The sequence below is a fragment of the Schistocerca americana genome, chromosome 3 (assembly GCF_021461395.2).
Source record: "Schistocerca americana isolate TAMUIC-IGC-003095 chromosome 3, iqSchAmer2.1, whole genome shotgun sequence".
In the NCBI taxonomy this organism is placed as follows: Eukaryota; Metazoa; Arthropoda; class Insecta; order Orthoptera; family Acrididae; genus Schistocerca; species Schistocerca americana.
The window spans coordinates 725,199,201-725,271,289 of record NC_060121.1 but is presented as its reverse complement, the minus strand read 5'-3'; the positions used below and the strand labels follow the sequence as shown (position 1 = coordinate 725,271,289).

General features: G+C 43.3%; 1 protein-coding gene across 1 annotated transcript; it reads left to right on the top strand.

Moving 5' to 3' along the window:
- Positions 1–17,334: 17,334 nt before the first annotated feature.
- On the top strand, positions 17,335–59,417 carry LOC124606345 (trypsin-1-like; the record flags this gene model as incomplete). Its single annotated transcript, XM_047138328.1, has 4 exons — positions 17,335–17,363; positions 20,077–20,117; positions 39,606–40,015; positions 58,965–59,417. Coding segments are annotated over 4 exons (849 nt in total), but the record flags the coding sequence as incomplete, so codon positions are not given.
- Positions 59,418–72,089: the final 12,672 nt, after the last annotated feature.

Below are 72,089 nucleotides of genomic sequence, written 5' to 3'. Positions count from 1 at the left end.
AAATATCGGCACTCGGTTTTGCCGTATCGATATCGAGATGTCGAGCAGAAAATTATCGCCGATATATACCTGATATATATCAAGTATTAAAATCCATGGAGAAGAAGTAAAAACTTTGAGGTTCGCCGATGACATTGTAGTTCTGTCAGAGACAGCAAAGGACTTGGAAGAGCAGTTGAACGGAGTGGACAGTGTCACGAAAGGAGGGTTCAAGGTGAACATCAACAAAAGCAAAACGAGGATAATGGAATGTAGTCGAATTAAGTCGGTTGATGCTGAGGGAATTAGATTAGGAAATGAGACACTTAAAGTAGTAAAGGAGTTTTGCTATTTAGGGAGTAAAATAATTGATGATGGTCGAAGTAGAGAGGATATAAAATGTAGACTGGGAATGGCAAGGAAAATCGTTTCTGAAGAAGAAAAATTTGTTAACATCGAGTATAGATTTAAGTGTCAGGAAGTCGTTTCTGAAAGTATTTGTATGGAGTGTAGCCATGTATGGAAGTGAAACATGGACGATAACCAGTTTGGACAAGAAGAGAATAGAAGCTTTCGAAATGTGGTGCTACAGAAGAATGCTGAAGATTAGATGGATAGATCACATAACTAATGAGGAGGTATTGAATAGAATTGGGGAGAAGAGAAGTTTGTGGCACAACTTGACTAGAAGAAGGGATCGGTTGGTAGGACATGTTCTGAGGCATCAAGGGATCACCAATTTAGTATTGGAGGGCAGCGTGGAAGGTAAAAATCGTAGAGGGAGACCAAGAGATGGATACACTAAACAGATTCAGAAGGATGTAGGTTGCAGTAGGTGTTGGGAGATGAAGAAGCTTGCACAGGACAGAGTAGCATGGAGAGCTGCATCAAACCAGTCTCAGGACTGAAGACCACAACAACAACATATCGAAATTTTGGGAAAATGTAGATGTATTGATATTATGTCAAGAGCCCTGATTCAAAGTCGAAGTAAGCGGGTGAGTACGTGTCTTGCGGTAAAACGTCTGCACTGTACACAGGCTCGCCGTGAAATCCTGGTGGTGTATGGTCAAATGGAATGTTGCGACCATCCGTAGTGAAATGCTGCCAACAAACTGACTAAAGCAGCGCAGGCGTGGCTGATGCTGATCGGGAAGGAAGGCCATCGGTACAGACGACAGGCGATAATTTCCGAACTTATTCGGAGCAGTTACATATTTTCCAACGAGGACGTTCACACAGCGGTTCTATCACTAAGAGAGGGGACGACTAGTACAACGTCTCGATCGTTGGTTACGCAACCTTGATGACCATGTGAAAAACAGAGTAAAGTATTTGCGCCACTTCGAAGTGTAGTGTAGCCTTCAACAGAAGTAGCCTGGCTTGCCGTTGTTTTGTGTGACTTACTATTTTAACAAGACTCCTAACTAAGGTACGAGCATATGGGATTGGTTCCCAAGTATGTGAGTGGCTCGAAGACTTCTTAAGTAATAGAACCCAGTACGTTGTCCTCGATGGTGAGTGTTCATCGGAGGTGAGGGTATCATCTGGAGTGCCCCGGGGAAGTGTGGTAGGTCCGCTGTTGTTTTCTATCTACATAAATGATCTTTTGGATAAGGTGGATAGCAATGTGCGGCTGTTTGCTGATGATGCTGTGGTGTATGGGAAGGTGTCGTCGTTGAGTGACTGTAGGAGGATACAAGATGACTTGGACAGGATTTGTGATTGGTGTAAAGAATGACAGCTAACTCTAAATATAGATAAATGTAAATTAATGCAGATGGATAGGAAAAAGAATCCTGTAATGTTTGAATACTCCATTAGTAGTGTAGCGCTTGACACAGTCACGTCGATTAAATATTTGGGCGTAACATCGCAGAGCGATATGAAGTGGGACAAGCGTGCAATGGCAGTTGTGGGGAAAACGGATGGTCGTCTTCAGTTCATTGGTAGAATTTTGGGAAGATGTGGTTCATCTGTAAAGGAGACCTATTCTTGAGTACTGCTCGAGGGTTTGGGATCCTTATCAGGTCGGATTGAGGGAGTACATAGAAGCAATTCAGAGGCGGACTGCTAGATTTGTTACTGGTAGGTTTGATCATCACGAGAGTGTTACGGAAATGCTTCAGGAACTCGGGTGGGAGTGTCTAGAGGAAAGGAGGCGTTCTTTTCGTGAATCGCTACTGAGGAAATTTAGAGAACCAGCATTTGAGGCTGACTGCAGTACAATTTTACTGCCGTCAACTTACATTTCGCCGAAAGACCACAAAGATAAGATAAGAGAGATTAGGGCTCGTACAGAGGCGTATAAGCAGTCATTTTTCCCTCGTTCTGTTTGGTAGTGGAACGGGGAGAGAAGATGCTAGTTGTGGTACGAGGTACCCTCCGCCACGCACCGTATGGTGGATTGCGGAGTATGTATGTAGATATAGATGTAATGAAGGTATTTCCATCATGTACTAAACTATGATTTCATTTAGCTCGAAGGTACTAGGAAAGATAGACAAACAGATACTTCCTACAGCTAAACAGTTAATACTATGAAAAAGAGGTTGACTAAATTATCTATACAGTGAAAAATCTAAATAAATATAAAAATGTCTCCTTTTCTGAGGACACATGTGCTTGCCTGTTACTGACGTATCAATAACGACCGGTTTGTTCATAGCCGGAGGGTGCAAGGCATCACTGTGGACTCGCAGAACAAAACTTTATTTGCGTCCGCCGAAGGAATGAGGCAGCGGACAAGAATTAGCGAATGCAGATCGGATAAATACAAAATCTTACACACATATATGTATCAACGAGAAGAACGTTACTTTTACAAGGTGTAGCTACAAGACTAGAAATAGCAACGGAACTATTGAATCCCAAAACAATATGTACGCTCCGTGGCGTCTGTGAAATATTCAATGCCGATTGCAGCGCCCCGGGCGGCTGGCACGGACAGCCAACTGACAGCCGCGACGTGAACAAAACCACGCTAGCGCACAACACACGCAACACTTCACTGCAACGACGGAGAGTCAGGGAAGCGCACACGCCGGCACGATCTCGTGCCAAGTGATGGTGGTACCGCGTCAGTAGGAGGCGGTTCTGCGACCGAGTTCTGCAACGCGTGGAGGCGGTACTGCGACAGAGGTTGACGGCGCTGGTGCTTGATCACGAAGTTGCGGTCCTGGACGGTTGAAAGCAGGATCCGCGTGCGGAACGTAATCTGATTTCATTCTTTAAACTGACACTGTAGACATCCATTTAGCAGTATTTCAAAGGTATGTTCTCGTTGCAACACCTTGTGCCGGCCAGTGCACAGCGGTTGTTGCGCAGGTCTGACGCCGTCTGTTCGGAGCATGGCGTGAGTGCAGGACGCTAAGTGACAATGAACATAGGTAGCACGAATGCCACGTCTCGAAACTTGGAGAGCGCGAAGTCGAGCGACATGTTCCCTGATCTTAACTATAAAGTCATGATCCTGACCAAGCCTCTGTGACAGTATTGCTTCGACGAATTTTCCAGAAAGGCGCGATGTCTCGCCGCATACAAGATCCGCCGGTGAAGCGTCTAAGTCGGGTTTGCAAGCCGTCCGGAGACCCGTAAAATCATTGGTAACGTAGTAGTCCAGTATGGTCCGTGGCACATGATCGCCGCCTTGGGTGTGTGATGCCAGGCTCCACTTCATCATTATTGGCCGGATAGTAACCAGTAGTCCGGTGTGCCGCAGAACTTTACTAATTGAGAGAATAATTCAGACGCGAACTGGCGGCCGGGATCTGTCGTCCCATGTAGTGGGGAACCAAAGTTAGAAATCCAGCTTGAGGTAAACACGGAAGCTATTGTTTCTGGTGTTATGTTGTCTATCGGAGTTGCCCCGGCCAGCGTGTCAGGCGATCGATCATTGTTAGAATGTGTCTCTGTCCGTTGGAAGGAGGCAGTGGGCCAACGTTGCCGATGTGTACATGTGTGAATCTCTCTTAGGTCCTGGAAGGTTTCCAATTGGCGAATGAACATGAAGACAAATCCTGCTTTGTTGACATTTTAGGCAAGTACGTGCCCATTCTCGGCAGTCTTCTTGTATTCCGGGCCACACAAATCGGTGGAGACGAAGCGAACTGTTGCCCTGACTCCAGGGTGACTTAAACTGCGTAATTTGTCGAAAGCTGGTTTACGAAACCCTGCCGGCTAGAATGGTCTCGATTTTCCTTGATGTCGGAACCTGGTACGTATACTAACTCAAGCTCGATTGTTCCCGTTGATGAGTTCTGTGAGGTCTATTACGCTCGAGTTGTTCGTAACGGCAGAAACACGGGACAGGCAATCCGCTATCATGTTGTCGATTCCGGATACATGCCTGATATCGGTACTGAACTGTGCAGTAAAAATTAGTTGGTTGTGCTGGCGCAGTGAACAGTTGTTATTCTGTCTGAATGCATACGTCAAAAGCTTATGATCAGTGAAGATAGTGAATTCTCTCGCTTCCAGTTGAGCTCGCAAATATTTTGCTGCCTCGTATATCGCAAGGAGTTCACGATCGTATGCACTCTACAAACGTAGAGATGGCGACAGCTTATGTGAGTAAAATGCGTAAGGTTGGAACACGCCTTCGTGTAATTGTTGCCGCGCGGCTCCGATCGCAGTGTGGCTCGCGTCTACTACACTCCTGGAAATTGAAATAAGAACACCGTGAATTCATTGTCCCAGGAAGGGGAAACTTTATTGACACATTCCTGGGGTCAGATACATCACATGATCACACTGACAGAACCACAGGCACATAGACACAGGCAACAGAACATGCACAATGTCGGCACTAGTACAGTGTATATCCACCTTTCGCAGCAATGCAGGCTGCTATTCTGCCATGGAGACGATCGTAGAGATGCTGGATGTAGTCCTGTGGAACGGCTTGCCATGCCATTTCCACCTGGCGCCTCAGTTGGACCAGCGTTCGTGCTGGACGTGCAGACCGCGTGAGACGACGCTTCATCCAGTCCCAAACATGCTCAATGGGGGACAGATCCGGAGATCTTGCTGGCCAGGGTAGTTGACTTACACCTTCTAGAGCACGTTGGGTGGCACGGGATACATGCGGACGTGCATTGTCCTGTTGGAACAGCAAGTTCCCTTGCCGGTCTAGGAATGGTAGACGATCGTAGAGATGCTGGATGTAGTCCTGTGGAACGGCTTGCCATGCCATTTCCACCTGGCGCCTCAGTTGGACCAGCGTTCGTGCTGGACGTGCAGATCGCGTGAGACGACGCTTCATCCAGTCCCAAACATGCTCAATGGGGGACAGATCCGGAGATCTTGCTGGCCAGGGTAGTTGACTTACACCTTCTAGAGCACGTTGGGTGGCACGGGATACATGTGGACGAGCATTGTCCTGTTGGAACAGCAAGTTCCCTTGCCGGTCTAGGAATGGTAGAACGATGGGTTCGATGACGGTTTGGATGTGCCGTGCACTATTCAGTGTCCCCTCGACGATCACCAGTGGTGTACGGCCAGTGTAGGAGATCGCTCCCCACACCATGATGCCGGGTGTTGGCCCTGTGTGCCTCGGTCGTATGCAGTCCTGATTGTGGCGCTCACCTGCACGGCGCCAAACACGCATACGACCATCATTGGCACCAAGGCAGAAGCGACTCTCATCGCTGAAGACGACACGTCTCCATTCGTCCCTCCATTCACGCCTGTCGCGACACCACTGGAGGCGGGCTGCACGATGTTGGGGCGTGAGCGGAAGACGGCCTAACGGTGTGCGGGACCGTAGCCCAGCTTCATGGAGACGGTTGCGAATGGTCCTCGCCGATACCCCAGGAGCAACAGTGTCCCTAATTTGCTGGGAAGTGGCGGTGCGGTCCCCTACGGCACTGCGTAGGATCCTACGGTCTTGGCGTGCATCCGTGCGTCGCTGCGGTCCGGTCCCAGGTCGACGGGCACGTGCACCTTCCGCCGACCACAGGCGACAACATCGATGTACTGTGGAGACCTCACGCCCCACGTGTTGAGCAATTCGGCGGTACGTCCACCCGGCCTCCCGCATGCCCACTATACGCCCTCGCTCAAAGTCCGTCAACTGCACATACGGTTCACGTCCACGCTGTCGCGGCATGCTACCAGTGTTAAAGACTGCGATGGAGCTCCGTATGCCACGGCAAACTGGCTGACACTGACGGCGGCGGTGCACAAATGCTGCGCAGCTAGCGCCATTCGACGGCCAACACCCCGGTTCCTGGTGTGTCCGCTGTGCCGTGCGTGTGATCATTGCTTGTACAGCCCTCTCGCAGTGTCCGGAGCAAGTATAGTGGGTCTGACACACCGGTGTCAATGTGTTCTTTTTTCCATTTCCAGGAGTGTATTTAGTAATGCAAGCGGAGCGCCTAATAAAGGGTGAGTGAGGAGCGCTGCGTCTGCTACGTTGCGTTTCGCCGCTTCAACGGCTTAATACATGTCGCCGGTCCACTGAATCGGCGAAGTTCCCTTAATTTTCGGACCGGCCAGTGCTGCAGTGAGTAGTTCTTGTACTTTAGCAGGGTGTGGCAGATGTCGATGGTAGAAACTGAGCATACCAAGAAACTGACGTAGTTCACTAGCTGTGTGCGGGCGTGTGATCTGCAATATGACTTCCGCTTTTTTTGGTAGGGGAAGTGAGTCTTTAGACGAGATACTGTGTCCTAAGAAATCAATCTGCGATTGCAGAAACACACATTTGGCTGTATTTAAAACTACTCCGTATTTGCTGAGCCGCTCAAAAACTAGTAACAGATGTTCGGCAGTAGACGCACAGGATAACGGTCTGGTACTGCCCGGGCGTTGAGAGCACGACAATCACTACACGAGCGCCAGGCGTCGCTTTTCTTAGACACGAGTTGTAGGGGAGAAGACCAAGGACTACAAGATGGTCGTAATAGCTAACCGGTCGACAAGAGACTGGTGGGCCATCTGTGGTCTTGATATAACTCATTCAACACGCACACAGCGTTATGCACGTTAGATTCCGATTCTGGCAGCTCAGGTTGCTTATCGAGTCCATTTTCACAGACGATCATAGGCTTAATTTGTTGTAGGTACGTTACATATTTGTTGTAGGTACGTTACAAAAGGAGCTGACGCCTGCCATTAGGCCACCACTTCGGCAGCAAACGAGAGCTCGCACTCTGACAGACCACTGAATGATATTTGAAGTTAATGGCTATGTTCAGAACTTCATATATTTTAGTGCCATAAAATGTAATTTTAACAATAAATAATGATTGTGTGATTAATTCATGTCACTTGTTTGTTCGTGTATGTTTAAAAATTTCCTTTGCTCTGAAATACGAAGGCACATATGACACATTTCGTCTTTGGTCCAAAAGTATATGATAGTGTGCTAGTCAACTTCAGTGATCCCAATTTTCAATTGATGAAGTGTCCGTAAATTTAATGCAGATTTCTTTTCCGTTTTTCTATATGTTGTAGTATCGTCTCAGTTATGTGTTTCCTGCATAGCTGTAGTTATATTTTAGTGTGTATACAATTGTCATTTGCTTCAATATAACGAGCTACAATGTCTTACTTATCACAGTAGATGACACAATTCCTCTACAGTTACGTAGTGGTAGCAGCTGATTCATAGCCATAATTTGTTTCATTCTGGATATAATGTGTTTTGTAAGCTCCCACTCCAATATTTGTCTTTACGTAAAATTTGTCCCGAAAATTGGCTCAGAATTTTTAATTCAGGACCGCCGTTATAACCTTACAGTTCCACGTTTCACTAATTATGCCTATATGTACGTCTGAAACATATTACATATGTTTTAATTTTCTTCAGGTTCAAAGTTATGTTTTCCAAGGCCATTTCTCTGTTGGGATCGCCGACTAGTATCTCTTTTTCCTGTGTTATTAATAAGCCATCACTGAGTGATACAGTTTTCGTCTCGTTCGAAAAGACAGTGTGGACTTTTAACAATGAAATTCGCCAAACAGCCGTGCAGTTGAGATGTTATTTTATTTTCGTTTGACTGACCTGATGTAGGTTGCAGTAAGTACTGGGAGATGAAGAAGTTTGCACAGGATAGAGTAGCATGGAGAGCTGCATCAAAGCAGTCTCAGGACTAAAGACAACAACAACAACAACAACAACAACAACGACCTCTGTATGCCAATATTGATTATTTTTTAAAGGTGTGTATGGGGTCTGAAGATGGCATAATGAATTGCAGAAACTGGTAGCGAAAATAAAACAACGTCTCAATCGCATGGCTGTTTGGCCAATTTCATTGTTAAATATTTCACCAATCGCTGTCCCATGTCCACAATGGATCAACAGAGAGCATGGACATTTTGTCTTACGCATCTCTACCAAAGAACCTTCTCTTTCCTGACAATCTACAGATAAAGACTGAAAGATTGCTGTGACTATTTTCTTGGTTTACAAATAATATAACATTAACAATGTGCTCGATAATTTACTGAAAAACAACAGTTTTCCAAAGTACACGTATGCGGCCTCAAGAAAAGAAGACATAAATTCGAGTACTATTTGTGGGTGCTGCAAGAATACATTCCGAATCTTGTCCCCTTGCCACTTTGGTATTTTCTGGGAGGGAACAATGGAAAGATTAATGTTCCGTCGAGGCGACGGTCATTAAAGATGAAGTGCAAGTTCTGATTACGAAAGGATCAGGAGGGAAGCCATCCACGCCGTACTCAAGGAACCATACCGGCAACTGCATGGAGCGATTTAGGGAAGTCACGGAAAACGTAAATCTGGATAGATGGACGAGGATTTGAACCGTTGTCTTTGCAAAGCCGAGTCCAGTGTGCTGACCGCTGCGCCAGGCAGGGAACAGCATCTGAATTCGATGACTCCACAGGCCTGGAAGAGGGAAACCAGATTGTAATCTTACTGGCGTGCGAGTCCTCCCATTTAGGAGAGAGAGAGAGGAGGGCGCCCACCTTGTGGTCCGTCCGTGGGGAAACTCACTCCAGTTTCAATATCTATAGACCGTGTAGGATTACGTTATCATTTACAAGTTCATATGTCGGAAATATGGATCTTAGACATTGTCGACAACAGGCTCCACAATATGCTGATACAACACAAGATTCACTTCAAGAAATGAAGTGAAATACACTGGTAACTGTCATGAAGCCAATTCACAGTGATGTCTTGTTTGTGAATTTATATTTCGGAAAATGGACTACAAATGGCAGGCATGTAGTATCACACTGTTCAAATACTTCCACGAAAACTCTTAAAAAGTTGTTTCTGAGTGTTTCAGAGAATAAGAAGGAGCGTGAAAATTGTTTGCATTTTACCAGCAAAATGCCACCACGTCGATTCCCAAGTTCCCACACTTAATTATAAATGTCTTTCATTCTGAACTTAGCGTTAATTTACTTCCGAGATACGCGTTCCCACTGCTACAAACAGGGATAGAGTCAGCCGACAAAATTAAACTTTTAGTAAAAATTATCGTTATACCCACTTCTTTGCACCCACTGGTAGCTCTGTTGGTACACTGATGGACTGTCGAATATTAGGTTCGTGGTTAGAATCTAGCCTGTAACAATATTTTGAATTATTTGTAAAACAAATCGACAGTACTTTCATACGAAAATCCTATCGCATTTACATAACTTCACTGTACCGATTAGAAACAGAATATTACTTTGTTATCCTTGGCGTTTACATGTGCAAAAAGGCCTACCTGTTTCAGAAGTATTTACGTCAATAAGGTAGTAATAGGAAATGACACATGATGGTACATGTTCCCTAACCTTTCACCTAACATCCCTTTATCCATAATTGTAGGTTTCAACTGGTAGCAGAGTGTGGTTGCGTTCTGTTGGCAGAAGGGGGGGGGGGGGGGGTTTAGAATTGTCTATCCTTTCTCTTGTCATTTGTCATTTCCTGTGATCATTTCCTTAGTGTGTGAGAATCCCTTACTGCCTGTCGAGCATTGTATTAATCTATTCCGTTGTTTGCAGGGAGCTAGCTTGCTGTGGATCCAAGGGGCTGCCCCGGAATCGGGCATCTAAAGAAGGGGCACTTGCAGTATGAACTTAGAATCTGGGAGCATAGCATCTAGGGTAGTGTTCCGGAGCTGGCTGACAGGTTTCGCGTGGCGTTAGGTACCGCACTTTGCGTTTCGGCGAGCACCATTGGGGAGGCAGGTGATTCTCTTGATAATATTTCCACGGAATTGGATGAGGTGCAGCAGAACCTGTCCTTTCTGCAGGACAGTCAGCCTATTGTTAGGCAAATTTGTAAAATTTAGGCCCTCGTAGCATATTTGGGGAATCGTTTGAAGGAAATTGCCTCCTTGCAACTTAGCCAGCCTGAAGATACTAGGGTGGGGCAGTTGAGTGATCGAGCGAGGGATTTGCAGGTCCAAGCAGCGTCCTTAAATTTGGAAAGCAAGGAGCGGGAGCAAGTACAGCAATTACCCCACAAATCAGTTCTTTGATCAGTCGTCCAGGACTCAAGGTTTAAGTAGCCCTCCAGCTAATCGTTTCGCTAGACTAACCAACCCATTTATGTGCCTATTCAATGGTATTTCCTTTCACTCGATACTTTGGGCCGTTCCGAGCACATTTTGTGGCTGTTGGTGCGATTTGAATTTCATGCAGACGCCCTGAGGACGCCTCACCACGTGATATTAGCATTGCTTTACTCCTCGGCGAAAGGTTCTCTGAGTGATTTTACATCTGAGGTCCTAAAGCGGGAGGGATGGATAGAACAACTAAGGAGGCTGATTGTCGATAGGAAGCTCTCGCTGTAGAAGAGGAACGAACTTGAATGCAAGTACTACCGGCAGGTGGAGGCATCATTTGAGCCGCTGAGCGTAGCCACCTTGGTTCTTGGTATTTTGGTTTCTGAACTCAATACTGTATCAAATTTTTTTGAAGGAGGGAGGGGGGGGGGCATGGGTGGTGATGATAGGTCATGCTTGGCCTTTTCTTCACGCCCCACTAGCTTCCAGAAATTGCAAACATTGGTTGATTTCATTGAATCCTTGTCATTTCCCGATGAGGAGCGGAGGCGTGAGGAGCATTTGGGAATTCCTCCGCCCATCTAAAGAATTAATAGGACTCCTCAAGCATCCAACACATTTTCTGAGAAAGCTTGTTTTTAGTGCGGCTCCCGCGATCACTTGGTGCACGAATGTCCCGTAGCACAAGCTCCAAGACCCGGAAAATGATGGAGGTGAAGAAAAGGGGGGGGGGGGGAGTTGTTCCCATTGGTGGTGTGCGCCATGGTGCGTGAGTTTTCAAGCTCTCTTCGGATCCGCCCTCCCTTTTATCTGTGCCTGTCTACCACAAGAACCCTTGTGTGCACTGTTGGATTCTGGTAGCTCAGCATCCTTGTTGAATTATATTTGGCATTTGGAGTTTGGGCTTTTGTGCAAATTATCTTCCGTGTGCCCTTGCCCTCAGGTATGTCGTGTGACCAATTGGCAAGAGTTGCGTCTGGTCAGTGAGGTGCGTGGTACTTTGTCTATTTGTAATTTCTCATGGCCTGTTTTGCTCTTGCTTGTTAAAGATCTAGTGCTCAGTTTGTTGCTCTGGTGTTATGTTATTCAGAAAACTGGATTAGTTCTCGATTTTGCGAGCCGCACCTTCTCCTTTAGTTTTCGCCTAGTGATAAGATAGCCTTTTGCTCTTGCCGTTGCGCAACTGTGGGAGCTTCAGTAAACTGTAACTCTAGTGAATTTGATGTGGCCCATCTTGAGCCAGATCATGCAGGGCAGTTGTTGAATTTACTAGGGGAGTTTCCCAAGGTTTTCTCCAATAAGTGGGGTCAATAAGCCATACAGTACCACATACGCTTATGTGACGATATTCCAGTGCGACAGTCTCCTTATCGCTTCTCGCCACCCAAAATGAAAATATTGAGACAGAAATTGGCGAGCGTGTTAAAGGAGGAGGTCATGAGGCTGTCTACATCACCCTACACGTCACCGATTTTTCTCGTTCCTAAAGTTCAAGGCCAGGACTACAGGCTGGTGGCTGATTATAGACTCCTTACTAAAAAGGTTACTTGAGAATCTGTCCTCTTACCTGATTTTCACAACTTCACCTGGTTTTCGGGGGCAAAGTGGTTCATGTTGCTAGATCTCAACAAAGCTAATTATCAGATTCCTATTACTGAGGTAAACATGTCACCCCATTCTGCACTGACTGGAACCTTTATGAGTTGAACGGGGTGCCATTCGACTTGTTTACTGGGGCGGCGGTTTTGTCTCCTTTGTCAGATCATATCCTGGGTGACTTGAAGTTTTCTTGTGTTTTTAATTAAGTACCTTGATGATGTTGTCATTTATAGTCAGTCATTTGAGGATCATATTTCTCATCTTTGGGAGATCCTCTCCAAACTTTGGCATGTGAGGTTGACTGTTAAGCCTCCCAGTATTACTCTTGCTAGGAAACAGATGCCCTTTCTGGGCCATTTAATTTCTGGGGATCGCATTAGGATAGATCAAGAACAAACTAAGGTGTTGAAGAAATTTCTTCAGCCTCGAAATAGGAAGGAGATAGCCAGATTGATTGGGATGGCGAATTATTTTCGCCGTTTTGTTCCTAATTTTGCCCAGATCGCCGCTCCCCTGAATAAACTGCCTAGGAAAGGGAGAGAAATTTGCATGGGGTGAGAGCCAGCACAAGGCTTTTCAAGCTATCAAGACCGCTATCACCAACCCACTGGTCTTAGCCGTCCCGGATCTCGCCAAAAGATTTATAGCTCAAACTCGTGCCTCCAATGCCAGTATTTCTTCAGTGTTGTTGCAGGAGGATCAAGGTATAACACACCCATTAACTTTCGCTTCTAGGAGGTTGTCTGAACCCGAGATGAATTACTCAATTTATGAGTGCGAGGAGTAGGCTGTGCTTTTCGCCTTAAAGAAGTTCTAGTTCTATCTTGAGCATAGGGAGTTTGATCTCTAGACGGACAATCAGACCCTAAGTTGTCTCGATCCAGGAAAACTGGTAGGACTGCCAGGTGGGCGGTCCGCATCTCCACATTTCATTTCAACGAGTGACACATTGAAGGATCTGTCAACCAAGTCACCGACGCCTTCAGTCTCATGTTTCAGGAGGAGAGGGCTGTCGATTATTAAGGGCGTTAGTGAGTCTCACCTGGTCGTGTGTACCATTTTAGCCGAATTTCTCCAGTTTTCCTGGACCTTAAAACCAAATAGGACCAAGACCCGTTGGGGGTCCGTTAAGAAAGCAATTCTTATCTGGTGGTGAGGCTAGCGACTACTCCATCAGGAAGGGTATACTATTTAAACGTGTTAACGAAGCTGGGGACTTAAAAAAATTGTTTGCCTCAGGAGCTGATGCCTCCCGTTTCCCGTTATTTCATGGGAGGACATCCGGACCTCTATAAAACCTTGGGAATGGTTAAGGATCACCTCACTTATTCCACATTGTATAAGGATATCAGACGAGTAGTGGGTGAGTGTGAAACCTGTAATAAGGCTATGGCCGAGCGGTTCTAGGCGCTACAGTCTGGAACCGCGCGGCTCCTACGGTCGCAGGTTCGAATCCTGCCTCGGGCATGGATGTGTGTGATGTCCTTAGGTTACTTAGGTTTAAGTAGTTCTAAGTTCTAGGGGACTGATGACCACAGCAGTTACGTCCCATAGTGCTCAGAGCCATTTGAACCATTTTTTGTAAGAAGGCTAAACGCAGTAATGGTCCGCCGAAAGGGTTGTTACAATCCGAGCACAAGGACAACCCTATGGACAAACTCTTTATCGATTACGTAGGACATCTTCCCCGTACCAAGAAGGGGAACAGATGTATTCTGGTGGTTGTTGACGCGTTTTCCACATTTGTATGGATAATAGCTAGTCGTGGTGTCACGGTGGCCATTACCATTGCACATCTGACCAATATCTTCAGCTGGTTTGGACGCCCTGAGGCTCTCATTAGCGATAACGCTCCAACACATGTTTCCGAACAGTTTAAGCAGTTTTGCTTTCATAATGCTGTTAAGCGCCTAACCACCGCGCCATATTGTCCCCAGGCATCGTTTGCTGAGAGAGTGAATCGCAAGCTTAAGTCAGCTCTGATCATTTACCATCATAAATATCCGAGTAAGTGGGATACCACCTCGCCTTGGCTCAATTTTGCATACAACACTGCGCAGCATGAAGCATCCGAGGCAGTTCCTGCCGCTCCAACTTGTGGGATATCAACCACCTCCTGCCTTTGTCCATTACTCCTGAAGATCTTAGGGAAAATTGGGAATGGCCGATGAATAATGTTAGGTTAGCCCACCTCCGCCAGGCACGGCGATATAATAGGAATAGACTCCCCTTTCAGGGCAAGGTAGGAAGAGGTTTTCATGAAGAATTATCCTGATCGGGTGGGTGCCAAGCTCGGGAAGTTCACTCTGCATTTCATAGGCAAATGCTCTATCATCAAAATTCCGGGTCCGGTTAACTTTCTTGTCAAGAGTCTGGACACTGGTAAGGTCCTCAGAGTGCACCTTAATCAACTTCCACATCTACATCTACATCTACATCTACATCCATTATCCGCAAGCCACCTAACGGTGTGTGGCGGAGAGTACTTTGAGTACCTCTATTGGTTCTCCCTTCTATTCTAGTCTCGTATTGTTTGTGGAAAGAAAGATTGTCGGTATGCCTCTGTGGGGGCTCTAATCTCTCTGATTTTATCCTCATGGTCTCTTCACGAGATGTACGTAGGAGGGAGCAATATACTGCTTGACTCCTCGGTGAAGGTATGTTCTCGAAACTTCAACAAAAGCCCATACTGAGCTACTGAGCGTCTCTCTTGCAGAGGCTTCCACTGGAGTTTATCTATCATCTCCGTAACGTTTTCACGATTACTAATTGATCCTGTAACGAAGAGCGCTGCTCTCCGTTGGATCTTCTCTATCTCTTCTATCAACCCTATCTGGTACGGATCCCACACTGGTGAGCAATATTCAAGCAGTGGGCGAACAAGTGTATTGTAACCTACTTCCTTTGTTTTCGGATTGCATTTCCTTAGGATTCTTCCAATGAATCTCAGTCTGGCATCTGCTTTACCGACGATCAACTTTACATGATCATTCCATTTTAAATCACTCCTAATGCGTACTCCCAGATAATTTATGGAATTAACTGCTTCCAGTTCTGACCTGCTATATTGTAGCTAAATGATAAAGGATCTTTCTTTCTATGAATTCGCAGCACATAACACTTGTCTACATTGAGATTCAGTTGCCATTCCCTGCACCATGCGTCAATTCGTTGCATATCCTCCCGCATTTCAGTACAATTTTCCATTGTTACAACCTCTCGATATACCACAGCATCATCTGGAAAAAGCCTCGGCGAACTTCCGATGTTATCCACAAGGTCATTTATGTATATTGTGAATAGCAACGATCCTACGACACTCCCCTGCGGCATATCTGAAATCACTCTTACTTCGAAAGACTTCTCGCCATTGAGAATGACGTGCTGCGTTCTGTTATCTAGGAACTCTTCTATCCAATCACACAATTGGGCTGATAGTCCATATGCTCTTACTTTGTTTCTTTAAACGACTGTGGGGAACTGTATCGAACGCCTTGCGAAAGTCAAGAAACACGGCATCTGCCTGGGAACCCGTGTGTATGGACCTCTGAGTCTCATGGACGAATAGCGCGAGCTGGGTTTCACACGATCGTCTTTTTCGAAACCCATGCTGATTCCTACAGAGTAGATTTCTAGTCTCCAGAAAAGTCATTATATTCGAACATAATACGTGTTCCAAAATTCTACAACCGATCGACGGTAGAGATATAGGTCTATAGTTCTGCACATCTGTTCGACGTTCCTTCTTGAAAACGGGGATGACCTGTGCCCTTTTCCAATCCTTTGGAACGCTACACTCTTGAAAGAGACCAACGGTACACCGCTGCAAGAAGGGGGGCAAGTTCCTTCGCGTACTCTGTGTAAAATCGAACTGGTATCCCATCATCAGGTCCAGCGGCCTTTCCTCTTTTGAGCGATTTTAATTGTTTCTCTATCCCTCTGTCGTCTATTTCGATATCTACCATTTTGTCATCTGTGCGACAATCTAGAGAAGGAACTACAGTGCAGTCTTCCTCTGTGAAACAGCTTTGGAAAAAGACATGTAGTATTTCGGCCTTTAGTGTGTCATCTTCTGTTTCAGTACCATTTTGGTCACAGGGTGTCTGGACATTTTGTTTTGATCCACCTACCGCTTTGACATAAGACCAAAATTTATTAGGATTTTCTGCGAAGTCAGTACATAGAACTTTACTTTCGAATTCATTCAACGCCCCTCGCATAGCCCTCCTGACACTACATTTCGCTTCGCGTAATTTTTGTTTGTCTGCAAGGCTTTGGCTATGTTTATGTTTGCTGTGAAGTTCCCTTTGTTTCCGCAGCAGTTTTCTAACTGGCTTAACTTAAGCCCGTTAATTAACGTTCCCCTCCTTCTTCTGCAGGCTGGACCGGGATTCATTGGTTTAGGGGGGAGGGGGAGGGGAGGTTGAGCCGTGATGGCGTTTCTGGTATCGCATTTAGAATTTCTGGCACCCCTAACTCGATCTGTCAGGTGATGTCGCTCTGGTTTGGGGCTACGAAGATCTTTGCTCGAGGTTGTTGATGGGGGACGGCGCGTGTTGTGGCATGGCGAGTTGGAGAGTGGTAAAGGAGCGAGGACGACGGTGTGAGAAGTCCGCCCAGCGATTAAGGCGAGCACCTGCTCAAGCATCTTGAGCACTGAGTCCAGCAAGTGGTTACTGGGCATGTTTGTGGGCGGATTTGAATCCGTGGCTGTCTTCATGTGTAGCCAGCTCTGGGACGTGCGTGCTGAATTCTGGACCCCCTTTGGAATTGGGAAGCTTCAGCTTCGATTCGTGAACCTCAGTTAAGTTTTGGATTTTGATGTTTTAACTGTTATTTTCTTATTGAAGGCCTGCCTGTTTTGTATTTGGTAATATTACTTAACTGAAGCTGTTATTAAAGAAGACCTGCCTGATTTGTATTTGGTAATTTTGCTTCTGCCTGTTTTCTATTTAGTAATTTTACTTAACTGAAGCTGTTATTATTGAAGGCCCGCCCGTTGGTATTTGGTAATTTTACTTAACTAAGCTGATATTAAAGAAGGCCTGCCTGCTTTCCATTGTGTAATTTTATTTAATTGAAGTTGTTATTAAAGAAGGCCAGCATGTTTTCTGTTTGGTAATTTTTCTTAACAGAACTTGTTATTATTGAATATCTGCCTGTTTTCTATTTGGTAATTTTACTTAACTAAAGCTGTTGTTATTGAAAGCCTTCCTGTTCCGTTTTAATTAAATTAAGAGCTATTTCATGATTTGTTTTAGCTGAAACTCTTATTAATCAGGGCCTACCTATTTTTATTGCCCTGTTATTGGGATCTGATATCTTATTCAAACTGTGGTAATTAACTGTGATTGTGACTGCAAAAGGCCTACCTGTTTCAAAGGTATTTATGTCGATAACGTAGTAACAGGAAATGACACATGATGGTACATGGTCCCTAACCTTTCTCCTTACAGCCCTTTATCCATAATTGTAGGTTTCGCAGGCACTATCCAACCAACTTTTACTGGATAGAAAATTTGACAGTCAAGAATCGTGTAATAGCAAATAAAATACAGTTATTGAAGTCCTGCTTCCAGTATCTCATAGAGAATGACCCTTGACCAGTCGCCAGCATCATCACAGAGAAGAGATGTACTAATCAACCTACACTCAGCCCATTTGAAAGCATGTAACGTCTTAAGGCCTTGGTTAAGTTCTTCTGCTGGACACTCCCAGCTAAACTCCTGTACGATTACTTGCCACCTCTCAGTACTGTGACACAGTGCGGTTAATTGACTTGATATTGGCGGATAAAACTGAGGCATTGATATGGGGAGTTTTAAATTTCTACTTTAATGAATTTACCCTGACATGCTGGAACCGAAAACGAAGCGTGACACTCATTTTTATCCAGATCACTTTTATAACCGTTGACTCACTACATGTGCAGGGTCGTACCAGATTCCGTAGTGGCTATGAAACATTTAAGCCATATGATTTTAATGCATCTGCCCAAACAAAAGTAAACGGAACTGAAGCGCAAATATCCAAGATGACCATGTAGGGAAGAATTTACTTCAGTATGTATTCCTAGCCAATTAGTTCATAGACATGTTTGCTCTATAAAGGAGTGGGATTCCCAATAATCTAAATGGACAAGGGAGTTTGGGTTCGAGAATCTACTTATTTATTGACAAAGTTTAACACTGAACAGAACATAATCAGAACTGCTCACTGTCAAATCTTAACATCTGTAGTTCCATACTTAAACACGAACTAGCGGAATTAAGTCAGTTCGTAAGACGATCAGCAGTGGAAAGCCCTTTATACATAAGGTTTATGGCCTACTAAAGGATGGATTCGTTACCATGGTCTAGCGGTGTACTATCAAATCGACAGTGAAAGGTAGATGGGGAAAATTGTGGCAAGCACTGATAGTAAAACTAGAAGCATCCACCTAATACCAAATAATAGAACACTTTAGACTGGCAGGGCCGAAATCTCTCTAGCAAAAATGGCTGATAACTAAATAACACTGGTAGAACATCATGTACTCTTCCATACCATGAAGAAAAATAAGATACCCGCTCACTGTCATGACGGGGATAAAATGAATAAATGCTCTGTCCATCTAATCGAATATAGTGATTTTAAAAGGCGAGGAGCTGTACAAGACTAACCAAGAGTAACATGGGGTGTCTACACAAAACTGATTTCACGATGCCAAGTCTCATTCGGAATTATAAGTTTCATATGCAGACATCATTTAAATAGACACGTAGTCACTTCCTATGCCTGAAGATGCTGGTACCCACAAATTTGAGCACGTTCTAACTTACAAAATCCAACCCGACTCAGAATTACGTCTCCACGTTTCAACAGAACATACACACTCACCTTGCCCTCACAGTAAGCAACACTCTCTCCTAATCTCTTTTTTTTTTTTTCCTGTACCAGACACAGTCCTCGACGTCGGTTCTTTATGGAGGGGACGGCAAATGGACCAATCGCCTACAAACACTGGAAAACGTGATGTGCTAAGACAATTAAAGTGGTTGGAAAAAGCATGGGCTTCGTTGCCTTCGGTTCTTTCGGAATAGAGAAAGCTTCCAGAAGCCAGCCACTGTGACCGAGCGGTTCCAGGCGCTTCAGTCCGTAACCGCGCGACTGCTACGGTCGCAGGTTTGAATCCTGCCTCGGGCATGGACGTGTGTGATGTCCTTAGGTTAGCTAGGTTTAAGTATTTCTAAGTTTTAGGGGACTGATGACCTCAGATGTTAAGTCCCATAGTGCTCAGAGCCATTTGAACCATTTGAAAGCTTCCAGAATGCTCTCGAAGCTTCTAACCAGCAGACAAAAGGACCAATCATATGACACAGTTTTAAGGAAAATTCGGCTCTGCCATTAAGATTCACCCCAGCCAACTAAGTTTGAAAGGAAAGCTAAAAGACATCTCCCTAGCCTCCCAGAGAGAGAAGAAAGGAAACCTCCACTGGCCAGCAAGCTCCACTGCCATATTTCCATTGCATGCAGTTTGCCACTCCTGAATTTAGTACAGGAGGAGGCACAAGGCTGCTGTTTGCAAATGATTATAAACAGAAATTACTGTGTCCTGCCCACTCGTCTAATATAGGGTGCCTAGGAAACCTGCTTTCTCGGATCGCTGGACAACAATTCAAGCAATCTCGGATCGCTAGACAACAATTCAAGCAAATCGTATTAGTAAGTTTTTTTTATAGTAAGATGAATGACAATACTTAACTTTGAGAACTTACAATGGTGTGTCGTAAGCCATGGGCGACAGGCAAAATAAGAAAATCTCTTCAGTATACACTACTCCTACTACAAGTGAAACAATATAGTTCCTAAGTCGCTGCCGTAGAGCTGAAACGCTAATATCCAAGACGACCATGTAATGAAGAATTTACTTCAGTATGCATTCCTAGTCAATTAGTTCTTAGACGTGTTTGCTCTATAAAGGAATGGGAGTCTGAATAACCTAAATGGACAAGGGAGTTTGGGTTCAAGAATCTAGTTATTTATTGACAAAGTCTTCAACTGGCGCTACGGTCGCAGGTTCGAATCCTGTCTCGGGCATGGATGTTTGTGATGTCCTTAGGTTAGTTAGGTTTAACTAGTTCTAAGTTCTAGGGGACTAATGACCTCAGCAGTTGAGTCCCATAGTCCTCAGAGCCATTTTTTTTCCTTCAACTGGGGCGCGGCCAGGCGTCCCGGCGCTAATCTTTTCTTCGCCTAGAAGCCGCTACTGTCTCGGTCTCATCCTAGAGAGGTGTCGGTCAGCGTACCATTGGCTGACGTCGTCTTCACAGCCATCTCTGCTCTGCCTTTCCTGACCGGCGTGCTGTCGCTTGACTTTTACGCCGGAACATTCCTGCCTCCCCCCCCCCCACCCCCTCACCCCCCACCCCTCCCCAAAGCGACTGACCGTCATAGTATAGGGAGGTCAACAACGGCGGGGGAGGCAGGAGTGTAGATGCTGTACTGGACCGGAAGCTGTGGCTGCATGGGACGCCAGGCTTCCGGTCGTACCCCGCCATCTGGTCTTCGCTCTGGCGGAAACGTCCCCCGGAAAACGACCAGAAGGGTACGCGTCCACCTCCTGAGGCCCATAACCAGATGTAAAGGCGTCGGCTGCTGCGGTGTGTGCGGGTCCAGCTCCATCGGTAGGACGAGAGGAGGCAGAAGAGGCGAAGGCTCCGTCTCCATGGGGTCGTCCCGCGTTGTCGTGATGACTGGCAGCTGCTGCGGCCGCGCTGTCCTCGGGATCCGTGAATCTCACAGAAGAGACAGAAGGATCACGGTGCACCTGACAGTGGCGAATTTGATTGTGATGTCGGCGCTGCAAACCGTCGGGGCCTGAAATGAGATACATGCAAGTGCCAAGTCGACGAAGGATCTTTCGCCTTGAACCCATCGTGTGCTGCTGCCTAAAACCCTGAAAAACACAATATCATACGGCTCGAAGGTATACTTGCGGCCTTCTTTCGTTGTCGGATGCTGAGGAGGGTGGAGCAGGTGAAGCAGTGGCTCTGGTGTGGCTTAGGTGATAAGAACCGATCCTTCAGCAAAACAGGAACGAGCTAATCCTGTATAAATACCATATATGTATAGCGTTATTGCAGTCCGACCACCACCACTTCCGAGGGTATACGTACAATGGTCTGCAAGTCGAGTCTGCGTGGATCGAGAAGACACCATCTCTGAACTCTGCAGCTAGCTTCAGCGCTGCTATTGGCAATGAGACGAATGCTGCCAACTCAGCGCTTCCAACAGGCGGGCCACTTGCGGGCCTACCTCAGCTGCTGTCAGCCAGCTACTCTGGAGGCCTACAGTTCGAGCCAGGGGCTGTGCAGTCACTCAGCTGCCACTGGCTGTGTGTGCCAACTACTTACTGTGCTCGCCTCTGCTCGCATGGCCACACACTACTACTGCAGTGAGACATCTCATTCACACTGGGTCCCTGGCGTGATTCTCCTCACCTCAGCGTGCCTCGTCATGTGCAGCAGCCAGGCTGCGTTTTGGACTGCCGCCCACTGCCTGTATCAGCATCCTTGCCGAATCGCTGCCGTCATCTCTCCACCGCCCGTTCTTCGCTGCAGGCTGCCAGGCCGCTTGCTGATGGCTGGTCCTCTTTAAAGATTGCCTGCAACTTACGTCCTGGGCACACTGGCTTATCAAAGCATCGTCACGACTGTTTTAGTTTGCTGAGCTATAAATGAATTTTTAACAATGGTTTTCATGATCATATGTTTGTACGACTTCCGGGCATCCACTTACCACTCCATTGATATCCCATCCAGGATGATGAACTGCTGGCCCCCTGACCTCTGCTAACCAGGTTCCACTACCTACCATAGAGGCCTTCCACTCCTGGCCTCTGTAACTTTTTCCGTGACCAATGTGTACCCACATACTCCGAGATGACAAACGTCTTGGGATAGCGATATCGCGTAACAGGGTATAAAAGGGGAGTGCACTGATGGATGGCGTTGTCATTTTTACTCAGGTGACTCGTGTGAAAAGGTTTCCGACGTGATTATGGACGCACGACGGGAATTAACAGATTTTGAATGCAGAGTGGTATTTGGAGCTAGACGAATGCGACATTCGATTTCGGAAATCTGTAGGGACTTCAGTATTCAGTCCGCAGCTCGTGGTCGTGCGGTAGCGTTCTCGCTCCCCACGCCCGGGTTCCCAGGTTCGATTCCCGGCGGGGTCAGGGATTTTCTCTGCCTCGTGATGACTGGGTGTTGTGTGCTGTCCTTACGTTAGTTAGGTTTAAGTAGTTCTAAGTTCTAGGGGACTGATGACCATAGCTGTTAAGTCCTATAGGGCTCAGAGCCATTTGAACCATTTGAACTTCAGCATTCCGTGATCCGCAGTGGTCAAGAGCGTGCCCTATTGGTTGCTCCCTAGACGGCTGGAAAACCGTGTTCTGGTTAGATGAGTCTCGATTTCAGTTGGTAAACGCTGATGGTAGGGTTCGAGTGTGGCGCAGACCTCAGGAAACCATGGACCCACGTTGTCAACAAGAGACTGTGCTAGCTGATGGCGTCTCAATAATGGTATGGGCTACGTTTGCATGGAATAGACTGAGCACTCTGGTCCAACTGAACTGATCATTGACTATAAATAGTTATGTTCGACTACTTGGAAACAGTTTGTAGCCTTTCATCGACATCGTGTTCCCAAACAACAATGGTATTTTCACGGCTGACAATGCGCCATGTCACAGGGTCACAGTTGCTCGCGATTGGTTTGAAGAACATATTGGGCAATTAGAGAGAATGATTTCGCTACCCAGATCGCCCGAAATGCATCCCATCGAAAATTTATGGGACATAATCGAGTAGTCATTTCGTGCGCAAAATATTGCACTTGCAACACTTTCGCTATTATGGACGACTGTACAGGCAGCATGGCTTGGTATTTCTGCAGGGGACTACCAACGACTTGCTGAGTCGTTTCCACGTCGAGTTGCACTATGCTGGGCAAAAGGAGCTCTGGCACGATATTACAAGGTATCCCATGACTTTTGTCATTTCACTGTATAAGGGGCGAGCAAAAGTTTTCCGTTTGAGTGCGTTGCCGCAGCGTATTTGTAACGTAGCGCGACTCCGATGCCGATATATAAGCACCAACGTGTAGGCAAGAAATTAGTGTGTCATTCGTATCTTTCCGACGAGGGTGCGATAAATACGGAAGCGTGAACTATGACGACGTTATTACCAAATGCGTCGAAATGGGACCGTCGTGCCGTTATTCTTTTCTTGGCTGCTGAAGGACAGACGTCGGTAGACATACGTCGGGTAATCAATGTGTATGGGGCACCATACACGTCGGAAACTACCGTTGCGGAATGAGCGCAACAAAGGGTGTTGCTGCTTCATGGGAACTTCTAGGGGACTGATGACCTCAGATGTTAAGTCCCATAGTGCTCAGAGCCATTTGAACCTTTTTTTGCTAATTCACGATAACGCACATCCCCATGTCAGAAGGCTTGTAACGCAGAAGTTACGCCAATTCATGTGGGAGACACTCAAGCACTCGCCCTATAAACCTGGTCTTTTCCCATTCGATTATCATACTTTCCGTCCTTTAAAAAAGGCAGTGAAGGGTCGACGGTTTCTGTCGGACGAGGATGTGCAACAGGCAGTTACGGAATTCTTCACGCTGCAGGACACAGTGTTTTACCAAACGAATATCTTCAAACTCGTACGTCAGTGGGATGATCGCCTCAATGCTCACAGCGATTTTGCCTGATTGGCATACGCCTTTCAAACAAAGACATTTTGTTCGCCCCTTAATCGTATTAACGATTCATAATATGCAGCACCTCCTTTTTAGATTACTTTCGCTATTTGGAGAGCATAATAACTGATGATGCTCGAAGTAGACAAGATGTAAAACGTAGACTGGCGATGGCAAGGAAAGCATTTCTGAAGAAGAGAAACGCGTTAACATCGAGTATAAATTTAAGTGCCAGGAATCCTTTTCTGAAATTATTTTTATGGAGTGTAGCCATGTATGGAAGTGAAACATGGGTGATAAACAGTTTAGACAAGAAGAGAATAGAAGCTTTTGAAATGTGGTGTTACAGAAGAATGCTGAAGATTAGACGGGTAGATAACGTAACTGACGAGGAGGTACTGAACAGAATTGGGGAGAAGAGGAATTTGGTCGACAACTTGACTGATGAAGGGGTCGGTTGGTAGGACACGTTCTGAGGCATCAAGGAATCACCAATGTAGTACTGGAGGGAACCGTGGAGAGTAAAGATCGTAGAGGAAGTTTGTGTGAAATCATATGGAACTTAACTGCTAAGGTCATCAGTCCCTAAGCTTACGCACTACTTAACCTAAATTATCCTAAAGACAAACACATACACCCATGCCCGAGGGAGGACTCGAGCCTCCGCCGGGCCCAGCGGCACAGTCCATGACTGCAGCGCCTTAGACCGCTCCGCTAATCCCGCGCGGCCGTAGAGGAAGACCAAGAGTGAAAACACTAAGCAGATTGAGAAGTATATAGGTTGCTGTAGTTACCCGTAGATGAAGAGGTTTGCACAGGATAGAGTAGCATGGAGAGCTACCTCAAACCAGTCTTTGCACTGAAAAACACAAGAACAACAATACGCACCTTTAAACTGGCTGGTTCCACATTATTTCAATAGAAATCCTGCAAATGATTTTTATCAACTAACTAAGTGACTATCAATGCTCGGTGGTTATCACCAGTGCATCGGCTGTTACAGAAGCGCAATACAGTAGGAATGGGTCGTAGACCTACACCAGTTTCTTCGAGAAAACGGCTTCATTACGGCACTCGTTCTAAACCTAGACATCCTTGCGTATTTCGGTAGTCTTCTTCACTCACGCAGTAGCAACTGCCGCCTTTCTCTCAAACATCCGCTCCGTACTGATGGCGCAAGTGGTGGTTGTGACACTTTTATGCACCCCACTGTGGTGATAGCAGACTACACTTCCGTGTCAATTGCTTCATGTTACCCTAAGCTGTTATTTACGTAATTTTACGTTCAAGTTTACGTGTATTTTTTGCAAACGAGATCTGCTTTCACTTGGAGTTGGAGATGATCACGATTCAGTTTGAAAATAGCATCAAAATATGAGTGCTCATCAGGTAATCAACCGTTAACATTTCGTTTTTATACCTTATCTACCAGACAGCATTAAAAGGAGTGATAATCTGTGATGGTTATCGTAGTTGAGTGTTTACTTCGACACAGTGTTTTCTGTCAATAACGTAAAACCCAGAATGAAATCAAAATGTATGTTATCTCTTACAGATAGGTGAAGCCTTTTTATTATTTTTAAACGGCAACTGACAGTAATACACAACCCTGGAAAAGTTATTCTGATCTTCGGAGCTTAGTGGAACAAATAGAACACACTGTTGCAGCCGAGGAAGCGCTAAATGTGTATGCCTATATCTGCTTTTACCGGTCACAATTCGACAGACTGCATTGTCCGAGAAAGTAGTCATTTCTATTGAGGGAATCCATGCTTGTCTCGTGTCTTTGTAATCGATTCATTTTCTTTGATTTGTCGAAAACAGGAAGGAAAAAGATATCCTGTTGCGACCTCATCGAGGGCGTTAGAAATGGAGCACAAGCTCTTTGGAAAAGGATGAGGAAGTCGGTCGTAAATGAAAGTCGCAGGACTGCTTGAAGTGATTTAAGGAAAGCATATAAAACGTGAATGAAGACAAGGTTGGTATCTTCTCAACTCAAGCAGCGTCCATCTTCGTATGTTCTTTTCCACCTCACACAGTCACATATATTAGGTGGTACAAGTGTAATATTATGAACTTCAAACAAACATACACCATCCGCACAGGCCTTGAAGACACAAGAGTACCGACCGACGGCCTAAGGCGCCACCAGATGCTGTCCCGGCCGTTGTCAGTTTACGAGACCGGAGCCGCTACTGCTCAATCAAGCAGCTCTTGAATTGGCGCAACAAGGGCTGGGTGCACCTCGCTTGAAAGCAGCGCTCGGCAGACTGGACGGTGTGACGTGACCAATTGCTAGCAAAGCCCGAAAGCGCTTAACTTCGGTGATCTGACGGGAACCGGTGTTACCACTGCGGCCAGGCCGCTGGCTCGATTATTAACTTGGCTGAAAATAATTCTTCAGACAGCCAATGAGTCCGGTTTGCGCCCCTCTTAAGGACTTTTCACATATCATAAAAGGCTGGTTTTGGGCTTTGCCACCTGTAGAGTTCACGTTAATTCAGATTTTTCACGCCACCTAATGTGCTTAGCAGTTAAATATCAGACATTTTGAGAAAGCACTGAAAATATCAATGTTTTAAGGAAATATCTCTCTTTACTCGCAATAGAGTGATTTATTTTTGTATTTTGACAGATACTTTAAGTACATTTTTTGTTACACCAAACAGACATCAGAACTGGTATTTAGTTTGCACAATATTAGTTTTTTTTCACTATGTGACATAGTCTCCTTCTGAAGTGGGAACTATTCTCTCTTGCTCTGTAGCGTTTTGTTTGGAAGATACTTTTTAGTCCATGTACAAAATGTGTTTTATACATTTATATATGTTTGTATTTCTCAAAGTATCAGCCAAAATGAGTCTTATTACTCTTATTTTCTCATGAAATGTGCACAGACTGTCAGTAAGCATGGCGTGATTCACGAGGAGTCGGATAGCCAATGACGAAGAATTAAACAACTAGAAATTATGAAAACAGTGTCTCTGCACTGTGAAAATATAGGTCGTTGCTGAATGTAGATTCGGTGCTACATTGGGGAAAAAAATAAAATAAAAAAAAAAATTAAAAAGAGGAGGGGGGAGGGGGAGAGAAAGAGAGAGAGAGAGAGAGAGTTGTGATGAAATAAACGGTTACTTATTCGGTCATGTACGGTATATTAGCTGTTACAACATATTACGAACGCGTTATAGTCCAAAATTACTGGAAACAAACAGAAATTACATTTATTATTAGAAGACATGCCGAGAGTGCGATAAATAACTTTGTTTAAGCAGATGCTGCCATCTGCTGGGGACATGTGGAAAACAAGTGATGCACAGAAAGCACGTGGCCTAAAGAACGAAATGTGTGAGAAAAGTAATGAACTTGACAACACTGCTGTGTTGTTCTACTTTTCTACTTGTGTAGACCTGTGTGTTCATCCCTTTCAGATGCTCAATCCGAGTTCTAGCTGTGTAGAGCCATCACGTGATTTTTAAGAGCGACATCAGTGAAGTGTGTTTCGAAAATAGAACAGCGGAACTTAGAGCAACGTTATGCCATCAAGTTTTGTGTTAAACTTGGGAAATCTACTAGTGTGACCTCTGAAAAGTTAAAACAGGCCTATGCGGAACATTCCTTTTCAAGAGCACAAGTTTTTCGCTGGCAAAAATCATTTTGGAAAGCCGAGAACGCGCTGAAGATGAACGCAGCTCAGGAAGACCTTCAGCTTCAAAAACCAACGAAAACGTCGAAAATGTGTACACTCTTGTGAGACGAGACCGACATTTAACAATAAGGATGATGTGTAACCTGTTAAACACTTTTACCGTACTTCAAATTTCAATCGAAGTTTTGAACATGACTGAGCATATCAAAGATCGAAACAATATTGATTTCTTTTTTGACAATAGGGCTATTGAGCATACAGAATTTGTCCCTCCAGGACAAATTGTCAACCACACATCAAATGAATTCGCAATTGCGAATAAGGGCAACGATCAGCTGTAGGATCGAATGACGGCAATGAAAATTTGTGGCGGACCGCGATTCGAACTTGGATTTCCCGCTTATCACGAGCGGGGCCTTACGATTTGGCTATCCGTGGACGACTCACGGCCAGACCCAAACTTCCGTATGTCGTCAAGCATGCGTCTACGACCTGTACGCGTATCTCCATTATGTATATTCCCTAACAGGTCAGGCGTTGTTCTTGAAAGTCGCTTGACCGATATCGGCAGATAAATATGATATTGCAGTGCCTGTGTTATTCTGTTTACGATGCAAAGTTCCTTTGGAGATCAATGCATGTCCAAAGAAAAAGGATAAATTGAGTAAGGTCGAAAATTGCAGACACATCATGACAACGCCCAATGCCACATGGCTTCTTCCATCACGGATTTTTTTGACATCAAAAAGCGCTTCTGTTTTTCCACAGCATCCATATACACCTGATCCGAGTCCTTGTAACGTTTTTCTCTTCCTAAAAAGGCGTTATTTTGGGACTCTGGGGAAGATGCAAAATAATGTGACCGACATGTTAAAGACCCTACCAGTTGAAACCTTTCAGCACTGCTTGCAGGTCAGGGAACAACGACTTCGACGGTGTACAACTGCTTAAAGGAAATATTTTGAAGGGGACGATATTGACGTTCTAAAAAAATAAAAACTTTGGTAGATTAAAAATCAGGCTCGTTTCTTTTCTCACACACTTCGTACATGGTACACAATCAGGCACAACGAGTTTAGTTTATTCTATGAGCTAGTAAAAAATTCTTGGATATAGCGTATATAATACGTACTGACTGAGGATGTCAACTGGAGCAGGCACGAATGGGGAATAATTCGAGTAACATGCGTGCGGGCCAAAACGAAAATCTGACACAAACGACTCAAAAAATGGCAGATTGTTGCGCCTTGGCACCTGCGAATGAGCATCTCGGCTCTTTTCATGCTACCATCTTGAGCATCTTGAAGGACGATGGAACCACGAGTAAGCGACAAGGCTTTGGACGTCCTTACCTCAGCAGAGAACGTGTAGGTCGGATACTTGCCCGCTCTGAAAGCAGAACAGGCGGCGACCTAAGGCAGATCTGGCGACAGAGCATAATGTTGGTGCAGGCACTGATGTTTCGGAGCACGCCGCTCAGCGCACATTCTTGAACGTGAGGCTCCTCAACGAACGACTTCTACGTGTTCCCATGGTGACCCAACGACATCGCCAATTACGACTGCAGGGGCGCGGGATAATGGAGACTGAACCGTGGATCAATGTAAGTGTGTCGTCCGGCTGGATGAATCTCGTTTTGTTTCATCAGGTCTATGGTAGTGCCTGGATATACCGTCATCCAAGCGAATAGCTGATCGAAACATACTGGGTGGTTACAAATATAGCTCAGCTACTCACAGAGGTCCAGTGTGGGCTATAATTATCGTATGGTAGTGAACTTGGTAGATATTCCAAAGCGTTAATGCGGTACCGATTTACGCTGGAAAAAAATTTGTTTCAAGTTTGGTTACTAAGTGTAAGTCTGGCGCTGTGAATGCAAGAAAGATGTATAGTAATGTTTCCATTTGTACACCACCGCTCTTTGATTTTAATACACCCAATAAATGACATCTAGTTCTGTGTAGATAAGGTCTTATACCGTGGGTACGGTTGTGGAAGCAAAGGAATAGTACAACAGTTGTACATATGTCATGATTTTTGATTGTGGTCATCGAGATACAATAGTATTCAACAAACAATGTTCTGTACATAAACGTTCTATACCTGGAACTTCCTGGCAGATTAAAACTCTATGCCGAATAGAGTCTCGAACTCGGGACCTTTGCCACGGCGGGCAAGTGCTCTACCAATTTTTTTTTAATCTCATTTTGTTCGTTATAGTTCATTGCAATTGTTCGTGGCGGACGTCCCCAGACGCCCTTTGAAGCTCGTTATTGATCCAATCACTCAGTTTTTTTTATTACTGACCGAACACGCTGAGCTACCGTGCCGTATCAAATGAGCTACCCACGCACGACTACCAACCCGTCCTCACAATCTTACTTCCGCCAGTACCTCGTCTCCTACCTTTCAAACTTCACTGGCTTGGCTAAGCCATGTCTCCGCAATATCCTTTCTTCCAGTAGGGCTAGTCCTGCAAGTTCGCAGGAGAACTTCTGTGAAGTTTAGAAGGTAGGAGACGAGGTACTGGCGGAAGTAAGATTGTGAGGACGCGTCATGTGTCGTGTTTGAGTAGCTCGTAAAAGGCAAAGGTCCCGAGTTCGAGTCTCTGTCTGGCACACAGTTTTAATTTACCAGGAAGTTTCAAATCAGCGCACGCTCCGCTGCAGAGTGAAAATTTCATTCTGTTTATGTACCTATCAGATATGTTTGTTTACCTATTTGCCGACGGACGCCGCATTTGGTGCACCTGTATTGTTCCCTGTAGTGATGTGATGTTCGCAGCGAGCGGCAAGCGTTGCTACGATACATAACATGTGGTTCCTGCACGTCAGTTCCTTCATGACACTGAAGTGTGCACATCGCTAGTATGGCTCCACGAGTGGAGATATCCACAGAAAAATATGCTGCAATTGTAGCGCTTAGCCAAGCAGGTTTATCTGTTCGCCAAACTGCGAAACAGTGTAGTGTGTCTCTACGGGGAGTACAATACACCCTTCACCGACAGAAAATGGTGACCAGGACGACCTCGTAAAACAACTAAAAGTGATGATAAATACATCAGTATTCCCAGTAAGAGAAATAGATTCAAAACAGCGCCCCAAATTTGTGCAGAATTGGTAGGAATGAACACGTCAACAATATCTGCTACAACAGTAAAAAGGATATTGACTGAAGCCAGCTTGAAAGGATGTGTCACAGCGAGAAAACCCCTTCTAAGGACCATAAATAAACAGAAGAGACTTGAATGGGCTAGAAAACATCGTAATTGGACATCTGAAGTGTGGACGAAGGTGTTATTCACCAATGAATCGAAGTTCGAGATTTTTGGAACCAGAAGCAGAATATTTGTTCGCCGATTTATAGGGAAATGAGTAGCCCAGCAGTGTGTTCTACTTACAGTTAATTACGGTGGAGGTTCTATTATGGTTTGGGGATGTTTAGCCGGAGTTGGCGACATTGTGAAAATTGGAGGATGTACGGATCAGAAGCAGTGCCACCACATACTTCAGTATCATGCAATACGCAGAGGATTGCGCCTAATAGGGAAAGGGTTCATCTTACAACAGGATAATGACCGAAAACATCGGTCGGCATACTGTGCGAACTACATTGCATCAAAGGAAAAACAGAAAGTACTGAATCATATGGTATGGCCGTCCCAAAGCCCCAATTGTAATCCCACTGAAATGGTCTAGGATGAAGTGGACAGACGTATTAGGGAAGTTAATATTTCCAGCAAGGAACATCTCGGTAATATTGGTAAGGATGTGTGGACTCATATAGATTCATGATACCTACAAAAACTGATTGACCGTATGCCTCGAGTTTGTGATGCAGTCATTAAATCCAAAGGAGAATACTTTGACGAAAGTAAAATACAATGATCGTGACAGTATTATACTCGCATATGTGGAAGTTAATGTAAGTATATTTTGTGAGAAATAACGTTTGATTTGTGTTGTAGATCTGAAATACCAGGGTGTATTGAAATTGATGGGTGGTAGTGTAATTGGATAGGAAAGGGAGGTGGGCAGTAAAGATCAAACAAGTGAGAAAGACATATAGTTGATTTTATTACTAAACGTCGTTTACACAGTTTGTTCAATATGAGCACTGGAGACGCCGACGAGATGCTTCATCCGTAAACGACACGATCAACAGTTGCTCGCAGCAGTTCCGGTGGAATCTGAGCAATGTGTTCCTGTATACTGGTCTTCAGATCAGATAGAGACCAAACCTGTACCTGGTAAACGCGCACTTTTAGATATCCCCAGAGCCAAAAAGTCTCACTGATTTAGATCAGGTGATCTTGCATGCCATGCATCTGGAAAACCTCTGGAGGTAACACGCTCGTGGAAATTTGCATTACACAGAGCTTTCACTGGGCGAGCGACAAGGCACGTTACCCTGTCTTGCATGAAAACAGTGATTCCACACACTTGCGCTCTTCTAGAACAGGAACCACGTGCTGTACAAGGAGATCTCGATAACGTGCAGACATTACGGTACTACTGGCAGGCCCCCTGGTGTATTCTACTCGTATTCAAAGAAAAACGGACCCAGAATAAAGATGCTTGTCAATTCACACCACGCAGTCACACATGGCGAGTACAGTGGCTCTTCGTGCACAACACGTGGTTTAACAGTACGCCAATTTTGGCAGTTCTGTGTATTTGCTGAACCGTATAGCGTAAAATGTGCCCCGTCACTCAATAGAATATCGCCCGCCCACATGTTATCAACCTTGATCTGTGCCAGAAACCAGAAAGCAAATTCAGAACATAGTTGCAAATCATGAAGTTTCAGTTGCTCTACCGTCTGGATCTTGTACAGGTACTACGAGGTGCGACAATGAAGTAATGAGACTGATTTTCTTTGCAAGATGTGGCAACCCTGCAGGTTTGCGTAGGCACAATATCTTTGACCTTGGTCTATAAGCTGCTTGTAGTCCAAGTGGCACATCGATACAACTGCTCAGTTGTGAGTTGTGCTGTAATAAGTTAACACGTGTTTCTGTCTCTCGTCACGGAAATGGAACCGCATAATATTGCGCAACGGTATGCCATTTCTTTTTGCGTTAAATTGGGTGAAAACGCGACGACAACTTACGGCATGCTTCAGAAGGCTTTTGGAGAGGAGTTTATGTCAAGAGCTGAACCTTTTCGTTGGCATAAAATGTTTAGTGAACTCGTACGATCTGATCGAAGATTATGCGTGAAATTGATTGCAGAAGAACTGAACATCAATCGAGAAACGGTTCGTCAAATAATAAAAGAAAGATTTGTGCAAAAACGGTCCCCAAAAACCTCACAGCATAACAGCGAGAAACACGGGAAAATGTGGCAGCCGATCTGTTAGAGCAAACGGAAATCAATCCAGAACTGTTGAGCCGTGTTATCACTGGTGATGAAAGTTGGTTTTTTCGGTACAATCCAGAGACAAAACACCAAAGTCCGCAATCGTGCTCAAAGGGATCACCCAGACCAAAATAAAGCTCGCATTTCAGAGTTAGCCGGCCGGTGTGGCCGAACAGTTCTAGGCACTTCAGTCTGGAACGGCGCGACCGCTACGCTCTCAGCTTCGAATCCAACCTTGGGCATGGATGAGTGTGATGTCCTTAGGTTAGTTAGGTTCAAGTAGTTCTAAGTTCTAGGGGACTGATGACCTCTGATGTTAAGTCCCACAGTGCTGAGAGCCATTTTTTTTTTGTCAAAGTCAAAAGTGAAATCCATGCTTGTGTTGTTCTTTGATTCCAAGGGAATTGTTCATAAAGAGTGGGTGCCTCCTGGACAAACAGTTAACCAATATTACTACAAAGATATTTTAGAAAGACTTTGTAAAAGAGTTCTTCGTGTCCGTGCCAACATTGCTGATAACTGGATTCTGCACCACGATATTGCGCCATCCCATACTGCCCTGTCAGTAAAGCAATTTTTAACCTCAAAACAAATTTTAGTACTACCACAGCCACCTTATTCACCAGATATCGCTCCATGCGGCTTTTTTTCTATTTCCAAGAGTCAAAACGGCGGTCAAGGGACACCATTTTCAAACAACACAAGATGTCCAAAAAGCTGTGACGAGGGTCTTGGAGGATATTATAGAAGATGAGTTCCAGAAATGTTACCATCAATGGCAGAAGAGCTGGAAAAAGTGTGTGCAATCAGAAGGGAACTACTTTGAAGGAGGCAACACTAAACTTGACTAAAACGGTAAGCAACATTTTTTTCACATCAGTCTCTTTACATTATGGTCGCACCTCGTAGTACAAAATAGACTGCAAAACTTTCTGTACTGTTGACTACGGGATAGACAATCCTCGTGGCAGTGCACGAGCGCTAGCACTATCTGTGGCACGAGCTGGATGGCCAGTTAGAGCAAGAACAACCTCGTCAGTACATTCCGCAGCAGTGGGGCGTTTTTCTCTTCAAGGTGCCACACGAATTTTATTATCATTTTCTTTAAACCATTTAATGATATCGGATCTTTCCTCAGACCTTTCAGTCGTCGATACTCTCAATGCAGCACTGTAATTGCTACAGCTCACACAAAACAGTTTCACTAACAGCACATGGTCTCCCTTCTCGATGGACATACTGTTCACTCACGTTATGGCTTGTCAGACGACGACGTAGATGTTCATATCGTCATATAAACAGTGTACTGCATCGGATTTTCATCTGGTGGCTACAGCTGCACCTAATTTGTTTACCAGCTTAAACTGGTTTCACTTTAACATTGTTACAGACCACCTGCCTCCCTTAATCCTTTGATGACTTTACCAGCGGCGACGTATCCTCTACCAGGATAACTGTTCGTGTCGCAAGGCCAGAATCGTACTGCAGTGGCTTGAGGTGCATGATAGTGAACTCGTTGATATCTTAGCCACAAAATTCGCCTGATATGAACCTGGTGGAACACATCTGGAACACTATCTGGCGCCAGCTCCGCCCTCAAAAACCATCGACCCGTAATTTACGGGAATTGCGTGACCTGTATGAAGACATCTGATGCCACACACCTCTCGAAGCCTAGCAAGGACTTGGCGCATTCATGATATGCAGAATCGCTGCTCTATCGCGTTCCAAATGTGGACCAACACGCTCTTAAGCAGTTGATCATAATGATTTGGCTCATTGGTGTACGATAAGAAGTGGTGGTAAGCACCGTCCTGAAAATATTTCGCCCAAATGATGTTTTTCATTAAGCCTATTAATTGGTCTTGCACAAACAGACTAGCGTGAACGCCAAATACGAAGGTGGTTTGGTATGTCTGGTAAAAAATAAGAAAACAAGTTTGTTTCGTAATCAGCTCACCTTACTTCTGGACATAATATCCTTTGAGGGATATATACTGAGGTGACCAAAGTCGTGGGATAGCGATATCCACATATACAGACGGCGATAGTATCTCGTGCATAAGGTATAAAAGGGCAGTGCGTTGGCGAAGCTGGCGTTTGTACTCAGGTGACTCATGTGCAAAGGTTCCAACGTGATTACGGTCGCAATTAACAGACTTTGAACCGGAAATGGTCGTTGGAACTAGACACACGGCATATTTCATTTCGGAAATCGTTAGGGAATACAATACTGCGAGATCCACAGTGTCGATAGTGTGCCAAGAATACCAAATATCAGGTATTACCTATCACAACGGACAACACAGTATCGACAGCCTTCCCTTAACGACCGAGAGCAGCGGCGTTTACGTAGAGTCGTCAGTGCCAACAGACAAGCAACACTGCATGAAATAACCGCATAAAGTAATGTGGGACTTACGATGAACGTATACGTTAAGATAAAGTGGCGAAATTTGGCGTTAATGCGCTATGGCAGCGAATGCTTTTTCTAACAGCACGACGTCGCTTGGAGTGCCTCTTCTGGGCTCGTGACCATATCGGTTGGAAAACCGTGGCCTGGTCAGATGAGCCTCGATTTCAGTTGGTGAGAACTGATGGTAGGGTTCGAGTGTGGCGCAGATCCCACCAAGCCATGGACCCATGTTGTGAACAAGGCACTGTGCAAGCTGTTGGTGGCTCCATAATGGTACGGGCTGTGTTTACATGGAATGGACTGGGTCCTATGGTCCGACTGAACGGATCATTGACTGGAAATAGTTGTGTTCGGTAAATTTGAGACCATTTGCAGCCATTCATGGAGGTCATGTTCCCAAACAACGCAGCGCTATGTCACTGGGGTCACAACTGTTCGTGATTCGTTTGAAGAACACTCTGGGTTATTAGAGAGAATGGGCTCTAAATGGCTCTAAGCACTATGGGACTTAACATCTGAGGTCATCAGTCCCCTACACTTAAAATACTTAAACCTAACTAACTGAAAGGACATCACACACATCCATGTCCGGGCAGGATTCGAACCTGGGGCTGTAGCAGCCGCGTGGTTCCGGACTGAAGCGCCTAGAACCGCTCGACCACAGCGGCCGGCTTAGTGAGAATGATTTGGTCATCCAGGTCGCCCGACGTGCATCCCATCGAACATTTGTGGGGCATAAACGAGAGGTCATTTCGTGCGTAAAGCTCTGCACCGGCAACACTTTCGCAATTATGGACGGCTATACAGACAGAATGGCTCAATATTTCTGCAGGGAACTTCCTAAGACGTGTTGAGTCCATGCCACATCGAGAAGCTGCATTACGCTGGGCAAAACTAGATCCAACACGATATTAGAAGGTGTCCCATGACTTTTGTCACCTCACTGTATACGTGTTCCAGCGATCCTCCAGCTTTTTCATCTAATCGGAAAAATAGATTCTGTCAGACTCCGCAGAATACCCGTTAACTGCAACTATCGTTTCCTTATTTGAAGAAAGTTTCTTCTCAGCAAGTCAAAGTTTCAAGTCATGGAATAGGAAGAAGTCACTTGATGTTAAGTATAGCAAATAGGGTTAATGAAGAATAAATTTAAAGCCGAATTCACGCACTGTCACCGTTGTTATCTCTGATGTGTCGGATGGTGTAGGTATCATCCTGGTGAAAGAGCACTTTTTTCTGTGGCAACCTTGGTCTTTCCTCAGCTAACTCAAGTTTCAAACGATCCAAGAATGAACCGTAATAGGGTCCATCTTGAGGATTATTCGTCGATAATCCCAAAAAACAGTGATCATCATCTTAACGGATGACTAAATGGCCTTTAAAGTTAAAGCAATTACAGCCCTCGGTCACAAAATTTAAGACTTTTGACCAGGTTTCGACACTTCTATGAGTGTCTTCATCAGAAATTAAATATTCAAATTGGCATGTCACGTATAAGATAAATATCAAGCGAGAAAAAATTTAGTCACAAAAATTTGAAAAAGAATATATGGAAGGCGAGCCACAATGGGCTGCTCATACATATACATATTTTTTTTTTAAATTTTTGTGACAAGTCTCTCTCGCTTGATATTTATCTTATACGTGACATGCCAATTTGAATATTTAATTTCTGGTGAAGACACTCATAGGAGTGTCGAAACCTGGTCAAAAGACTTAAATTTTGTGACGGAGGGCCGTAATTGCTTTAACTTTAATTTATACATGGTCGCTGACTACGCAGCCATGTTTAAAACTTTAAAATGGTCTTTGTCTTCTTCGGTACACTTTCACGTACCTCTTTGTCCATTGTTTTGGTTGCCGTTTTGACTATAGTGCGTAATCGTCGATCTACGTTTCACCAACAGTCACAGATCTGCGCAAAAAGTCTTGTGGATTGTGATTAAACCTCCAGACATTGTGTTGAAATGTTGTGCCGGGCCGGCCGGTGTGGCCGAGCGGTTCTAGGCGCTTCAGTCCGGAACCACGCTGCTGCTGCGGTCGCAGGTTCAAATCCTGTCTCGGGCTTGCATGTGTGTGACGTCCTTAGGTTAGTCAGGTTTAAGTAGTTCTAAGTCTAGGGGACTGATGACCTCAGAAGTTAAGTCCCATAGTGCTTAGAGCCATTTTAATTTTTGTTGTGACGGAAGTGCTTTTGGTCGACTTGAGCGATGGCGGCACATACCTCGCCCACAGCTTCTTCACAGCAAGTTCCCCGTGTGGAATAGCACTCCCTCAGTTGAGAAGCCTACAGTCTCAGTCCGAAATATCACAAATTTTGTTTTCGGCGGTCTAGCCTTACCATATCATGGTTTTTGTCAGTGGTTTCCTTCGTAGTGACTTCACGGCCGAGGCGCGTTTCGCCTTCGGTGCATGTCTGATGGCATTTAAATTCATTTATCCAATCAGGCTTCAGAAAACGTTGTTAGTGTAATCATAACATATTTATAAATTAACACAGATTACTGAAAAACGTTGGTAATTTGGCTTTAGCATCTATTGATGTTTAGAAAGCCTTTGATAAGGCAAAAAGACCCGTTTTGTGGAAAATATTAGAAATAAGAGGTTTTCGAAACCATCTTATTAATACCATAAAAAATCTGTGTGTAAACACAAAAATAGTTATAACTTCAGGTTCGAAAATGTCAGATGAAATTTTAATAAATCAAGATGGTCGACAAGAGTGCAGTCTATCTCACACTTTATTTAATTTGTATATCGACGACTAGTTATGAAATGGAAAGATGAAATACACGTAGAAATTAAAACAGGATCTAACGTACCATCAAACACCCTATTACATGCCAATGACCAGATAAATATGCAGGAAACAGAAGATATCTTGAGCCAAAGTGCAGGATATTACAACTTAAGTATATCTGCAACTAAAGCAAAGATAATGGCTTTCAAAGGAAAAAAATCCAGTTAGATCGGGAATAATAAGAAATGAGAAAATTTTTGAACAAGTATCGCACTTCAATTTTCTAGGATGTGATATTAGTTTTAACCGTGACAAAGACATTGAGAAGAAGGTTAATAAATGTCACGCTATCTGCGGAACAATTGGAAGAACTTTGGGAAGAAAGACAAGAATAGAAACAGAAATGAATTTCTATAATATCATGGCTGTATCCACTCTTGTATAACGTTCCGAATCATGGACAGTAACAAAAAAAGAAATGTCACGCATACAAGGAGCAGATATACGTAAGAGGCTGTAATACAATGGATAAAATAAGGAGTGAAACAATAAGATCAGATTTAAAAATCTTTTCAGTTAATGACAAGGTAGAAGAAATGGAAAGGTATGGAAATGGAAAGATAGATGAAATGCATTGGAAAGATGGATGAAATCGAAGGATCATGTTGATAGAAAGGCAGAAAATACAGATCCAAAGAAGATAACTGGAAAGAGAGAATTAGGTAGACCTGTTATAGATGAATGGATGGATAATAGAGACCGCAACAGATCATTACAACACCTAATCCTTGGAAGGAGATGATCATGACAATGATGATGATGATGATGATGATGATGATGATGATGATGATGATGATGACGATGATCAAAAAGTAAATGGTCGTCAATGATAGTGTAGTGTAGATATGGAAATGGAAAAATAGATGAAATGAAATGGAAAGATAGAGGAAATGGAAGGATCATGTTGATAGAAAGGCAGAAAATATATTTCTAAAGAAGATAATGAATTATCGGCCGACTGGAAAGAGAGAATTAGGTAGAACTCGTTATAGATGGATGAATGGATAATAGAGACCACAACAAATCATTAATACGCCTAATCCTTGCAAGAAGAAGAAGAAGAAGAAGAAGAAGAAGATGATGATGATGATTATGATGATGATGAAGTAAACGGCCTTCAATAATAGTGTAGAGTCCGCGTGAACTTCATCCAATTCTGTTTTGATTTTTGCTGCTGTCCAACTCTTCGAATGAAAATGTTTAATAACGGCACGAAACGTGGCTTTCTCTATCTTCAATATCAGCCGACACTGACCATTTCAGACGGCTATCAATAACGCACAGTACGCTGTAAATTGTTGAAATACCTTATACCTTGGAATAATCGAGCCTACCAATCACGAAGGCGCAACAAAAACGTTGCATGCTTTCTTGGAAATTTACCAGTCTTATGAAACCACCCTAGTATCTATAAAAATAAACAATGATTATCGCACATTGAGTGCCGCTCTTTCCCCTGCGATATCTCAGAGAGACTGAAAGGAAAATCCCATAGCGTGAGAATGTGGATGTTTATCTAATCTGGCGTGGAGTGTGCGGGTTTCTACTGCTGCTTGTTGCGGCTGAGGTCAGGAGACAGACTGCAGCAGTATGGCGATGCGTGTGCTGCGGATGTTGCCGCTGCTGTGTCTGATCGCTGCGTCCAGCGCGCTGCCGCACGGCGCGCGGATCGTCAACGGCAGCGACGCCAGCATCGAGGACTACCCGTGGATGGCCGTCATCCAGTACCGCAGCGACATCAAGTGCTCCGGCACCATCATCAGCGACACCTGGGTGCTGACCAACGCCGCCTGCGTGCAGAAGTTCGAGCCCACAGACTACTGGGTGCGGGTCGGCACAGCCGATCGTACCAGTGGAGGACTTCTGTACAACGTCACGCGCAACGAATACAACCACAAGTTCAGCTCAAAAAAGAGGGACTACGACGTGGGCGCCGTTCAGATCGACGGCACCTTTACCTTCACCGACAGTGTGCAGGTACGGTGGCACTGTCATTCATATCCGTTTGAGACGTGCTAGTGGTTATTCACAACTTTTATGGTAAAGTTGCTTAAGGGGGGTAGGATGTCAAACAGGCCGACTTGGAGCAGGAGAGGCACCAAAGGACATTTTAATTTCCACTGTCTATAATTTTACAAATAAATTCATAAAACTTTGAAAGCATGACCAGGAAGGATTCAGGATTCATACTCATAGTACTGGAAGCTCAAAAACGTAACAAAATACATTTTTTTACATGTGAAATTTCATCATTTTTTCACTTATTACTGGCTGCATTTGTTGCTGTAGGTACACTTTTCTTCCTAAGTAAGAGAGATTCTTCGATGAATTTTGTACAGCATACAAACTACAGTTACATGTGTATATGTGTGTGAAACTCTAGAGTTTATTTAATTTATGAAAAAATAAATGAGTTACATTTTAAACTTCTTGTTTAGAAAAAACTCAAATTTTATAGTTAATTATCTAAATTTTTACCACAGTTTTAATAGATTTGGAAAATTCTAGAGTTCTATACACCTGTAAGTAATGCTTGTATGCTGTGCAAAATTCGTCGAAGAATCTCTCTTACTTAGGAAGAAAAGTGTACCTACAGAAACAAATGCAGCCAGTAGTATGTGAAAAAATGATGAAATTTCACATGTAAAAAAAGGTATTTTGCTACGTTTTTTTAACTTCCACCGCTATGAGTGTGAGTCCTCAATCCTTCCTGGTCGTGCTGACAATGTTTTATGAATTTATTTGTAAAATTATAGACAGTAGAAATTAAAATGTCCTGCGGTGCCTCGCCTGCTCCAAGTCGGCCCGTTTGACGTCCTACCCTCCTTGCATCATTATTTAAGTCTGCAAAGTTCACAGATTACAGACTCGAGTCCAAACTACGGAATACATTTTTTTTAATTGTAATTTTTCTGTAAAAGAATCAATACGTTCGGAGCATGTTGATACGATACCTCCACACGCAACCGTTCGCTTACAGAAAGATCCGTACAGAAAGACTGGAAAGTTGCACAAGTCACACCAATACCCAAGAAAAGAAATAGGAGTAATCCGCTGAATTATAGACCCCTATCACTAACGCCGATATCTAGTAGTATCTTGGAACATGTACTCTTCCCCGAAATTATGAATCATCTCGAAGAGAGAGGTTTATTGACAAATAGCGAACACGGACACAGAAAATATCGTTCTTGTGAAACACAACTAGCTCTTCATTCTGGCGAAGAAATAAGTGCTATCGACAAGGGACGTCAAATTGATTCCATATTTTTAGATTTCCATAAGCGACTTCTAATTAAGTTGCGTGCCTGTGGGGGCGTCACCTCAGCTCTGTGACTAGATCCGTGATATCCTGTCAGAAACATCACAGTTCGTAATAACTGACGGAAAGTAGTCGAGTAAAACAGAAGTAATATCTGCCGTTTCCCAAGAAAGTGCTATAGACCCTCTGATGCTCCTTATCTAAATAAACAATTTATGAGACAATCTGAGCAGTGCTGTTAGATCGTTTACAGGTGATAGTGACATTTACACGTCATGTAAAGTCATCAGATGATCAAAACGAATTGTAAAATGTTTTAGACAAGATATCTGAATGGTGTAGAAGTGTCAATTGATTCTAAATCATGAAAACTGTGGTCATCCACAAGAGCACCAAAAAGAATCTCCGAAATTTCAGTTACGCGGTAAATCACACCAATGGAAAGGCTGGAAACTCAACTAAATACTTAAGGATTACAATTATGAATAACTTAAATTGGAACTCAAAAAATGGTTCAAATGGCTCTGAGCACTATGGGACTCAACTGCTGAGGTCATTAGTCCCCTAGAACTTAGAACTAGTTAAACCTAACTAACCTAAGGACATCACAAACATCCATGCCCGAGGCAGGATTCGAACCTGCGACCGCAGCGGTCTTGCGGTTCCAGACTGCAGCGCCTTTAACCGCGCGGCCACTTCGGCCGGCTAAATTGGAACTATCACATAAATAATGTTATAGGGAAAGCAAACCTAAGACTGCGATTTATTGGCAGAAAACTTAGAACAGGCCTACTAAAGAGACTACTTACACAACGCTTCTTTGTCTCTTCTGGAGTACTGCTCTGCGGTGCGGGATTCGCATCAGATAGGATTGACGGACATCGAAAACGTTTAAAGACTGGCAGATCATTTTGTATTATCGCGAAACATGGTAGAGAGTGCTAGGATATTACACACGAATTCGGGTGGCTGTCATTTTTCGCTGCGGCAAGACCATCTCATGTAATTGTAATCATCAACTTTTCCCTCAGAACGTGAAAATACATTTTTGCGACCATCTACGTAGAATGAAATGGTCATGATAACAAAATAAGAGAAATCAGAGCTCGCATGGGGAGCTTTTAGTATTCGTTTTCCCCGAGCGCTGTTCCCGAGAGTGGAACGGTAGAGAAGTTGCTTAAAGATGGTTCTATAAACCCTCTGCCAGTCACTTAATTGTGAATTGCAGAGTAGTCATGTACATGTAAATGTAGATTTAGAATCGAGACGAAATGCTGTGGCCAATGCTGAGGATGTTTGCTATGGACCAAATAATTGGGTGGTCTTTCCTTGGGTTTAAATTAGATTAGCATCTTTCTTCTTTTTCTTTGAAAGATTAGGTGATCCTCCTGTTCTGTCCACAGAGGAAGTTGTTATAAAGGTTTCCTTGGTCATTTGCTGTCTACTTTATTATTGGGTCTCTACGATAAAACTTTATCTGATGTTGGTGAACAACGCAATCAGTCACAAATACTTTTAACATGTTTTATTTTAGTGCCATAACCAGTTTCGGTCTACCATGCCCATCGAAAGATGACTAATATTTTCATTTCAAAAAAATGGTTCAAATGGCTCTGAGCACTATGGGACTTAACATCTGAAGTCATCAGTCCCCTAGAACTTAGAACTAGTTAAACCTAACTAACCTAAGGACATCACACACATCCATGCCCGAGGCAGGATCCGAACCTGCGACCGTAGCGGTCGCGCGGTTCCAGACTGAAGCGCCTAGAACCGCTTGGCCACACTGGCCGGTTACTTTCATTTACATAGATGTTTTGATCAGTAGCATGTCGTCTGCTCCTACACTGCACAAGGACATTTGAATACTTAGTGTAGCTTTATAGGTTGTTTCATTAATTAAAACACGCTAATGTGCTTACATTTATTTATACGTAATGTGAAATAATTGTACCCACTTACGTACGTCCCCGTAGATGGCGATTTGTTTTGTTGTGGTCCATATGGTTTTCCATGTTGATGTACGTGTTGTTGAATTGCAAACAGCTCACATACCGTAAATAAATTACTGTAGTGCACTTCGTAATATTCTTAATGCCAGTGTTGAGTGTCAGACACGTGCTATAGATTTTATGTTTTTGTTTGAAATGTAAAGATTATCATTAAGCGAAGATAGAAAGATTTCCTACTGACCAAGGATATAAACAGTGGAAAGGTGGTGTGTGGGATGTGCAAATTAATAACAGAATGACATTTGCATTCTAAAAGTAAACTTATTATTAAAAGACCATAGGACAAACTGTTTTTGGTACGTCATCTTTTTTTGTTACTCTAATCTTAGAGTGCGTACATTTTCTATTATTAACCTGTTGCATATTGTAGATCTCAAACATCATCTTTGCCTTGTTTACTTGCGTCATCAATAGGAAATGAATGATGTCTTTGTATCTTTGCTTAATAATGATGTTCACATTGTAAACAACAACATCAAGTGTATAACACATGTTGATGCTGAAAACTGACATTAAGAATATTATTAAGTGTGCCACAGTAATCTATTTGCAATATGTGTGCTGCCTGTAATAGGGTATTTGACCGTTTTCTGCAAATTGTCTTAAATAATTAATTATATCATTTTATTCCCCTAACAAGCTTTCTTTTCTCTTGAGTTTCAGTATTTTTCTATAAAAACGGCAACGAAATTCAGATAATTTGAAAGCTCACTGAAACGCTCCATTCGAGTCATGTGATGCCTGTGACGTCACTTGTTAGCTCACTGCTTCTACTGTCTTACGTTAATTCACGCGTATATCTTGTTTTGGTATTAACGTTTCGGAAAATGGGTTACAAATGCTGTGTAATACCATACTGTGCAAATACATCTATAAAAACTCCTGAAAAGTTGTTTTTGAGTGTTCCAGAGAATGAAAAGAAGCATAAAATGTGGTTGCACTCTACCGGCAAATTACCACCACGTCGACGCACAAATTCACTAAATTAATTAAAAATGTGTTGCACTGTGAAGTTAACATTAACTAACCTTTGAGATACGCTCTCCCACTGTTACAAAGTAGAATAGCGTCATTCGACAAAATTAAACTCCTAGTAAAAATTGTCGTTGTAGCCAACTACACTTAAATTGTGCAGTAGCTCTGTTGTTAGAGCGGTACATCGTAGAATTTTACGAGTCGATGTCCATAGAACGCTGGTTCGAATCTAACACGAAAGAATATGTTAACTTATTTGTAAAACGACTCGACAGTCCCCTCATATGAGAACCAAATCACAATCACAAAAGCCGGCCGCGGTGGTCTCGCGGTTCTAGGCGCGCAGTCCGGAACCGTGCGACTGCTACGGTGGCAGGTTCGAATCCTGCCTCGGGCATGGATGTGTGTGATGTCCTTAGGTTAGTTAGGTTTAAGTAGTTCTAAGTTCTAGGGGACTGATGACCACAGCAGTTGAGTCCCATAGTGCTCAGAGCCATTTTTTGAACAATCACAAAACTTCACCACACCGATCAGAAACGAAATATAATTGTGTTTTCCTTGCCGTTTACATGCGCTCACATTTGAAATCGCTGTTCACATACTCTACGTTCAAGAAGATATTTTGTAGTTAATGTGACCAACACTTTATACTTTATGAGGAACAACGTTTTTGTCTTCGTACTGTCCAGCTAGGATCCTTATTGTTTAAACTTTTGCAGTTTCATCATGTCACATAAAGATGAAGTAAGTCTGTTTTAGACGTCAACGTTAGTTTACACTCACATACATCACAGCCCTTACGTTTGTATCACCTGCAGGTTGTACGCACTTTATATCTCTCCGTATAACGTCATCGTCCTACACTTCGTTGTACTGTGGCCGTATGCTGATACCTTCACTACTAGCAACGCTTTTCAAAAAAGTGAACTGTTTGTTCGCAAAGTAAATGCGTATATCCTCCGTTACCATTTCCCGGACTAAGACTAATGTGAAACTATATATACTACATCCCACAATCGAAACAACTGCTACAATCAGTTCTTGTTAACGCTATTTTCGTATTTCGAGTAAAAAAAAAAATGATCCTTCCCCGAATGGAACACCTGACCTCTTTCTTCGCAGTCGGATGCGTTATACAGCATTGTGGGCCGCGGAACGTTTGTTAGATAAAAGTTTTCTCCCGAGTTTCTTCTACAGAGGAAATTGGTACTTATTTTTGCCAGTACGTTTAACCAAGAGTAATGTTATTGTGCTTTGGGTCGTAGCTCATAACTGATAATCGACAATCTAGTTATAATGTACGGACACATTTGCAAAAGTTCTACAATTCCTTAGTTCACGCCGGCCGGAGTGGCCAAGCGGTTCTGGGCGCTACAGTCTGGAACCGCGCGACCGCTGCGGTCGCAGGTTCGAATCCTGCCTCGGGTATGTATGTGTGTGATGTCCTTAGGTTAGTTAGGTTTAAGTGGTTCTAAGTTCTAGGGGACTGATGACCTCAGAAGTTAAGTCCCATAGTGCTCAGAGCCATTTGAACCTTTGTTCTGAGCGAGCTTAATGATGTTGCAGAATGTCCGTCGTTGCACATATCGCTGCTCTAAATGGTTGGTGCATAAACGCATCAACTTTCACAAGGCTTCCACCATCGGTGTTCACAAAATTCCTTTCCATTGTTATTTAAAAGTCGTAATTGCATTTTACATCACTAAATAGCTAACCTGTTTGCAGAAAAAGTACGTAATAACCTCGTAACTGCGGCTAGTGCTTCTGTAACGCATGTTATTCCTAGTCAGTGACGTCACCAGAGTATCAGCCAATAACAGAGCGTTTTCGATCACGTGACCAGATCTTGATATTTAATGATTTTTAAGCTTTAATTACATAAAACTAACAGATATTTTGTGAGAACATTTGACTGTAAATGCTATTTAAATGTTATAATCAATCAGAGTAACAACAATCCGGACCATATTTTTAACATAGGAAAATAGCCTAACATCGACGTCGAAAACCACATGGACCACAACAAAACAGATCGCCATCCATTGGAACTTACGTAAGCGTGTACAAATATTTCGCATTATACCTAAATCAATGCAACCACATTTGACTGTTTTTATTAATGAAACAACTTATAAAGTGGCAGTAAATATTCAGATATTCTTGTGCAGTGTAGGAGCAGCAAACATGATGAAAACATTTATGTAACTGAAAATATTAGCCTCTGAAGACTGGCATGGTAGCCCGAAACTAGCTATGGCACTAAAATAAAATAATTAAAAAGTACTTGTGGCTTGTGCCTCATTCACTATCATAAATGGCCAAGGAGTTTACAAGATCCAGCATCGATAAAATAACATTTATTTGATGTTTCTCCTTCTTATTATATCTTCTGGTGCGAAAGCCATCTTTCTTTATTTTTGTTGATTCTGTCGCTTATTTCAAAAATATAAGTCATAATCAAATCTAGCCAGTCTAATTCAACCTTTCCCTGCGAGCATTCTCTTCACATGGTGAATAAACGCGAAGTAAATTTCTCCCACCAGCATTCTAGTTACTTATTTTTGGGTCGTGGATCGTCATGATTTAGAACCATCGGAAGTTGCACTGCTTTAGGTGAGGTAAATGTTTACTGAAGGCAATGAATGTGTTAAGTTGCCAAATCTTGCTGCAAACGACTTACAAAACTGAACAGAAAAAACGCAGTGCAAAGTAAGCAAGGGAGATGGCTTATTGTCGGATATGGTGTGGTTTGCTCACAGGGCAAATAGTGCAAAAATTATATTTCATTTATAATGACTGACAAGCAGTAATATGGATGCCTTATCATTGTGTGTTCGTATTCAGTACCTGTTTTGCTACATTTCAATCATCTCATTCTAGTAAAAGCTTAATTCAGGAACAAGCCTATCAACATTATACAGGGTGAGGCAGCTAAGCCATAACACCCCTTGTATCTCCCCAACCGTAATAGATACAAAGATGCCGTTTGGACAGTGAATTGCAGGGACAAGGGCTACCTGAATACATCGCATTTCATGTTTGTGCTTTTTTTATTGCAGAGATATGAGGCCATCTTTGTTGTTGTTGTTTTTTTTTTTAAATGGAACCCTATGTTAAATTTTAGCATAACATGATGGGCTTAAAAAGACGGTTTCAAATATGAGTATATCATAATATTTAGGCGAATAGTTTTTGAGACATGGATATGTTCCTGTATCCTATTCGTCCTTCGCAGCGGCGTTGTCCAATACGATCTTTCCTGTTGACCTTTGCGGAAATTAACAGGGAAGGCGTTGTTTTCCTGCTTCTCGATAACGCCGCAAGGTGACGCACGAGATAGCTGGAGAGAAAGGGTATAAATGTGCTGCTGGGGTAATGAGACATCGCATTTCCGTCACAGTTTCTTGGAGCAGACATGTACACCAATGAAGAAAAGTTAGATATGCTTCTAGTGTATGGTGAAAGCAGAAGAAATGCTGTTAGAGCAATAAAGCGATATGGAAAGCTGTACCCTGATCGTGAACGTCCTGCGCGCCAGCCGCTTGCACGTATTTGCAAGAAACATCTACGTCTACATCTACATCTACATCTACATTGATACTCCGCAAGCCACCCAACGGTGTGTGGCGGAGGGCACTTTACGTGCCACTGTCATTACCTCCCTTTCCTGTTCCAGTCGCGTATGGTTCGCGGGAGAACGACTGTCTGAAAGCCTCCGTGCGCGCTCTAATCTCTCTAACTTTACATTCGTGATCTCCTCGGGAAGTATAAGTAGGGGGAAGCAATATATTCGATACCTCATCCAGAAACGCACCCTCTCGAAACCTGGCGAGCAAGCTACACCGCGATGCAGAGCGCCTCTCTTGCAGAGTCTGCCACTTGAGTTTATTAAACATCTCCGTAACGCTATCACGGTTACCAAATAACCCAGTGACGAAACGCGCCGCTCTTCTTTGGATCTTCTCTATCTCCTCCGTCAACCCGACCTGGTACGGATCCCACACTGATGAGCAATACTCAAGTATAGGTCGAACGAGTGTTTTGTAAGCCACCTCCTTTGTTGATGGACTACATTTTCTAAGCACTCTCCCAATGAATCTCAACCTGGTACCCGCCTTACCAACAATTAGTTTTATATGATCATTCCACTTCAAATCGTTCCGTACGCATACTCCCAGATATTTTACAGAAGTAACTGCTACCAGTGTTTGTTCCGCTATCATATAATCATACAATAAAGGATCCTTCTTTCTATGTATTCGCAATACATTACATTTGTCTATGTTAAGGGTCAGTTGCCACTCCCTGCACCAAGTGCCTATCCGCTGCAGATCTTCCTGTATTTCGCTACAATTTTCTAATGCAGCAACTTCTCTGTATACTTCAGCATCATCCGCGAAAAGCCGCATGGAACTTCCGACACTATCTACTAAGTCATTTATATATATTGTGAAAAGCAATGGTCCCATAACACTCCCCTGTGGCACGCCAGAGGTTACTTTAACGTCTGTAGACGTCTCTCCATTGATAACAACATGCTGTGTTCTGTTTGCTAAAAACTCTTCAATCCAGCCACACAGCTGGTCTGATATTCCGTAGGCTCTTACTTTGTTTATCAGGCGACAGTGCGGAACTGTATCGAACGCCTTCCGGAAGTCAAGAAGAATAGCATCTTGAATCGGGATCATGGAACGCCATTCAGAGGACAAGGCAGAAAACTGCAACTGGAGAGGTACATGGAAGAGCATTCTAGCGTTGGCGCATAACGACTCTACTGTTTCGTCCCGACGTATCACCTCGGAATGTGGTATATGTCAGAGAAGTGTTCTACGCATATTGCACGGCAAAGATTTCACCCGTTTCACCTCTCATTACGTCAAGCACTCCCCATTGTGGATTTCGAACGGCGCCAGGCATTCTGCCGGTATGCTCTGCAGCGCCTACAAGATGATCCAATATTTTTTCAACCGGTGCTTTTTACTGATGAAGCGACTTTCACCAACCACGATAATGTACATTTGCATAATATGCATTACTGGTCGCCAGGTACAGCATCAGGAACCGTGGAGTGTTAATGTGTGGTGCGGCATCTTCGGAAATGTCATTGCGGGCCCGTACGTCATTCCGGGTATACTAAATGGCAATAACTATGCACAGTTCCTGCGAAACGTTCTGCCCATTTTACTGGAAGAGGTAGCACTAACTACGCGTCAGTGCATGTGGTTCCAACGTGATGGCTGTCCTGCTCACTCTTCCCGTGTGGCTACAGAGCTGTTAAATGAAAAGTTCCCGGATTGTTGGATAGGACGACGTGCTGAAGTGAAGTGGCCGGCTCGGTCTCCTGATTTGATCCCTCTTTATTTTTTTTTCTGTGGGGAGCAATCGAATATAAAGTGTATGCTCAAATACCAACTACGCCAGACGATATGAAGCAACGTATCATCGAAACCTGCGCTGATATCTCACGTGATACCCTCACAACCGTTCGCAGATCATTCGAACGGCGACTACAAATGTGCATTGCAGCAGAGGGGAAGCATTTTGAGCACATGCTTCAGTAAGGTTTTGTGTCGTGTACGGTATGTATTTTGCATCTCTGTGTGTATTTGCTTCGTATTGTGATCAATAGTAAATATTTTCAAATAAAAAACAAATACGTACGAAATAATTGCGACCAATAAGGACCTCCTCATATATATTTGTATTTCTGTTACTTAAAATGTGTTAACATTTTGTAGTATTTTAATACTGTATGTTGTCTTCTATTTTGGTATCACAGTTGTAAAATAACTGAATAATATTTGCGCGACGTCATCGGTTAATTTTTGCGCAAAAAATCGCAGTATGTATTACTATTGTCGGGTAACTGGGCGTGTTTGTGTAAGGACGGACTCGCAACGTTTACCATGTACTCTACACAACAGGAAAGGTCGCTTTGGACAACGCCACTTCGAAGGACGTACAACACCCTCATTGGAATTGTAGCGAGAAGGAAGTACTTCTCTAGGCGGTGTCACTAACCTGGTGTCTTGCTGCTTCGGTTAGTCCTTCGTAGCACAGTGGTAGCGCTCAGTCGCCAGGTTCAATTTAGGTGGTGATCCTGCTGAAGTGGAGTGTTTAGGGACGCCAGTTGTTAATTGTCAACAACGTTTGTACTATACTTGTTTTAATACAGATATTGCTTTGTCACACACGTCACAGAATCAGCATTTGCAATATGGCGGCTCTGGACTACGCCGTTATTCGGCCCTTTACACACATTAACACCGTTTTTTGACTTTACATAATGATAGACACTGCCCACGACACGTAGCGTTCTTATAACTAATAACTTCATTTTATGTCTTGTTTAATATCTGAAATATGAACTTGCGACCGTTCTTTTAGAGTCACCCCGGTTACTCGACCGTGCGTTTTAAGTGGCTCCTCGCAACTGACTCGCCCTGTCTTCCCGAAGGACAAGAGAGACGACCCCACCTTTCTCTCTCAGACAATGATGACACTTCTCTCGTTTCCTACACACACACACACACACACATACACACACATACACACACACACACACACACACACACACACATATATATATATATATATATATATATATATATATATATATATATATATATATATATATATATACAAACCTTCAGCCAATGGCCGTTCAGATAGGCGAATCTGACGTCACGTTTGCGGACATTGTGACGGAAGTTTGTCTCGGAACACTGTCTCAGATTGTAAGATCCTACTCCCGAATAGTCGGATCCTGTCCCTAGTAAGGTTGCACAACATTGCCTCCTATGATTTCATCACTAATGCTCTTGCTGACGCTTAATTGTTAAATCATGTAGCCTGGCTGCTACTGAGCATTCCCGATCGCATAAATGTGCGTAATACTTGGCTTAAACACGTGAAGAAACTGCATATATGCATTACAGACGAACACGATACGAGAACTATTCGCCTAAATATTATGATATACACATATTTGAAACCGTCTTTTTAAGCCCATCATGTTACGCAAAAATGGTCTTATATCTCTTAATAAAAAATAGCAAAAACAAGAAATGTGATGTATTCAAGTAGCCCCTGTCCCTGTAATTCACTGTCCAAACGGCATCTCTGTATCTATTACGGTTGGGGAGATACAAGGGGTGTTATGACTTAGCTGCCTCACCTTGTATAACGGAAATACAAGGTACATAAAGGCTAATCCGAAGAACAACCGCAACTGAGCATCGTATTGATAGGAGTGAACTATATGCTTCAGTTTGCAAATGATATTTTAGTAGCACGACTAGTTTTGTAGACTATTGCTCCATCATCGAGTGTTACACATCACATAATTTGTCAAGTGATGGGTGTGGAAGGTGTGGACCAGTTAAAGACATAGCACATGTGACGTAAAAGGTGCGCCGCAGCTACTAGAGAAACACCCGTCTTGCCAGTACACAGCTTTCTGTGTGGGGACGTGAGGACAGGCATACTTGTTATCATGGTTCCTATCGACTATGTCTGACCACCGTAAGGGAGGAACCCCCTTATTACGTACCAAGCACACTGTAACCTCCTCATGCTGCACCTGCCACTCGAGAACAAGTAATGGGCACCAAGCAACGTGCTCTGTCATCCCGCACCATTGGTCGGAGGCTAGCAGCAGCGAGTGTAGGGATTACAGGACTATGTGCAGACTTCTGTTAAAATCACAACCCAAATGCTGCCTTTGGAGTGGTGTCGTGACAGTGAGGCACAGACTGATGATGGCGTCGCATTGTCTTCAGCGATGAATCGCAGCTCTGCATTGCTATGGATGACCGTCGTTGGCGAGTACAGCGGAACCTAGAGAGATGTCTAATTCTTCCAATGTTTTGGAGATGCACAGGGGTGTTATTCCTGGCGTCACGGTATGAGGGGCCATTGGGCACGACATCAGGTCGTGGATGGTAGTGCATGAGTGAACTCTGGCGGCACAGTGGCACATCACTGACATCCTGTGTCCTCATGTGACAGTAGTGTGGGGGCTATTTTTCAACAGGACAATGCTTGCCCCAATTAGAATGTGTTTCTATGAACTGTCTGCGTGATTTTGAGATACTCCCGTGGCCACTAAGATCTCCAGATCTGTCCCTGATGAAACATGTATGGAACCAGATAAGAAGTCAACGCAATCCCCGTGCCAGTATCTAGAAAATAAAGACCAGTTACAATAGGGTGAGCCAGGGTGCCTCAGGAGAGGATACAACGACTTTTCTGACAGCATCCAGTCCAGAGGGTCTGCAACGTCACACTGATTAGTTGTTTGTAAATGTGACTCGGTTCTGTAATCAGTGAAATATCAATACATATTCTCTTTACCCCCTCAACCAGTTAAGTTTCATTTCGTTTCCTCCTTCCTTTCTGGATGCTTCATTTTTTAATTTATTTTATTTCATTTATTTATTTATGTCAGGTAGCGTATATTGAAATTTTACTTTGTTTATCGGTATCGTTCTTGATGACAGATTCTTTTTAAGTGTGAATGAAATAATTCTGTTACATATGAAGATAGTAACTGTTCTCCAAAGAACAGATACCATTCATGATCGTGCAGCTTCTCTAGAATAAATGATAATTAATTGAAACCCTGAGCTGCCGACAGGTGTTGTTGACATACCTTGATGGGGACAGCTGAAAATGTGCCCCCCGACCGGGACTCGAACCCGGGATCTCCTGCATACATGGATGGGCAAAGTATCTGTTAGGAACATTATGTATGTAGATTGTGGACAGTTGGGAATGTGGGCCTCACGGGAAGCGTGCAAGGGATAAGTCCCTACAGTCGCGCTATTCCTCTGTGCCCTCGGTGGCTCAGATGGATCCTCTGTAACAAAAAAAACTGAGTTAATGGATCAACGACGAACTGAAACAGATGTCTTGCGACATCCACCCCAAGCAGATGCAACGAACTAAAACGAACAAAATGATATTAAAAAAAAGGATGGATAGAGCGTCTGCCATGTAAGCAGGAGAACCCGGGTTCGAGTCCCGGTCGGGGCACACATTTTTAGCTGTCCCCTTCAAGGTATGTCAACAACACTTGTCGGCAGCTGAAGGTTTCAGTTAATTATCATTAATTCTGTTACATGTTCAAACTTCCTGGCGGATTACGACTGTGTGCCGGACCGAGACTCGAACTCGGGACGTTTGCTTTTCGCGAGCAAGTGCTCTGCCAACTGAGCTACCCAAGCACGACTCACGCCCCGTCCTCACAGCTTTACTTCTGCCAGTATCTCGTCTCTGTTACATGTTGTTCTGTCGGAACCATAACCAGGCACACATTGAGCTACGAGATATGTGAATTCCTAAAGGTGAAACATGTTTCCACTTCCCTAGAACGTCCATTACTGCTGTTCATCAACTCGAAACAGTTGAGGAACAGAAGTGAGGAATGCGGGTCACAGGAACATATTGGCTGTTAAATATGTCACACTGTGTGTCAATGGTTTTTCACTGAGCACACTGTCAGCCATATTATGTATCTTCAATGTGTTCACGTATCCTGCGTTTCTTCGGCGATGACATCTCATGGACAGGTGACGTATAATTTACCATTTCAACATGCACTTGAGAATAGCTATAAAGCCGAAATCATGACTGTGTAAAATGAATGAACACTTGACAGTCAAATAGCGGAAATTTCATTTAAAGAGTTCATATTAAAGTTTAAACAGGTCACAATAACTTTTGCGGGAGTCAAGTGAACTTTTTCACACTGAGGAGGACTTGCTACATTGGTAGTTAAAAGCCCCTCTGTCCACCCTTAGGATCCCTGCAAGGTCTGTGATGCCTAGCAACAGTCTGTCTTGCGTATCCCTCCAAGCTATGTGGTGCAAATGTTAAGACAATGGGGTTCAAACTATCGTCTGGCCGCCCAGAATAGTAAACCATTCCACGAAAGCTATTCCTAACATAATCTAGGCAACAGTGTAAATGCATAAAGTAGCTAGAATAATTCAGACAGGCACTCGATCTCTCCTGGTAGGTGTAGATCACAAGAAAAACACTGAATTGTTGGTCAATATGTTATGGAAGTTCCTAGTTGTATTATCATAAAACATCTATAGCCAATATATTACAATTTCAGGTTACATCTTTTCTGTATCTAGAATATAGGTTACTGTTTCTATACATTATATTAACATCATGTTTAACTCACAGTTCCAGTTTACATCTTTTCTACGTTCACAATATCAGTAAATTACACATATAAGCAGTAGATTACAATTTCACTCATCTGCAACCCATATTTTACTGTTAAACCAATTTTAAACCTCTTGTTTCACACAGAGTTGCTGACTAGTCAAATCTTCTCGCATACGACGCTACGCTATAGTGTGCACTTTATCATCGAGTATGAAGCGTTCATCGTCTTTTGCCAGGTGTATTTGTTACCATTAGATCTAATATAGTAGTCATGAGTGGCCTCCCGAACTGTTCTTGATGTTTTCAGAGTAATATGTCAATATTGCTTTGCAAGATGTATTGCCATGCCCGCTGCTTACAAAACTGTACTTATGCCAATCACTTGTTAGATCGCTGCAGCCATGGACTCTGCGGCTGGTCCTGGCGGAGGTTCGAGTCCTCCCTCAGGCATGGGTGTGTGTGTTTGTCCTTAGGATAATTTAGGTTAAGTAGTGTGTAAACTTAGGGACTGATGACCTTAGCAGTTAAGTCCCATAAGAAGTCTCCTCCAGTAATAATAGTGTATTTGAGGAAAATACCTACCAGCGAGCTGAGGTTTTCTCGAAAGTTTGCGGCTACATATGTGGGGGGAGTCTGGTGGGCCGTGGAAGGACCCAGTTACAAATTTAAGCTCACTCTTGATACTGAGACTTTGTCTAACATGGACCATCAATTTCTGTCACGGTAGAGAGTTTCCTGTCTACTGCGATTGTTGTGTACACCAAAGAAGCTTGGTATCCAACATGAACGTGGCAGGAAGAGAACACCCTACCACAGATATTATTTGCTGTTACTGAGGTGGTTTGGTAAACACTGAGCAGTTAATTAGCTTCGTCCCAGCGAAAAGCTGATATAGTGGAACCACAACAGAATAATGTTGGCAGAAATACAATTAACAGTGTTTCATTAGAGATTATATATGTTACATATCTTCAAAGTCCGGTTCACTAACTATGACGGTTCGCGCAAGTCAAGGCACGGTCGGGGATTACCAGCTCCACTGGTTTTTAGGAAGTCTTCAAATTGTCATACGTTGTTGCTGGTACCACTATCTCATCCCTGCTTTCCTGTTTCATTCTCTCGTTTGTTTATGTACAATTTCTCGCTTAGCACGATCATCAGCGATAACAACTCGCAACAAATGGTATTCAAATTTACCACGCAACTCGGTACTATCACGTTTAATGCTCGCACTGACTACGACGTTCACAGCAGAGCCCTCAGAACACAACTGAACGCTCATTAGCTATCGGAGAATGTGTGACGTAGGTGCGCAGAACAAGCCTAAACTCGACAGCCGTCATTCGTGACTCCAAATACAGTATTATGATGATGATAATGCGTGGTAAAGTGGTTACACAGTTCTATCTACGGACACTGTTCTGTTCCTGAATCAGAGCAACGATGGACTCACTTAACTAGTAGTAAGTGCAGTCTGGCTTTGCTGGCGGTGACAATATTACGTAAGTCCTTGCACTCTCTGTTCATACACATGTACTGTGACATCCGGCGTATACTGAGGCAGCGTGAGAGACTGGAGACAGTGACTCCAACTTTGATTGATGAATGCAGCTGTGCATCCCCTTAAACCCGCGTTTGGCGAATGAATGTTCATTTGCGAACTATTTTCATGACGCCAGGTGGAAGCATGATGTAGTCCGCACTTTTAGCGCCCTCCACAGCATCGGAACTTATCTATGTGGCACCACTCTGAAGTTTCACCTTGCCATGGGCCCTCTGTGTATGTGGCTATATACCGGCGGACTCAGCAGCGACGAATAAACTGCCTCCTTTTCCCATTAACCTATCATTTCGATATATGTGCGTATTCCCCTCAAAAATCTCACTGCGGTTAATTTCGGGTTTTAGCAACTATCTGTACCCAGTGTTATATGAACTCCACTGGTTTTTAGGACGTCTTCAAACTGTGATACGTTGTTGTGAATTCTTTGGCAGTTGATCACTAGGATTTTGATCATCACATATGTAGAGGGGCATTTCATGGGATCCTACATTAATATGAGTACGAGGGCTACCATTTTTTTTTTCAGGTGCCGATCGGTCGCAAAATGGAAACTACATTGAAAATGAAAAATGTTTTGTTTACAACATTTAGCTACACACTGCAGCAACTTCTACACAAAGTCGCTTCTGCGACTTAGACATTTGTATTAGTAAATAAATGTAAACGTCGTGTGACTTGGGCCTCCCGTCGGGTAGACCATTCGCCGGGTGCAAGTCTTTCGTTTTGACACCACTTCGGAAACTTGCGCGTCGATGGGGATGAAATGATGATGATTAGGACAACACAACACCCAGTCCCTGAGTGGGGAATATCTCCGACCCGGCTGGGAATCGAACCCGGGCGCTTAGGATTGACATTCTGTCGCGCTGACCACTCAGCTACTGGGGGGGGCGGATTTTTGTATTAGTGTGGTACCATCTTTTCAAAGCCCTCATCATACACGTGTACAGTGCTTTCAGTCAATTCTCTACATTGGTGTATGGTTCGTCGTGAATCAAACAGGAAAGCAGGGACGAGATAGTGGTACCAGAGGCATCCTCCAGCACACTTCATCAGACGGCTTTGGGAGGTATGGTATGGTATGGTACTGTATGGCGGGTGATCGAACACTTCTCATCAAAAACGCTGCAGGAGCGTCTTAGTTGCAGCAGCAGTGTGCAACAAAGCATTGTCGTGACGAAAGACAATGCTTGATGACAACATTCCTCTTCACTTGTTCTCAATTGCCCGGCGTAGACGTTGAAGAGTCACAGTGTTTGAGGCTGCGGTGATGGTCGTGCCACGTTGCATGAATTCCACGAACAAAAGCCCATTTTGGTCCCAGTACACAGTAAACATACACTTTATGACGGAGGATATTCGCTTGCACTTCTTTGATTTACTCTGGGAATGTGAATGCACCCGCTGTTTGGATTGCTCTTTTGTTTCTTCATTTTTGAAATGGGCTCATGTCTCGTCCCCTCTGACAGTTTTGTTGAAAAACTCTTCTGCTTCATCGTGGTAGCGCTAGAGAAACGTTCAGCGGTGCCCATTCGCTGTGTTTTCTGGTGGTCATACAGGATCTTGGGAACCCACCTCACTCAGAAGTTGCTGAACTGAATTCTCCCACTCACGATTGTATAGATATGACCTAGAAATTTCGGGAAACGAATCACTCAACACAGAAATTGTGAACCGACCGTTTTCTCGAATAGCCTGATCCACTAGCGAACGATATCTTCAGTTGACACTGTCTTCCTTCCCTGACTGCCTGCATCGTGAACGTCTGTACGTCTTACTTCGAAGTTCCTGCACCACTGCCGCACATCGCTGTCACTCATGAAAGTTTTGACGTACACATTACTCATTCGTCGATGACATTCGGCTGCATATCACTCCTCAACACGAAGAAGTCGAATGAGAGCACTCACTTCGCTCTTGGCGGGATACCCTGTTCTTCTGCGCATGTTTACGTGCTCACTGCGCACCCAGAACTGACACGTGCGACGTGACGCGATCGATGGGCGTACTAGAGACACTGTGCAACGCATCTGCGCAAAGATTCATTGGATTTTCACTGCGAGATTTAATTTCGTGACCGATTGGATCTTGAAAAAAAGTAGCCCTTGTACTTCAGGGAATCCATAGCTATCATTATGTAGATTAATCTAAAAACCCTTGTGTGTAATACACACTCAGCTACCTGTTCAAAATGGTTCAAATGGCTCTGAGCACTATGGGACTCAACTGCTGAGGTCATTAGTCCCCTAGAACTTAGAACTAGTTAAACCTAACTAACCTAAGGACATCACAAACATCCATGCCCGAGGCAGGATTCGAACCTGCGACCGTAGCGTCAGCTACCTGTGTAGGAGCCTCTGACATGTAGTGCATTCTTGAGACATTTATGAGGACCCTACAGTTCCCAACCCTTTACGCTAAATCTAGGTAGGATGTTTGAAGATGATGGAATTATACTGAAAACTGAACGGATGGGATCGAATAACCGCTGTGCAAGTATTAGAACAACATGTTAAAATGTTACCAGCTTTTAAGCAGTTAGAAAACAAGTCGTTGCCCACCAACGTCTTGTTCAAATGGTTCGAATGGCTCTGAGCACTATGGGACTTAACATATGAGGTCATCAGTCCCCTAGAACTTAGAGCTACTTAAATCTAACTAACCTAAGAACATCACACACATCCATGCACGAGGCAGGATTCGAACCTGCGACCGTAGGGGTCGCGCGGTTCCAGACTGAAGCGCCTAGAACCGCTCGGCCACACTGTACGGCCCAACGTATTGTTTTGCCTTCTTGGTCAGTGTGACGAAAGTCTGTTATTAACAATGAAGAGTGCTGACTTGTACGTTGCTTTCGTTTACATTCTGAATACGTGAGTTCAATAGCAAAACGTCAAATGAAAATGTTGTGATTTTCATCTGTGATCGCAGCCAATTACTCTGTCGACGGAGGCACCACCGGACGGTGCTCTGGTGACGGCGATGGGTTGGGGCACGCTTTGGAATGGTGGCTACCCTGCAGAGGTGTTGCAGGCGGTGGACCTGTACGTGGTCAACTGGGACGAGTGCAGCGAAGTAGACGTCTACAGCGGCAAGCTGACGGAGCGCCAGTTCTGCGCCGGCTGGTCTGGCGGCGGGAAAGGCACCTGCGGTAGGGACAAGGGCGGTCCAGCGGTGCTCAATGGCGTCCAGGTGGGTATCACCTCCTGGAGCAACGGCTGCGCCATGCCCGGCTACCCCAGCATCTTCACCAGTATCGTGCAGGTGCGCGACTGGATCACGGAGACAACTGGCGTCTAGACTACGACATGAAAAAACCAGCAAAGTCAAATGGAAGTTTTCGTAACTAAACTATGATGAATAAAATATATGGTCGTATAGTCAGTCTGTGTATACGTTCTTGTCCTGCTACCAAGAAAAAATATTATCTTTTCAGTGTGAAAAACTAGAAACTTTTTTTTCTTAATGGGGAATACCAGTGTGTCTCTACAAGTAAGCACCATACTAAAAATCCAAAGGTTTACATTTCGATAGTCAGTCAATCCTAAGATTTTTTCTGTCAGTTATCCCATCTTTATTCACTGGCAGTGATTTATTACTGTGAAAAATGGTTCCGTGTTCACGTAGGACTGGGCAAACGATACCTGCATTCGAACAGGCTCGAGGTTTCCTGATACATTGCAGAACTCGACATGGTTTCCAGCGCGGCTCGAAAAATCACTTGATATTTGACTCGGGTGGCGGTATTACAAACAGCACGTCAGAAACTTCGAACTAATGTCAAGAACAAGATATAGCTGTGCTTTAAATTCGAGAATTTTGTGAAATACAGGAGGAAATTGCGTTATATCCTAAAGCTGCACAAACTCCTGTTGTATTTGAACACATTTACAATGACAGTTCTCACACAGTGTGTATTTTATTTGGTCATTAGAGAAGAATAAGTGGATGCAAATGAGCGTTCCAATCACTGTTACCCCTGTGCAAGTATTAGAACAATGTATCAAAATGTTACCAGTTTTTAAGCAGTTTGAAAACAAGTCAGCGTTCAGATGAAACAAGGATGGAAATTAACCAACAAGTAAATCCTTCGTAAACGAAATAAATATTATTAAACTAAATGTAGTGGTAGCACAACCCATCGTATAGAGAGTACCAACATACATCACTGCATTTGCTAGAATAGTGAAAGCTCGAGAGTTAAACTAAATCGTGATTGCTATCTTTTATTTATTTGTTAGCTGCTGTTTTTACATACGACTTGCACCTTATAAGATACTGCAGCCTGTGTTTCACAATTACTTTTAGTACTAAAACCCATAATACAAGGGTGGTTTGAAAAGTTCTCGTAACGCAATAGAAAAAAAATACATCACTGAAACTTTTTTCTAATTTTTCAATGTGGTCTCCTTGTAGATCAAGGCACTTGGTCTAACGATGTTTCAGTGCTTTGATCCCATCTCGAAAATGAGTTTCCTCCTGGCCTGCAAAATAGTTGTCAACTCCGGCTACCAATTCTTCGTTTGAAGTGAATCTTCGTGCATCAAGAAAAATTTTCAGATTTGGGAAGAGATGGAAGTCTGACGGAGCCATATCAGGTGAATAAGACGGGTGTGGCAACAATTCATACCTTAGTTGGTGTAATTTTACCTTGGCGACGGTACACGTGTGCAGGTGCGCATTGTCTTGATGGAAGATGACTTTCTTCCTTGCTAAACCTGACCCTTTTCGCGTATCTTTTGTTGCAATTTGTCCAGGAGGTTAGCATAGTATTCTCCAGTAATTGTTTGCCCAGTGGGGAGATAATCTAAAAACAGAATCCCCTTCGCATCCCAGAACACTGATGCCATGACCTTTCCCGCAGAAGGAATTGTCTTTGCTTTCTTTGGCGGCGCAGAATCAGCATGTTTCCACTGTTTTGACTGTTGTTTTGTCTCTGGGGTATAGCAGTGCACCAACGTTTCATCTGTGGTCACGAACCAGCGCAAAAACTCTTGTTCATTTCTCCTAAAACGGGCCAAACATTATTCCAATATGTCAATTCTTATGCGTTTTTGATCCAGCATCAAGAGTCGTGGCACCCATCTTGCAGATATGTTTTTCATTTCTAATTCTTCAGTTAAAATGTGATATACCCTTTCACATGACTTCTGGCAATCGTGAGCAATGTCACACACTTTCAATCGGCGATCCTCCATGAACATTTTGTGCACTTTTGCAATGATTTCTGGAGTAGTGACACATCTTGCCCAACCACTGTGCGGATCATCATCTAAGCTCTCCCAACCAAATTTAAATTCATTTGTCCACTCGGTAACAGTTGAATATGAAGGAGCAGAGTCCCCGAGTGTATTCCGGAAATCAGGATGAATGTCCTTTGCTTTCATACCTTTCTGTACGAAGTACTTTATCACAGCTCGAATCTCGATTTTTTCCATCTTCTCAAATCACTAGGCGGGAACAACAACAGAATCATGTGTACCGCCACAGCTCTCTCCCAAGAGCACTGACGTGGCACGTGTTTACTGGCAACAGTCCAATGAATATCACGTGAACAACTCGTTGCGCTAGCGCTGACCTCTCGTGGTGATTCCGAGAACTTTTCAAACCACCCTCGTACATCAATGAAGCTAAGAAATGCCGTGTAGATAGAACCAAAAGATGTCGCTAGGTTGGCTACTACATTTATCGAGCTGTCACGTAAATTGGTAGAGCTGTTCGTTTGTACATGGGCACAGCAGTGGGTCATGTATTATATATAACTGATTGGGTAAGTCAGTTCAGATCCTCCCCAATTTTTCAATAGTGTTCTGCATCCCCTTTTTAAGTGTTGTGTAGAGACACCATACTGTCGCTCGATGGCTTTTTTTTTTACTCTTGCGAACAGAAACCAGACTATTGCTGTGTTTTTTAATTGTGCCTGTCTAATTACTACGTGTTTTAATCAGCATCACCAATCCTTTGTTTTTATATTTTCACATCACAACTTTTCGCCATGTTACAGTTTTAAACAGCCACCGTTTTATCGCCTGTTTTCATTGTTTTGTTATCTCCTCATTATGTTTTTAACTCTTCTGTAGACTGCAGAGAGGCATATTACGCTGCTGCCAGCCCCCCCCCCCCCCACCACCAGGGGGGGGGGACTGAAATTCAATAAAGAAAGAAAAATCAGTTCAGAGTGTAGACGGGCATAACAGCATACAATAGGACAACGACTAGTACATGACTGTGATTTGAAATTATTCTTTCAGTTGAGAACTCCTTATCTTTTATTTAATAAAAATTTTTGTTGTCTCGGAATTTGCCATGCAGGATTTTATGCTTGACCAAGTGTGGCAGTTCATAAAATCTACAGCAGCCATTTAACAAGTATTTATTAGCACAAAATTTTTACACTATATGAAAAACAATAAATAATCATGAAACATGTGAAGTAGCTACGCAGATACAAAATGCACGCGGTTATAAATATAATCGATGATGTGACCATATCACTGCTGTTGTGTATACAGATGAAACAATAAGGAAGATTTTTTTCTACTTCACCAGGGGCGCCGACTTATAAAAAATTTTGGGGGGGCCCATACTGGGGGGTCTTGCCCCGGGAAATTTTCTAATTTTAGATGAAAAATAATGAGTTTTAAAGTTTTTTTAAGAGTTATATGACCAACATTAGAGCCCCGAAAACTGGACTCTCGATAACTCGACACTCCAGGAAACTCGACAAGCCTGACACATTTTTTGACATCGAAAAAGAAACAAAACATAAACACAGTATTTTCGTAAAAAGCTAATTTCATTTACAGTAATAATCATGCTTATAGACTATTACAGAGCAGTGAATATTGTTGTTGTTGTGGTCTTCAGTCCTGAGACTGGTTTGATGCAGCTCTCCATGCTACTCTATCCTGTGCAAGCTTCTTCATCTCCCAGTACCTACTGCAACCTACATCCTTCTGAATCTGCTTAGTTTATGCATTCCTTGGTCTCCCTCTACGATTTTTACCCTCCACGCTGCCCTCCAATGCTAAATTTGTGATCCCTTGATGCCTCAAAACATGTCCTACCAACCGATCCCTTCTTCTAGACAAGTTGTGCCACAAACTTCTCTTCTCCCCAATCCTATTCAACACCTCCTCATTAGATATGTGATCTACCCATCTAATCTTCAGCATTCTTCTGTAGCACCACATTTCGAAAGCTTCTATTCTCTTCTTGGCCAAACTATTTATCGTCCATGTTTCACTTCCATACATGGCTACACTCCATACAAATACTTTCAGAAACGATTTCCTGACACTTAAGTCTATACTCGACGTTAACAAATTTCTCTTCTTCAGAAACGATTTCCTTGCCATTGCCAGTCTACATTTTATATCCTCTCTACTTCGACCATCATCAGTTATCTTACTTCCTAAATAGCAAAACTCCTTTACTACTTTAAGTGTCTCATTTCCTAATCTAATTCCCTCAGCATCACCCGATTTAATTTGACTACATTCCATTATCCTCGTTTTGCTTTTGTTGATGTTCATCTTATATCCTCCTTTCAAGACACTGTCCATTCCGTTCAACTGCTCTTCCAAGTCCTTTGCTGTCTCTGACAGAATTACAATTTCATCGGCGAACCTCCAAGTTTTTACTTCTTCCTCATGAATTTTAATACCTACTCCGAATTTTTCTTTTGCTTCCTTTACTGCTTGCTCAATATACAGATTGAATAACATCGGGGAGAGGCTACAACCCTGTCTCACTCCTTTCCCAACCACTGCTTCCCTTTCATGCCCCTCGACTCTTATAACTGCCATCTGGTTTCTGTACAAATTGTAAATAGCCTTTCGCTCCCTGTGTTTTACCCCTACCACCTTCAGAATTTGAAAGAGAGTATTCCAGTTAACATTGTCAAAAGCTTTCTCTAAGTCTACAAATGCTAGAAACGTAGGTTTGCCTTTTCTTAATCTTTCTTCTAAGATAAGTCGTAAGGTTAGTATTGCCTCACGTGTTCCAACATTTCTACGGAATCCAAACTGATCTTCCCCGAGGTCCGCTTCTACCAGTTTTTCCATTCGTCTGTAAGGAATCTGCATTAGTATTTTGCAGCTGTGACTTATTAAACTGATAGTTCGGTAATTTTCACATCTGTCAACACCTGCTTTCTTTGGGATTGGAATTATTATATTCTTCTTGAAGTCTGAGGGTATTTCGCCTGTCTCATACATCTTGCTCACCAGATGGTAGAGTTTTGTCATGACTGGCTCTCCCAAGGCCGTCAGTAGCTCTAATGAAATGTTGTCTACTCCCGGGGCCTTGTTTCGACTAAGGTCTTTCAGTGCTCTGTCAAACTCTTCACGCAGTATCTTATCTCCCATTTCGTCTTCATCTACATCCTCTTCCATTTCCATAATATTGCCCTCAAGCACATCGCCCTTGTATAAACCCTCTATATACTCCTTCCACCTTTCTGCTTTCCCCTCTTTGCTTAGAACTGGGTTTCCATCTGAGTTCTTGATAATCATATAAGTGGTTCTCCTCTCTCCAAAGGACTCTTTAATTTTCCTGTAGGCAGTATCTATCTTACCCCTAGTGAGATAAGCCTCTACATCCTTACATTTGTCCTCTAGCCATCCCTGCTTAGCCATTTTGCACTTCCTGTCGATCTCATTTTTGAGACGTTTGTATTCCTTTTTGCCTGCTTCATTTACTGCATTTTTATATTTTCTTCTTTCATCAATTAAATTCAATATTTCTTCTGTTACCCAAGGATTTCTACTAGCCCTCGTCTTTTTACCTACTTGATCGTCTGCTGGTTCACTACTTCATCCCTCAGAGCTACCCATTCTTCTTCTACTGTATTTCTTTCCCCCATTCCCGTCAATTGTTCCCTTATGCTCTCCCTGAAACTCTCTACAACCTCTGGTTCTTTCAGTTTATCCAGGTTCCAACTCCTTAAATTCCCACCTTTTTGCAGTTTCTTCAGTTTCAATCTGCAGTTCATAACCAATAGATTGTGGTCAGAATCCACATCTGCCCCTGGAAATGTCTTACAATTTAAAACCTGGTTCCTAAATCTCTGTCTTACCATTATATAATCTATCTGATACCTTTTAGTATCTCCAGGATTCTTCCATGTATACAACCTTCTTTTATGATTCTTGAACCAAGTGTTAGCTATGATTAAGTGATGCTCTGTGCAAAATTCTACAAGGCGGCTTCCTCTTTCATTTCTTCCCCCCAATCCATATTCACCTACTATGTTTCCTTCTCTCCCTTTTCCTACTGACGAATTCCAGCCACCCATGACTATTAAATTTTCGTCTCCCTTCACTACCTGAATAATTTCTTATATCTCGTCATACATTTCATCTATTTCATCATCATCTGCAGAGCTAGTTGGCATATAAACTTGCACTACTGTAGTAGGCATGGGCTTTGTGTCTATCTTAGCCACAATAATGCGTTCACTATGCAGTTTGTAGTAGCTAACTCGCACTCCTATTTTTTTTTAATTCATTATTAAACCTACTCCTGCATTACCCCTATTTTTAATTTTGTATTTATAACCCTGTATTCACCTGACCAAAAGTCTTGTTCCTCCTGCCAACGAACTTCCCTAATTCCCACTATATCTAACTTTAACCTATCCATTTCCCTTTTTAAATTTTCTAACCTACCTGCCCGATTAAGGGATCTGACATTCCACGCTCCGATCCGTAGAACGCCAGTTTTCTTTCTCCTGATAACGACGTCCTCTTGAGTAGTCCCCGCCCGGAGATCCGAATGGGGGACTATTTTACCTCCGGAATATTTTACCCAAGAGGACGCCATCATCATTCAATCATACAGTAAAGCTGCATTTCCTCGGGAAAAATTACGGCTGTAGTTTCCCCTTGTTTTCATCCGTTCGCAGTACCAGCACAGCAAGGCCGTTTTGGTTAATGCTACAAGGCCAGATCAGTCCATCATCCAGACTGTTGCCCCTGCAACTACTGAAAAGGCTGCTGCCCCTCTTCAGGAACCACATGTTTGTCTGGCCTCTCAACAGATACCCCTCCGTTGTGGTTGCACCTACGGTACGGCTATCTGTATCGCTGAGGCACGCAAGCCTCCCCACCAACGGCAAGGTCCATGGTTCATGGGGGGCGAATATATAGCTCTGAAAAGACTGAAATTATATTTAAATAAATCCTAAATTATCATTAAAAGAATAAAACATAAAATATTGATGTTGCACTTAGATGAGGGCATTGAATTTTTTCATTTACATCCTCTAATGGGTTCATTGCATGGCAGTAAAGACGTAAAAAGAAACAAGTCTTGAATCGTAACATTGTAGCCTGCACATTTGTAACCTGCCTCTGTTTTGTCCTCTGCAGAAAATGTTTCAAAAATCTCGAAGTTCTTCAAATTTTTTCAATATTCTCAAGATACTAGAAGCTCACATAGTCTAAAGTCGGGCAAAGGTGTCGTAGACCAGCTTGGTTGTTGGCGCTCTCACAGCATATGCTTCTGAAAAGTCCCATCCTTTTGTTGGCTTCCCTTACGGTGTTTATTAAGTCCTTGGCTAAAGCCATAATATCCCTCATAGGCGTAGGATGGCGGAGACTGTCTACAACAGCCAAGGCTAAACTGTGAGCAGTGCAGTGCACATAATGTGCTATTGATTGTATATCCAAAACTAACTTTTTTAGTCCTTTGAACTTACCTCTCATATTCGAGCCACCATCATAGCACTGTCCTCTTAAGATATCCATTGACAAATCAAGACGAGCAAAGGCGTCTTTTAAAATCCTAAGCAGAGTTTGTAATTCAGTGTTGTGGGTCTCGTATAACCCAATAAAGTCTTCGTTGATGATTAAGGAATAATCGACAGTACCAAATGACACTTGGTCATGAATCGAAGAATCACTTGTTTCGTCAACCATAATAGAAAAATGTTTAGTCTTCTTGATTGAAGCCAGTATCTTTCTCAACACAGACTTTCTTTGTAGATCAATGATTTCGTTTTGAATATCGTGGGACGTCCACCTATACCCCGAACTCCCTAACCAATCTTGAAACTCAGGTATGTCATTCTTTCGGAGTTCCAACAATTGCAAAAAATTGGAGTTTACATCTTTGTGCCCTCTAATTGCTAGTCCTTGTCGGCATAGAAATTGCATGGTAATAAAAATTGTCTCAAGAGCTAAACGGCCTTTCTTCATATCACTATCTAACTGTTCATTCAATTGGGAGGCCACACCTCGGTTAGCGATAGAATTTAGTTTCAGAACACCTTCTTTATGAGTAAAACTATTTCCATGAAGACGGAATTTTTCCAAAGCCTTTTTCCAGTTAGAAAACCCTACAGAAGTAAATGCATCTTCTTTTTTGAAGAAAATTATAATAGATTTTTAGCATCTGCCTCTTTGCAGGTTTTGCAAAAACCTTTTTCGGTTGATGTTTCTAATCTAGCCACGTATATTTGATCAACCAAAACTTCTGAAATGATCTTCCCTTACCGGATTGTCCACTTTTTGGCTGTGAACGGTTCTCACCTGAAGACGGCAAAGCAACTGACAACACAATAATTGTTGGAGGTTGACTTGCAGTATCATCAACTTCCAAGCGCGCGTTTTTGGTAACAAATTTATCCATTGCAAACTTAATTCACAATACACTAAGAGACTAAAGTAAACGAATAAAATATAGTCATATAAAATAGTCCACTGAAGTCGGAACGCTAAACACGTCTGCAGTATGGACTGAACGAAACTATCCACACTGAATGCCTGCAACAGCAAGGTAGGCTTTATATAGCTGCGGCGTCGTAATGTCTCGAAGCGTCAAGATAACACGAGGCGGAGGGTTCCAGGCGCTTCTGCTCCGGTCCTTTTGATGTCGCCGCGGCCGCAGCGCTGGTCCGCCGGCACCAGATTTTACCCGATGGTTCGCGCACCGGGACAAATTCTAAGTATGCCTGCAGCACCGTAACATTACCATGAATCACACCACAAATTTTGAGGTGACCTGCTTACTACCGTAATAATTATTTGTTTTAACTCATTACTGAATGCATTTTAATAGGTAACTATCGTCAAACAAGGAAATAAAAAAATCCTACATAATTTCGTGATTTTACAAAGCATAATATAACTAATCATTTTCTTAAATTATTGGGGGCTACGTCTCCCCCAAACGAATTTTTGAGGGGGCTCGTGCGCCCTCAGTCTCCATGGAGTCGGCGCCTGTGTCCCTCACACATTCTTTCTGACGAAAAGGTAAGAAAGATTAATGTTTAACGTCCCAGTGACATCGAGGTCATCATAAGTGGTATTTCTGGAGTAACAAACTGACACCTACCGCTCGTTGTCAAACAGGAGGAAAAGGTATAATAGAAAACAAAACGGTTTGACTGTTATACTGCTGTGAAACTGCTGTTATTCCATTCATAGTAACAGTGAAGGCCACTGAGGCATTCCATTGGTTGTGCCAAAAATAACTTAGTTTGGTAGCAACGAACGTATTACGGAATTTTGTCGATAATTCATATATTTCACAAGATATAAAATAAACAAAACGTATAAGGAAACAGAAATAAACACTTATTACAACAGGGCCCTTCTTATGCACCGTAGGAGATTGATATCTTCCTGTAGAACATGATAGCAAGTGTTTCTATAAGAGAGACAGACAGACAGAAGTTGCTTTAGCTATCTTTATCGCATGTCTGCAGGAGATATAAAACGTAACACTAACTCCGAAAATCTCTCTCGCACACACAAATGCACATACGCACACATATATCAACAGCACTGTTCTTCACTTTTCAAGGGTATGTTCGGTCACTTTAGCGTGGCAGTCAAAGCAGTGGGTGCCTTGATGTATAGTTGCTTAAGACACCGGTGGAGATCGGGCCTAAACTAAGACGTAACGACACCACCAACCTGAGCTAACAATTGCGCTCTAGCCGTCACCAAATGATTTATGTACTCAGCTTTGCTTTGAGTTGTGCTTGCTGGTTGTTTCCTTTTCTTATTTTGAAATGAGTGCAGAGAGCAATCTTGCTGTGTCACAGGGCTCGAATACGACTCTCACAATGCCAGGTGGAATTAGCGATCCATATGTACATTATTATATCGGTTCTGCCTTCCCAGGAGCACAGAGCACTGTCGTAGGCTGCCAGCTCTGTGTGAGAGGAGGCGTGGCTTGTCACCCCCCCCCCCCCCCCCCCCATCCTCCATTTCGCTCCTCTCCCCTCGACAGCCAGAACTCCTCGTTTGTGTTACGTTCGCGGCCGACTACCAGAAAAATGTCCACTACGACATGAGTGCCAGTACGAGGAATAATAGAGCTTGTATAAATTACTCGAACTTGTAATCTGGATTTTGCGAAGCAGATTTAATCAAATTACCAATATTTAAAACTAAAAGCATTGTACTCATCAAAAGCAGCAACTCCATGACTTTGGGAAGACAGCTTCAAAATAATTAGTAGGAATGATATTTAAAATGTTCAATTTTACACACGAACAACTTTTCACATGATAGTATCCCTAAGGCACTAATTCTTCTTTCATGGTTTTTCATAGGGTAGTTTTAATTCTCTTGAGAACAGAAAAGCACCGCTCAGCTTCTGATGTCAAGATAGGCGTCGCGATTAGCAGTTTCAAAACTTTAACAGTCTCGTCGACGAATGTGCCGCGAAGTTCATCCTCTAGAATCAGACAAAGAAATGCAACTGCTCTCAACTCAGGCCTAGCATAGAAGACTTGAAGCTCATCCTTCAACTTTCTTTGTTCCAGAAGTTTATGTGTCTTTAATTTCAAGGTATTTGCCAGGAAAATCTGTGATGTATTTGTCAAATTGATTAACATCAAGTAAGATGGCTACATGAGGTGCCTAGTGAACTGAAAACGTAATTTTATTTCAGAAAGGACGGCATCGCACACTTCCAAAGCATCTCTTTTTTTATGGCCATCAAGAATCCGTAACTATTTAGCAGGCATCGTTTCATCATTTTCGAAACCAATCTCGTTAACGATGGAGTCAATGTCATCTCTGATGTTTTGCATTACCACTTCAATGTTCTGGTTGTCTTGCATTGCTGTGGTCGGTTCGGTTATCTTCTTCTGAAACTGATTAAAAAGTACATCTGCATGAGGCATTATTTTATAGAAAAACTAGCTATACCTGGCGAACTTCGATCCGCCTCTGAAAATCTTTATATGTTATAGCTGACCCGGCAAACATTCCTTTGCCATATAAATTATCTCTAGTCTATAAGAATAATGTATACATGTAACACAATGTATATCCGGAGAACTTCGTTCCGCCTCTGAAAATCTTTATATGTTATAGCTGACCTGACAAACATTGTTTTGCTATATAAATTATTTCTAGTCTGTAAGAATAATGTATACGTGTAACACAATCTGTACATGTAACACAATAGCCGTTGTTGGCGGGAGCTTGTGACACAAACAATAGTAATGGCCGAAAAGTGTGTAGGGAGTGAGAAAAGGCTTAGGGGGAAGTCCGGCAGTATCGACCACTATTAGTTCTAGCGTTTCTACGGTAGATCGCGTGGATTTAACAATTGCAGCTGAAACACGGCTTGTTCATGAGCATACAGACATAGGGGCAGTTTCATGTCGAAAGGTATTCGCTAGCATTATGAATAAGGCCAAGTGCATACGCATCGATTTTTATCGGACGTAAAAATATTGTGCAAATAAATTATTTTAGAGGAACAAAGGAGAGCATAGGAACTTCGTTGTTCCACTAAAAGAATTTGATCGTAGGATATATTTCCGTACGATAAAAATCGATGCGTGTGCGCTAGGCATAAATGTCGGTTTGGCGAATGACGCGTGCTACCTAGTTAAACTTCTCGGTCTAGTTACGTCTATTCAAAGAGGGATATTCGAGTCGTTGCGTTTGGTACGTTTTCTTCAATTACCTGTCTATCGAATAGTGAAAGACTATGACCGGTAGACACATGGCGGGGGTAACTGATCAAGTGATAACTGATCAGTTATCGACCAGGGTTGAAAATTATTAAATTACTAAAATCGTTATTAAATAATAGGGGTTGGTGGTAGAAGGGTGAAATTTAGGATTGTTTGTATTTTTTAATGCCACATCGTACAAAAATAAAAATAAAAAGTTTTGCCGAAAAAACAAGAAAAATTTTTTTGGGGTGGACCACCCTTACCACTTAGGGGTATGAAAAATAGATTATGACCGATTCTCAGACCTACCGAATGTACATGTAAAATTTACCACCCTTATCACTTAGGGTATGAAAAATAGATTACGACCGATTCTCAGACGTACCGAATATACATGTAACATTTCATCAGAATCGACGGAGCCGTTTCAGAGGAGTATGGCATCTAACACTATGACACGGGAATTTTATATATAAGTATTTATAACGATAATGAAGTGCATTATTTCTCAATCCGATTTAATTAAGCATTAATTAGCATTTAGGAATGCATTACCATTAACTCGCATAAAGATTGTAAAACTGGGTTACAAGAAATCTGCGTCCCGATGTATTCTAACATGATCGCTAGATGGGAGATCGTGCTTCTACAGGTCCTGCACTTTACTGCTCTCTGGCATAAAGAACGTGAAGATTTGAGCCAGACTACCTGTGGCACTACGTCCGTCATTAAGAAGCGTATAGAAACCAACGTCTTTCACTCAGCCCTTCTGACGGCAGACGGTGCCAATCTGCATTGTCTCCAAGCTTCAGAAAAGTACCGCGAGAGCGAGCGCGGCGAGGCGCGCCCCTTCAAATCAGAAAACACATACTCCGAAACAATGTTTAATGCGCAGTTCGCATAGATTTCTCTGTCTTTCTTTTTTATACAAGTGCTGCCATGGCACAGCCGCACTACCTCAGAAGCCACCCCTGCATAATAACGACGAATGCTGTTGTAACGTGATCCTGCTGATGTTTGAGGCTATCGATTTCACTATGCGACATTTTTACCAGGGAGGCAAGGCTAAACAGGCACTTTCATTGTGATGTTGAATCTGATGACCAGTTCATCTGGGAAGTGTTTCA